We start from the raw sequence: 72089 nt of genomic DNA on the forward strand, positions 1-72089 counted from the left end.
AAAGACAGGACAGGAAACAACGAGAATCCGAAAGGACAGAATCCAACGAAGATTCGAAGAGCAAGAGAAGGCTAGGAATAGAACATTAAGAACATTAATATTAGAACTTAGCAATTGTAAAGATCCACTACCTCGCGAGAAATTAAAATAAAAATATTTTTTAAAATTTGTCCCAAGCTTTTGATGAGTATGAAACAAATAGTGTACAACAAATTCAAACGAACCTGTTGAATCAACTGAAGGCTTGTTACAACTTATTACAATCATGTATACACATTAACCACGCTTGCTCTTGTTAGCTACCTCTGCAGCTCAGTGGCAAGAGCATTGCATCGGCATCGCAACTCATTTTTCCATCAACTGTTCCTGGCTTGAATTTCAGTGTGTAAACGTTAAAGAAGCTCAAAGTAGCAAAGAAGCACCAAATTAAGACCTTTAAGCTCAAAGAAGCACCAAATTAAGACCTTTTAAACCTTTAGAATTTAGTCACAATTAAGGCTGTTCCAAGGCATAAAAATCATCTAACAATATTGTTACAATCTTGTGTTGCTAGATTTGTAGCAACGTTGTTATATATAGCCGCATGCATGTATGATGTATCAGACTTTTCAGAACAACCCCGACAACAAGTTGATAATGCTTTTGGACTTGTTTTAGCGTTTTTTTACTTTATTCTACCATTTGCGATAATTCGGAAATGAGAATATACAATACATACGAGGAGCGAAAGCCACAGGAGTTTACGGTGGAGTGACCCAAAGCCATGCACTCAAAGAGTGTTTAATAAATATTCGATTTCTATTACTAACATAGAATATATCGTTTTATAATAATTTTTGAATGCAAATACTCAATTATCTTGCTGCCATTCAGACGGAAGATTGTTCCAAAGCCAAAGGCTAGCGGCACTATACTTAAAACTTCTTCCGAAATATACATCCTAACAAAATGCTAGCCGCCGTAAACACTAAAGATATCCGATTTATGATATGGATGATCTATTCTATGCTTTTATAATTACGATACTAGCTACTTACTGATCTTCACAACTCTCAAAATTATAACCAACGTTGAGCTTTCTCTACCTACGTTAGCGGCAATTTTTTAAGCCAATACAAACGCTTTGCGATTCGTCTCCAAGGCCCTTCCTGTGGCTTTTGAAGACATTTAAAACCCGATGTTATCGTCTGATGATTTATATTGTCAACAAAGTTGAAGGTTGTCGCATTTAGACTTCCGATGAATTACATGGGCTTGTCAAACAATCGCATTTCTTGGAAACGTTGCTTGCTAGTTCTCCATTCTTTCTCACCGATAGTCCTCATAACTACGGTTGAAGGAAGCAACTTTGCTGCTTTTCAATTTTACAACGTTTTTCGGCCGCATTTTGACAGGTAAGATTGACCCGACTTCGGGTTAAAACTGAATTATCGTATCATATTGTATTGGTAATTATGAAGTTACTTATATCGATTCCTGTGTAGGTTAACGGAGTGTATTAATCGCTTTTTTATACATTTTCTTAATTATCAAATAATAAAACCATAAATCTGCCTGTTTAATCATTTCGTCATCGCCTGTAATGTGCAAACACATCATGCAAGTCTAAAGTGGCTATTTGCGAACGAACTTCCTGAATTTTAAACCAAGTAATCTCTCTATTCTAATCTAGTATTTGATGTAAACAATTATGAGAATAGACTTGTTGCTTTCACAAAACTTCATGAATTTACAAACTTGTTATACAAAGTATTCAGAAGCGACGTTGTAACACTCTCTACCTTTTAAACGTGTTGAAAGGAAAGATTGCGGGTTAATATTATTGGCTGCGCGTATGTCAAATGTTTACGAGCAAATCGCACCGTTATAATTATAACAGGTTTGTTGTGTCACTTGTATAAACACACCAAAGTCTTGTTGTGATGTTTGACCATGAACTTTGTATAAAAGCTTGTTTGAAAATAGCTACAGCCGTAGCAAGAGTGTTTATATCAACAATCGTGGTATATATCAGTATATATAACATATACAGAAATATATTATCCTTTTAAAGCAGGATGTGCTTCTGAATGTCGCGATCGAACAACATTTAGGTTCGCAAGGCATCTAAATGAGTATGAACTGTAGGGTTTATGTTGAGAAGCTTTATATTGAAGACTGGCACGTGCGCGGCACGCTGGAGTAAACGCCAGAACAGGCGTCTTGTTGTATGTTAAATTCTTGTATTTTCATCTTTTAATAACCATCCCTGTAAACAGATATCAAAAATCTCTGCCCGGGAATACTATTTTCATTTAATGAAATGAAATAAATGAAGGAAATATATCCTCTTCGGCGATGAGTTCTCTGATTGATAACCATGTCGACCGCATGCATGCGCTTGGTAATCAACCTAAAAGCTAATTGTCGTTACCGTCAATTTCAATTTTCAGATTACTTTTCCGCGCCGAGTTGCGAAGTACGTTAGCAAATTGGGAACTACGTTTCGAATTACAGAAGTACGTAGCTAACTTTCGTACCTACTTCCGATTGCAAATTTGAATTTAAATCATAACGAAGTACGTTGAGTGTAATAAAATATGGAACGAAACTACTTCGTTACACAAGGAAGAGCTGTAGATAAAAACGTTCGAGATATAATTGTTGTGAAGTGGTTAAGCGGGTCGCGGTTTTTTGAAATAGCCCAACAGTTGAATATAAATCGCAAGACGGTTTCAAATATTTTGGATCGATATTTAGAAACCGGGCGCGCTGAACCAGGAGTTGGCGGAAATCGATCACGATCAGCGAGGACTGACGATGTTATCTTCTATTCTGAGTACAGTAAAAGTAAAAAACCCAGTACGTCTGCTAGAGAAATATAAGAGCAGTTAATTGAAAATGACGTTGTATTGTATACAAACGTACCGTCACGGCTTCCCCTACAAAGTTCGCTAGAAATACCTACGAAAGTAGGTACGAAAGTTGGCTACGTATTTCCGTAATTCGAAACGTAGTTCCCAATTTCCTAGCGTACTTCGCAACTCGGCGCAAAAAAGTAATCTGATATTGACGGTAAATTTTGTGTAAAACGTCTGTCTGTTGCATTGACATATGATTCCGCAAATGTGATAATCTTCTTATTAAAGAGCAGACATTATAATATATACGATAAAGTACATCTACAATGTGTGTACATAGTATACTTATATTTCATTATCAGATCAGCTGTGCCAACCAATTACTTGAAGTTGAAACTAAATTATTTTAGGTTTCTTTTACTAAGCAACCGGAATTTTGACAAGTATAGAAGTTCAATTGTTTAAAAATGTAAATAAACCGCATGATACGTTCACTTTGTCTTACACTTTGGAATTCGCGCTTATATAGCTAGCTAGATTAAATCTTCAATCCTGTGCAAACTACGACGTGTCAACGCACCCGTAAACGACCACATTTTGTTAAACGGCAAAATAGCAGCGATATTATTAAAATAGGACCAGAATCTACAAGCATTAAATATATTCTTACCCCAATTAAATCTAAACTTAATCGAACAGCATCAAAAGAACGGTTTATTTGTTCCTCTTGGCTCTTGGAGCAATTGCCGTATCATGCGAGCGAAATTAAATCGTGCATTGGTAAATTAGTCAGATATTTCGAGCTATGCACCACAACTCTTGGGAGACAAAACTGTGACGTAGATAAATACGGTCACATACACTTTTTAAATACTACCATATTTCGCGCCAAAACACACTTGCGACGATGAAAAATAGTAAAAAAAAAACAACAACAAAAAAACAAAACCTTGGCGAATTTTCAACTCGAGTAATTATGGTCTATTTGACTACTATTATTATATTACTATATATTACTATTTCTACTACATTGTAATCCCCGAGCCGGTGCGAAGCACCTGGCGAGGGTACTAATTCCGCCCGGGAATGCAAATGCGAAATGAAAGTTGTCCGCCATTATGTCATGGACGTTGGGCGTTTTTGTAAGTTATGCGCATGCGTGGGTTTAAGACGAGTTAAAACTGGTAACTAGCAAACGTTTACAAACGTGCCATTGGTTAAATTAAAATTTGGGATCACGTCAGCATAACTGATATTTTGAATTATAAAACTTTTTTTAAATAATATTTTTCATTTGGATGGTCTTAAAAATATACGTAAAATTGAATAAAATATAATGTGAAAGATGCCTTCGGATAGAAAAACTTTCATTCAAATGGATGGTAAAAAAACTACGATTTTGAAGCATTTTTAAAGTATTTTTGAACAGGTAAATGGGTAGATTTTGTATTTTAAAGCATGCAAGTATTTTGTAAGTTTAATATGTGGTTTTATCAACAAATGTATGACACCTCTTTGAATTTATTCGTCAATTTTGTTGAAATGATTTTGATTTGGAAGGTATTTATTTTTAAAGGTGAATCTGTTTAAAAAGTAATTGAAATTTCGCTAGAAATTGCAGTATTTAAAACTATTCGTAGCACAATTATGATTATATAGTCGAATTTGATAGCTCAAGAGTCGACTTTATAATTGTACCCAGATATAGCATTTTACTTTACGACTTCGATCATTCAGCAGAAACGAGTATTATAGAATTTCAGTGATGGAAATATATGTTTATTGCTTCAGGCGAGGGGACTTTGCATGCAATGTATTTCTAGTATTATTTAAAATCGTGTAGTCGAAGATCGGAAATATAATTACATGGCTCACTTTAAAAACTGCTGAACATCGGCTGTTTTAGCTCAGTTTTCAGCTGTTTTTTTTCCAAGATAACCTTTTAAAATCTTCACCTAAGTCATTCAATGGCTTCACCGCTCTATAGTGAAGAGTTCTTTCCCCTGAAGTTGTTTTATGTTGTGGAACATATATGTATAGCGTTTTGCTGTTTCTTGTATATTCAGGTCGTGTATTTCATTTCTTTTTATAAAAAGCTTCGATATATAAGATGGTGCCAAACCGTTCATACATTTATATGTTATTAGTGCTTCCCTAAATAAACAAGAGGAATTTCGTTTTAAACTAATCGCCTTATCGAATCGGCAAAGCCAATCAGAATAGCAAAATTTTTAATACTTCATGTAAAATGGTATATATTGCACTTTTTATCAAAATTTATCCATTCTGTTTGGATTACGGAAAATGTAAACAAAGTTGCTGATTGGTCGAAATTCCCCCTTGTTCCCTATTATATACTTTATGATCGTAAAACGATGGTACGGATTACGATTAAGGCTTTTTGTTTTTGGCTAAACTGGACAAACTGGTGCTTAAACTGGACAAATTCGAACAAAATGAGCATATTTCTATAGTTTACTTTACACCAGCGACCTTGCATGACTTCGACATAAAAGCCGGTTTCCACTCGCGATATTTTTCGCGCGAAGCGACTTTATTCCTTTGTATTTGAGCAATTTGTTCCAGATGGTTGCAGTTGAGAGCTCAGAAACAATAATAAAATGTCGCTTCGGGCGAAAAATATCACTAGTAGAAAACCGGCTTAAAATAACCGAACTATTTTGTCGTTGGCAGCAGAATAGAAAACTTAGTAACGTTAAACCGATTTTCCACTGGCGATAATTTTCGCGCGAAGCGATATTTTAGTTTGTTCCAGAGCTCTCATCTGCAATCACCCGGAAAAAATTGCTCAAATACAAAGAAATAAAGTCGCTCGCGCGAAAAATAGGGATTTAATCATCTAGGCCAGACGGGAACACGACGACGGCAGCTATCAATACAATGCTTCATTGAAAGGAAATTAATTATTAAATACCTATGGGAGTTTTAGACGTGATTTACGTTCTGTTTACAACGGCAAAACGTTGTTTATTACGTTCTTTGTGGAACGCCTGCATTTCAGGACCCAGTGAGCGCTACCTCGAATTAGGCTCTATAGAATTGTTCCTAAACGTAAAAACAATGTTTTCAACGTCTTCTATCCCATTAAATTGATACAGTTGATAATATACAGCAACGTTTTACCATAACGTTTATTTAAAGGAGTATTCCAACCACGTCATCGTCATGTTCCCGTCCTACATGCTTAAGGTCCCTAATACCTCCAGGGGAAAACGGGCTTTATTAACGCAACTGACTACGCCGTTCACGTTAGTTGTGAAGAATTGTTTTGGTAGGAAACGATGAAATCGTAAAGGATTGAAACTTACAAAACACAAGGTGACCTGGTGTAATATCACCCGGAGTGATGCTGCTGCTGATAATTTGCTGTGTTTTCTTCCACGTTTTTAAGCTTTTACGTGCGTGTTCGTACGTGGAAAAACGCGACAGAGGAAAGCATACGTTTAGACCTCTTCTTTTCACAATTTCTCTCCTATAAGAAAACGTTGATTGTGTCTGATGTTTTAAAAAGTCGAGCACAATTGCTCTTTATTGCCGTTAATAGCCTGGAAGTACGCCGTTACGCGTTACACAATCAAAAACTTGACTTACTTGAGGCTTACACGGTTTATTTGAAATTTTAAGATTTGCGTTTACGAAACGTTTACGAATTATGCAAGCAAGCGACAAACCGCTGACGAACCGCTGTGTTTGTATTACACACTCTGATAAAGCCTGGTTTCTAAATTACCCCGACTTCGGCAAAGTATCAATGTCGGTGATTATTGAAGAGTAAAATCTTTTGTCTTTCTGAAATCATTTTTCGTTCGTGAGCCTTTATGAGATAGCTTTCAGACTGATCTGTGTGTGTTTGTTGTGGGACCTTTTGGGCAGCGTAGTAAACATATGTGTTGTGAGCCTAAAATCTGAGCCATAAGACTGGAACACGACAGAAAGTTTTAAAAATTCTCCGTTTTTACAATATCGTAAAGGCAGTTTCCCATTTGAGATAAATCTTTTAACATCAATCTGCTCTTTTGTTGCCAGAAACAATCAACAACGTTGGTTTGGAAAGAGCTCTTACTGTGAGGACAAAGAAAATTTTAACAATGTCGCAAAATTCTAAAATCAAACTCGGTGAATCGACAAGCCTTCTTGCAGGTTTTAAGACGGATATCTATTCCGTACCCTTCACCACCTCAAGCAAACCCGCCCTTTTCGAGAAGGAAGCGGTGATTAAGAATCCTGATAACGCAAAATGGTCGTATCCAGTCATCACCCTGCACGAGAACGCTGAAGATCTTCTTTCTGCCGTACTTCAAGTGAAACTACGACCAATGAGGAACGAAGATCAACCGAGCGAAGGAGGGTCACCATCTTCCTGGCCATCTGGGGCTTTAATGCTTGCAGGATTGGACAATACCACTCGTCAGAAAGCCCTTAAACGTCTGTCTATCCAACTCGGTGTCGACCTTTCCACAGAAGGTTGGTCCTACGCTTTGGCTCGATGTACTCGCAAGGTTGGCATGGCAACTCACCTGTGCTACGAGAGAGGAATCTTTGGGAATCCAGATCCTGACAACACGATCAGACCAGACACAATCGAAGCTCTCAAAAAACTGGAGAAATTGCAAAAGACGTCGACGGATGTCACTATGGACGGCGCCAAACGATACTTGAATTTCTACGAAACCTATGGTACACACTTTGTGTCAAGCATCACTGCTGGTGATCCATCTTTCAGGTGTTCGCTTATGGTGCCTCCGCTTTCCAGGAAGTTCAGATAGCATACAAAAAAGATCCAGCATCCTTCAGTGGCTCACTTTCCTACTCCTTCACAATCTTCACCGTTCCACGAAGTGATGATGGAAAGTTTGGTTACGTTGCTGCAGCTGGGAAAATTTGTATCGCAAGTGAAGATGAAGAAATGGCAAAATCTCTGCGGGATGGACTTTGGCGCGACGAAAGTTATTCTGGAACGAACTGTATCTTGGCTCCGTACTTTTATTCTCGTTCAAATGACTTGAACAAAACTTTCAAGAAAGTTGTTTCAATCTCAATGGAGATGTCTTCCCTCAGCATTTTCGCCGAGTATTATCGGATGTTGATTTGGCATCGAGTCTTCAAAGGAGTCATGTTTACAAAATATGCCAATGGCTCTTGCGTAGCGCCGTACTTCAGTAACAACTGCCCGTATGATCTAAAAACGATTTTCAAAGATTCAGACCCGATCGATGGTGATGGCCTTCTCTCAACGCTTTCAACACCTTCTGTTAACATCATGAAAGAGAAGATTGATCTCGACGCCTTCGTTGTCAGGTTTCCTGAAGTGGTCAGAGAATTCGCAGTTTTTGCAAATGCAATTCAGGTGAGGGCCTTCAGAATATCTTCGGTCATTATGGAATTGTGCATATTTATGTATTTTCCTTCGGTCTGAATAATAGTTCTGGTTTACGACTACCATTGTCGCTTTAAAATAACTACCACAAATCCCGATAACAAGAAAATATTGGAAAATTGACTACGCAGATATGTACCAACACAATTGTACAACCCATAAAGTTATAATCCTTAGTATAACACATCATTGGAACTAGACAGCCTGATTTCTTTAATAAATTTTGCATTCTATCATTTTGAAGACAAAGCAATCAAACTACAAAACAGTCCACATGAGTCCAAATGGTTTACCGACCAATCAAAAAAGCAGAATGACCACCCGATTCTGTGAGATTTTTTGCGTTTTACCGTTGCTCTGGATAAAAGAATATTATTTCTCTGAAACTGAACCCTTTAAACTGGATTGTGATTGTAATTCTTATTATAATCTTGAAGGAGGTTGATTATTCATAATTAAAGATAAATTTGAATATTTAATTGTCATTTCACTGCCAAAAAAACTTAAGTCGCGTGACTGACTGGACTTACCCTAGATCTGCCCCTGATCTCACTCTAGATCTGCCGGTCCAGTTCATAATGTAACAAAAGCCTTATTTACCCATACGAATTTGAGCACACACGTAAGTTTACCATCAAATTCTTTTTGAATGCAATATATATATAACAATTTAATCTCTATAGATACGAGGCTCACACGACAAGAGGCAAAAGACATCCATCAATGTTCCTGGTTCCTCTCACGTCACTTTCCTTGGTCACGTCATTTCCTGCGGTAGAAACAGCCCTTTACCAGGAAATATCCAAATCACAGCTTCAGCTTTTGAAGAAATCGAGAGTCGCCTCTTTTGTGGTGAGTTTTATGGTGGTCTTCGTATTAGTAATTCAGATAATAGCAAGTTTTGTGTTGTTATGAATGGTTTGATGATGAAATATAATGATGGAAAAGTGACCATAGTTCGTGATGTCAGAGAATCTCCATCGTCAACGGTTGTGATGGAAAGACTCACCGATATTCAGTTTTCCCTGGTTGTCGCTGAAGCTCGCCTCAACTTTCTCTTCGCCAACCCCACGAATCACGAGAAGAGTATCGAGTTAATGAAGCGTTTCCTCGTGTGGCTTGCTGACGTAACAGGAAGTGAAGACCAACTGCTGGATTTGAAAGCCAGAGCAATGTACCTTGCAAAGGTCGCTGGCAAGCCCTCAACAATCTGGAATCCCTGTTCCATTACTCCGCTACGAGGCTTACAAAGATGTCGTGAAGAATGTCCAGGATGTCATCAAGACAGCTTCAGATAAGTTGACGAACTTTCAGAGCCAAATCAGAGCAAGAATAGCAGAGGAACGAGAGATCAAACGAGAACAAGCCCTGAACGAAAATATCTTCAAGTCTGGTAAATTGTTACAGGAATACATTTCCTTCCAAGCAGATTACCAAGAAAGCTTGGAAAGTATGTTTCAGAGCGTCTTCAAAGATAAAGAAGACGAAATGAACAATGTTGTTAAAGAAACAAAGAAGTTGGAATCAGGTTTAAACAAACAAAGGACAGTCGTAGATCAAACGGTCAAGGATTACCAAGGCGCTGTCGCAGACTGGAAGCAGCACGAAACGTTAAAAGCAGCCATGGACATCGCCTCTAGTCTCTTCTCCCTCGGTTTCGCCTTCGTGACTCCATCATCGTCCTTCACAGAACTCCAGTCACTTTGTAAAGCGGTGCAGAAAATTCAAAAGATGGCTGAAGTCTTCGATGCTGTCATTAACGTTTATAAGAGCTTCAAAAATCTGCCCAAAGATCCCCAAAAAGTTGTCAAAGCCTTGAAAGACTTGGGACCGGAAGGTTTGGTGACGTTATCCAAACTTGAATGGGATGAGATGCACGTTAACTTCAAAGCTGTTCTTTCCACCGGACCAGATATTTCAGCAAAGACAAAGCTTTCTGCTGTTTGAGATCCTCGTCCTTCGTGGCAAAGCGTTGTTGGAATCACAGAGTTCAATTCAGAAAATCGCAGCATATTTGTCTGCAGTTCAGCAACGAATAAAGCTTCATCAAGATCAGAAGAAGCGCCTGGACGAGTTGAAAATTAATCTTGATAAAAAACCTCAGAATCTTGATCTTGAAAAGATTGATTTGATTGGTCTTTCCGGTCAGTTGTTGTTCTTTCAACGTCAGATGCTGATGATATTGGCCTCCACTGTCGTCATACAAGACAGAGCTTTGCAATACAAGTATCTTCGTCAACCCACTCCGATCGGGTCCTTCACGATGATGGGTTTACAGTTGGCCATCTTGAGACAGTCGCAAAGCATCAACCAGGGTCTGACAGTTCAACCACTCCCTCAGAAACAAAAATACCCGATCATCTACGAGATTAATGGTGTTCGACCAGAAACCATCACAAACAACCATCGCTTCGCTTTTAACATCGATATCAACAAACGCGAGTTTGCATCATTCAACTACGTTCGTGTGGAAAGCGTGGTGGTCGAGATTGATGGCATAGCCTTCACCGATAGTGGAAAGTATTACACAGAGCTCGTGTTTGATGGTGATCCATTTTATGATCGAGGCTTCGATGGCGAAATGTTGACATTTCGAACGACATCTCGAATATTTACCGGGCTCCAAAAAGTCAACTCCTCAAGTCAGGATCACGAGTCAAGTGTACTCAAGGATTTCCAAGCGTACGAGTCGACAACCGGTCAAGATCCTTTTGATGAAAAGATTTCCAAAATCACCCCGTTCTCCAAGTGGTACGTCTCTTTGCCTCAAGTTCAATCTAATCAGAGAATAAAGTTTGGAGATCGTGTCAACGTACGCCTGATCTTCCATATTTACGCTCAATTGAAGGAAACTGAGAAGTCGGAGACATGCGTCGACGGGCCAGCACCGTCAGGTCCAACAGAATTTGTATCCAAAGACACAGTTCTCGCTATGATGAAGGACAAATCCATTTGTGAAGGATGGGATGTTGTTTTTTTCTATGACAGCTGAACAAGTCAACGAGCAGTTGAAAGCCCAGTACAAAGACAGAAAAGGAAATCCTAAGTTTCTACGAGAAACTGGGAAACATGAAGAGGAGGGGACCACAGACACCGGGGTAAAATACAAACAAACCTTTGAATTTAATTTCAATGCTCCTGAGCTGCAGTTTCTCCTGAACAATAAAAACAGCGCTGAAATCACTTTGCCCATTATTTCTGGTTATTGGACGTATAGCCTTCTGATAAATGAAAAGTGGGTGCCAGTTAACGACTACAAAGTCAAAGAAAGTGACGGTGCATCTGTCCTTGGAAATGTAGACCTTGCAATATTGTCTGGTTGTGTGTCCAGTTATCATAACGTGGTCGTGAAGCTGAAAGGTGGTAGTTTTCAACCGCAACGTTTTAAGGTTAGTGGTGTGCAGACTGTTGTTGCCATGGCCTTGAGTGAATATTTTTCCAAATTGAAAGATGGTTATAATGTATACAAATTTGGAACTCTCGATTTCAATGGAATATCCGTCCTAAAATCTCTAAAACCATCCAACTTCCTCTTCAATGTTTACCAAACTCCAAGCAACCGAAATCTGCTTCAGTTATTCATCGCAACAACAGGAAAACTGCAAAGTTCCGCCCACTGCAGTTTGCAGGAGCCAATTCCGTCAGATTATCAGTGTTCGCTGATCGTCAACACGAAGATTTTCTTCCAGGATGTCTTGCCTGCAAGTCTTGGAAACACAAAAGGTCTAATCCTGAAAAGCGATCCTCCGGTTTCCGATCCTAACAAAGACAAAACGTGGTCTTCTAAAGTGACAGCTGGGTCAGTGTCCTGTTCATTCCAGCAAACACTGGTGGCCAGCAACACCCTGGTGACACCAGTCCACAATGTCATCAAAAAAGAAGAATACGTGACTGTCGAAGGTGACAAAGTTGTTGTAGACCTCAAAGGTATGACGTTCAAACCTGGCGACGAAACATCAAGTTGGGATGTCAAGATGGCTTACAACATCACTAGGAGCTATCCTTTTCAATATGGAACCCGTTCTTGCACGTTGTCAAAGTCTAACCAAGGCGATTGGACTGACAATCAGTCAGGTTTGGATGTCAAGATCGCTTATGACATCAACAAGAACTGCTGTTTTCAATATGGAACCCGTTCCTCAAGTTTTGGTGGCCAATGGACTCCATTACACTGCAAAAACTACTCATTGCCAGTGACGGTCAACTTGAATACAAGCTTGCCACTTGATGTTACTGGTTCTGGACAGAATCAGATGGTTAGGATTCACACGACTTCAACAAAGGTCCAACTCGACGGTCACATTTCACCACCTGCTGGACTATGCAAAACCAGTGATCGAGAACTCCAAGATAAATACTTTAGCCAAATGAAGCAAGACGTTCCTCCGCAGTTGGTTCAGATTTTCAACAAAGACTTCACGTCAGTGTCCCTCTTCGCCTTGAAGAACCTGTTGTTCCCGGCCAAAAACCTGTTCGATATGAAGGAAGCGTGTGTACCTGGTGATATGGTGGTGTTTGGCAACTTTACAAAACCTGATATTCCAGGTTAGGCTCCAGAACAAGAATTCCACAACGTATTTCAGGACTTTTTACAATTTTGAAAAGTTCATTTTAAGCTGAAATTGACAATTTTGGTAATTATTTTGATCTTAGACATGGACGCCGGAACTTACGCAGGGCAGCCACGCCTTTATAATTTACCAGAAGGGGCAAGAGGGGGGAGCCCTTTGGCAATTACGAAACTTTTATGCTTATTACACGCCATGTACGTTTCTTACACTAACATTTTTGAAGACTCAATTTTGCACTAAATTACATCTCCTAAAGGTAGGATTGCATTGCAAGTTGCAAGAAAAATTGCACCGTTATAACATGGCCTTAAGTTCGACTGCTAATGTTTTTTAAACCCACTTTAGTATCCGTCATTTCCAAAGCAACTTTTCACAAATGCTGTATTTGCGTTTTCATTGTTTCGGCGTTCTTCGAAATAAATAGCATAAGAATTCACTTGAGAATATCACAGAGATTGCTTAGAATATATTAAAACTTATTTTTAAATCAAGTCAACGTACCACGTTTAATAGATTTTTTAGAAGTTATTATAGATTAATGTACTTCGATATTTTCGAACTTTAGTGAATTGTTTGGAACATTTCGAACATTTTTGATAATTTTGAACATTAATTCTAGAAGGACATATCCTATAGCTAGATTTTGTAGAACATTATATAGACGTATCACTTTATACTTTTTCATTATGGATTCATGTAGGATATATTATTTAGGCTTATTATAGTAGATTCCCAACATCGTTTAAAATTATACGTTTAAAACGTTCAGTAGAAGTAGATTGTTTTTTGATATGGAACTATATAATGAGCATTATAAGAAAATATGTCGAACTAATAAAACTCATTGTTTCATTTCAGCATTGCAAAACATTAATTTTTTCATTACAAGCGAGAAATTTTAACTCTCTACGCCGATATATCAGTATTATGAAAAGCTTTTTAAAAGTAAATGCAAATATCTTGAAGGACTGTTTTTAAAAACAACGTTGCTGAATTCTGCGGTATTTTGCAGCAAACATCGTTTTAGATAAATTGTTGTACAGTTGTGAAGAAAATTGATTACGACTGTAAGAAATGTTTTGCTCATAACAGCTTCAAAGCATAATCTTAGACTTAGTAATTATACTAAAAGTCTAAAACAACTATACCCGTATGAGATCAGGGATTATTTATCATTTATAGACCCGAGTACGAGGGGGATTCGGCAAAATATTACCCGAAGTGATGATATTGTCAGTAATATAACATTCAGTACAAACATCTATTTTTTACAAATTAGCAGTGGGCGGAATCGTAGCCTTTCCTGCAATCTGATTGGCTGTAGTAGCGGGCGGAATTTTACGATATCTGACCACGGTCCAGAATCCTATATTTTATGCTCGAACGAATTAAAGGGTATTTGTTTTGTTTTTCTAATGATTTATTCGCAAATTTTGCCCATTTTATTTTAAAATATATGGTCCGAATGATCACCACGATAAATTGAAGTGAATTTTACTAAATTAAACAAATGAGGTTTTGATTGTTTATGTTTTGTCGCCATTGCTGAGTCTGACTACACATGCAATGGTAATACGACCAAACGCCAGTTTTTGTAAAAATATAAATACGTTATTTACCGTTTTGGCCGGTCCGGATAGAAAACATTTCCCTTCAATCTCAGAAACATTTTTGAAACCTCGGGAAAATATTTTTCTATTCGGACCTCGCACCCGTAAATAAGATATATTTATCATGGCAAACGTCACTTCGGGTGAAGTGGAGCTCGGTGATTAGCTGAGAAGAATTTTCAGCGGTCCATTACTTTTCCGTAATGGACTTTCCCCTAATGGACCGCGTTACCGGCGATCCATTAAAAAAAATGAAAAACAGAGGAATTCTCTATGAAAAAGGCACAAATAAATGCTCAAGAGAAAATATAATCGCTTTTGAAATTAATAAGACGTCTCTAGGCAGTATGGGTAAACTGAATAATTCAATTTTTTTTTATCAAATGCGTACCAGGCTACTAATACGAATTCATGCATCTCTTGTTTGTTTTAAGTGCAAATACATGCCTTATGCCATATAATAAACTTTTTATTAACCTTGCTTGCTCGGTCTTTACCGAGAAATAACCAACCTCGATCTTTTTCTACAAACCTCGCTCTTCGAGCTCGGTCTGTACAAAAAGACCTCGGTCCGATATTTCTCGGTAAAGACCTCGCGTTCGGTTAACAAGAAGTTAGTATCACATATATAAAGTAACTATATACGTTATAACCTTGGTAAAAATATAATTGCAAGTATGAGTCGGTAAATACTGGAACCAAGCGTGAATAAATCGTATTTAAACATTGTTTCAACTTTTTGTGTTTTCTTTGTGTCTTTGTGTCTTCAACTTTTTGTTGGGAATACGGATCATTTCCTCATCAAAACTGACCATTTCTTGATTTCAAACAAACAACAATGTTCCCGCCATTTTTTAGCCTCGCGTGTGGTCTCGCGCGATGTTTGCGAATCATCTTTTACACATTAACAAATTACCGTTGCATCAAATACGGACATCTTATTGGATAATTTAAAACTGAACTCTAATACCTCTGTATAGCGATATTGCCTTGCTATTTAGAAAATAAGTTTAAAAATATGACGGTTGCACATTTTAAACAACTTTTGCCTGCATGCATTCTGTGCCAAACATGTTTTTTAAACTTACTCGAAAAAATCTTACTTGCGTTTGGACCCTGTATTTGTTCGCCAGGCTTGAGTAGAATTTACTTGAAAATCGGCAACTAAATTCTCCTGAAGATGTTTCGGCGTTTCCTCCGCAGTTGGTTCAGATTTTCAACAAAAACTTCACGTCAGTTTCCCTCTTCGCCCTGAAGAACCTGCTGTTCCTGGCCAAAAACCTGTTTGACATGAAAGAAGCGTTTGTACCTGGTGATGTTTGGCAACTTTACAAAACCCGATACCCAACCGGCAGGAATCTGGAAAAGTTGGGGGAAATTTTATCCAAGTGGCTTTTACACGTGTCCAGTTAGCCGAGATTCAATTTCCCGGTTTTTTGCCGGTTGGTAATTGTTTTTGGAAATTGGAAATTTCTACACCAAATATAACTTTTCAATAGCTTTAATTTGACACACAACCCAATGTCTAGCGTCAAGTATTCCGTCTCAAAACTCAGAAAAACTACTTTTGGCTTCAAGCTGAATAGGAATGTTTGTCAGGAGTTATCGTTCCAGTTGTATAGAGTTCACTGGTACCGACGGACGTCACGTTTAAGCGACCAATATGCCAAAACTGGGGCGTGTAGCAACACCAAAAAGTACACCCCTGTTAACATTGGCAACACGCCTAATCGCCTATATGACAATGTTGCTTAACTTGTTAACTGTAAAAACCATGACCAGCCGACAATTTAAGAAAGTAAAGTAAAAAGCAAATTCCGAACCAACAAATATATATATTTGTTATATATTGATGATAGTCAAATCAAAATCATCAAATCTTTCATGTCTTGGAATGGTTATCCTAATAATGTTATATACTCCACCCTAAATAAACTCAAAACTAAGTATTTTTCAAATTCCACTCCTGTTGTCAATACGGTTATTCATGAAGCGGATGATAATCTATTGCCCAAAATCTGGATCCGTATACCTTATCTCGGAAATCGGGGCGATTTTCTGCTTAAATCATGTCTCAATAAAATACAAAGATTTCTTTCCAAACCGGTGAAATTCGTCACTATTTACGACACTAAAAGGTTGTCTTATTTTGTTTCTAACAAAGACAAACTTCCTTCTTTAACTCGTAGCAATTTAGCATACGAAGTCGCTTGCCCTGGCTGCGGGAAAACCTATATTGGCATGACGCAAAGGTGCCTTTCTCATACGTTTGAAAGAGCATTCTACTAGGCTCTCTTCTAGTGCAGTAGGCCAACATTTCTCTGAGTGTGAGCACGCTCAATTCTTAGCCACACTACAAAACCAGTTCTCACTGCTCAACGATATACCATTATCCTTGAATAACCCTTCTCCTATTGAGAACTTCGTTTTCAATAACTATAGAATTCTACACATAACTAAATCGAATAACTATCATATTATCGCCTTTCTTGAAGCACTCTTAATCAAACACAACAAACCTTTCCTTAAAACTGGACTTAAAGCCAGCAAAGAACTACAACTGTTCACTTAATCTCTCTATATTTTAATTGTCGGGTCTTTCTTTCCTTAAATTAATCTATCTAACATATTGTTGTAAATATAGCATACATATGATATTTAGTTTTATTCACAACCTTATCATGTTTCGCTCTCCTTGGTTTACCGGCCTTCCGCCTACATGCTGCATGGATTGACACGTGCGCTCTCTCTCTGTGTTGTATATATATGCGTTGTAAAGTATTGTATTTCATTCTGTCTGAAGATGACTTTGTAATAAAGTCGAAAATTTACAGTCTCAATCTGTGTCTTGTTTGAATTATATTTTGATTCTCAAGATGTCTTGTTTGTTAACTGTTATAAGCAGAAGATATGCGCAGCATGACTTTACATAATCTTAAGGTCTGATTTACTTCTGAGGCCGGGAATGTAGTCTGGTATTGACCTGGCCTGGCTTTTGGTAAATGTGGCCTGGCTTTTGGTAAACGCTGCACATATACGTAAGTCAACAGACTATAAAACATCCATCAAAAGTCGAATTGGGGAGAACAAAATTGGGTCGTACCACTCGTATGAATAGGCGCTCCTTAAATACTTCTATTGATTCGGCAGCAAATAAATAGAAAAAATAATAAATATTATTGAGTATCAACATTTCTGTGATCATTTCCACTTAGAATTTCTATTTTTAAATTTGAATGATAAAATGGCGACGAAATACTGGCGAAATGTTTATCAAACTTTGGCAAATTTAAGACACACTCGTACGAACTTCATTGCCAACAATATATTTAGAACTAGGGTACCCATAGGGTAGGGAGTGCTGCCTGTGAGTAAGCCATGCAATGAAAACATTAAACTTTTAGAAGAACAGAAATCATAACCACCGTAAATTTTTTTTACGTTCAAGAAGAGATTGGAAATATAAAATATAGTACAAAGTGCTTAGCCTCAGCTTATTATCATTATTTCAGGAAAATGACAAAAACAATATTGTTCGGGAACAGAAATGTTCTACGAAACCTATCAATAAAGTGTTTATTATGCAACGGAGCCCCCAACAGAACTTAAATTTGTCAATTATGTTTTTAAATCGCTCAATATAGTTATTAAAACGTTATGAAAATGTTGTTTCTGTTAAGTGCAGTTCTTCCGTGTCAATCATCTTTTGCTGTAACGGATACGACGAATCCAATGAGATACAAAAACACACATGAAATAAACTTTTGATGATCTAGTGAGTGTCTTAACAAGACACAAAAACGAGGCGCAAATACAGCAACAAAACAGAAGAGTCAGCAACTGATGACAGATGACTGACAAAAATTCAAAAATCAATGCATTTAATTACTGATGCAACTAAGAACAAAGACTCGATTATATAACAATAGTTGAAGCCTCGCCTTCGGACCAAATATCAACCTGGAAAATATAAATGAACAGTTAATAAACACCGCGCGCTAAACAAACAAAACAGACGCAATTTTTAATGATATATTCAATGATCGCTCAAATAAATGCACGATCCCAGTATTTAAGTCATAATTCGGCATAAAAGGCTAAAAGCCCATAGTGAAGTATATCGTTTAAAAATATGAATAAAATATCGAATAAATAGGAACTCGACAGTAAAAAACTCACCCAAATACCTTATACCTCTAATACTTCGCAGTACTATAATATGTAGCCAAAACGTAGAATTACGTAAATTTCACCTTCTGTCTAAAATAACAACTTATAAAATATAAAAGAACAGTTAAATATGAATAAAACATTGAATAAATATGAACTTGATTACAAAAAACTCACCGAAATAGTTTTCCTTCTTCGAAATAAATTCGCCAAAGTTTACGCAGCCAACACGTGGAATGGTATAACCTGACACCAACTCCAACATGCAATGCGTCAAAAATTTTCACCGCAGGTGACAAGAGTATTATGTTTCGTTTATATCGAAAATCTACTGGCACCCGAATACGCTAATACAATGTTCCAAAGCACGTTTTCACCTTTATTCACAATATAAATTAACATACCATACACGTAGTATCACGCACCGCACCGCGCAAGGCAAAAATCGTAGCCCTCCCCAAAATACATGAAAGAATTTCACAAACGTGTAACAATAAGGTCGTCAACAATAAGGTCGTCAAATTGCTGTTCGCCTGCTAAAATACAAAAGAAATATCCTACATTGTGTTCAGGTGAATGTTAATTATTTCTCTCTTACGCTACATAACATATGCTCTCAGCGTGTCAACTATGGCCGGAACTTAAATTCAGCCACCCCCAAAATAAAATATGTTCCTCCATCCCTGCCACTGGTACCGTCATGCAATGCGCCAAAGACAAATTTTGCGCCCCCATTTCTAAATTAGGATCTGCTGCCTTGCTCGCTCGCTTCAGGCTCGCTCGCTGCGGCAGCAACAAGACGCCCATTCTGGCGGTTACTGCGTCGCGCCAATCGTTGCATGCAACTGTGCCCCATTTCCTGTCAATATTTATTCCTTTAGAAAAATGTTTCTTTCTTAGGTTTTCTAGTAAATAGAGCACTTCGTACAGAATATAGGGGTAAAACTGCATTATTGGTGCTAGGCATATGTAGCTAACGATATACGTGAATAAGGCTGAGTTTGGAATCATGTACTCTGGGCCGGAATCAGTTTGTACTGAAATTCAATAGGATTGGTCTGGCCGTTTTTACCCTTGAAAGGAAAGTGCAGTTTGATTGAAAAATGGCATAGAATGGCATACAAGGCTTTCATAGCATACAAGGCTTTCATGACATACAAGGCTTTCTTGATTCATGTGATCGTTGTCTGTAAACCCGTTTTAGTGTAGGTTTACCATGATCAGTGTGTGCTGGTGTATGCAGAGTGAGCATATTAAACAAGACAAGTCAAGAATCCAGCATTATGATTACCTGTACGTATTTTCTCGAACGACAAACGTCTAGATTTCCTGCGCTATCGGCCATGCACAGCGACTCGTGTACGTGTTATTTTATATGACGTGTATCGTGCATGCAGTTTCCTGCTTTTGGTTCGCACGACCCGAGTTCGAATCCCGGCGACAACAAACTTTTTCAATTTTTTGTTTCAGTAAAATATTTCTTTTGTGGGGGTTACTGGCTTAGATTACTATTTGAAGTGTGTTTAGCACGAAAATATTTCGATACGAAATCAAACGAGTTCAAAATACGAGTATCTTAGTTGGCCTGCGCGGCCAGGTAGACCGGGTCGAAAACGTAAAAAACATAAAAAAAAAACAAAAAAAAAACACCGACGGCAATTTAAGACTGCGTTCGCGCAGTGCGCGACGCAGTAATAACATGATAGACGACCAGTTAATATTAAACTACAAACTAAATAATAAAGTGTTCCTAAGAAATCACCACAAAATAAAACGATTTCTTGGGCAGCAAGCGCTGGAATCTTGCGTGTTGCAACATTTTAGAACTGTTGTGATGCAAACATACTTTAATAGCAAGGTATTTCTCAATATTTCTGCCATAATCCCAGGTAAATGTCGCTAAGAAGAAATCAGCCTTTGACTGAAGGTTTTGTTAAAACAAGAAACATGATACTAGGTCAAAATATTAAACGATTTCTGTTGTATTATAAATATATGTCCGCTCAATGGCAATGGAATAACATGTGGGTGAACATTTGCAAATAATAATAAATTTGTATAAAATTTACCATGATATTTACCATTCGCCAAAAGGCTTTCCTTCGTCAAACATTAAGGCCCGTTTACACTTGCAATTTTTGCAGCGATTTATTTTATGTGCGATTTTCTTCTTTTGATAGATGTGAATGAGTAATTTAGTTACCGAGTTTAAATAAGAGCTTTTATACATCAGAGCATTCGTAGCTAATTACTCGTTTACATCCATGAAAAGAAGAAAATCGCATATAAAATCGCAGCAAAAATTGCAAATGCGAAGATATGTGTTGTTAGAAACAAGACACAATATTCAAGATGATACTTTGAATCTATTTCAAAGTTATAATAAAGCCTGAAGTTCCCAATGTTCACAGCATTTAACAGAATATTTCTTTTCTAAAATTGTCGCTTGGTTCAGCAATGTCATTTTATTTACTAAAAGTGCATGCTTTTAAATTGAATAAATAAAATACCATTTGACTGTCATGTGAATATAAATCACATGAAAACATTATTTATTCATTGCGTATTTCATAAAACAGAGTTAAGGCTGCCTACATGATGCAATTTAAATACAATATATTCACATATTGTATATAACCCAATTACATGCAAATATATATTATATACATTTTATATCTACAAATAATTAGATAAAGAATTGCCCTAATAAATATCATTGATTCTAACTATAAAATTCCCATTTGAAATTGCTCTGATTTTCCACTGCTCTAAGATGTCACTAAATTCGACATAAAAGCTCGCGTTGCTATGGAAACTTCCTCATAGTGGCGTCACCATGACGTAACCGAAGCCGCCCCAAAATGACGAACTGATTTTGCCATCGTGAAGACATCAAGTGTTGAGAAAGGATTATTTTAATAATTTATGATGATGACGTCATCGTGAAATTGACAACGATGACGTCATAACATGACGTCACAATCTTCTTCATTCGGTCGTGGTCGAAACGAACGACTATGACCATTACAGAACTATAAGCAATAGAGAAGGTATATGAATGGTGGAGCAAAACACTATATCCTAAAATTCCTGTTCTGGCAACGCCTTCACCATACACCACTTCACATACATAAAACGGTTTAATATATATCAATCACCTGTTCCAATTGATTATCTTTATCAAAAACTGGACTTGTTGTAGGCGATGGTGAACAAAGATCTGTAACAAAATTAACTCAATCTTCAGACAAACATGGAAGATTATCCCCCATTGATTTGGTGTTACTACAGGAGGAAACATAAACTAAAGTAACTTTATTGATAATGAAGAGCTCAATCAGTTCTAAACTGTTCTTCCTTGAGGTCCAGTAAGGATTATCTCTTATTGATCCAGTGTTACAACAAAAGGAAACCTAGGCTAAACTCACTTTATTTATACTGGATAGCTCTATCAGTTCTAAACTGTTCTTCCTAGAGGTCCAGTAAGGATCATTTCTTATTGATCCAGTGTTACTACAGGAGGAAACCTAAACGTAACTAGGATGATCACAAAGGATCATCACTTTTTGATCCAGTGTTAAAGCACACAATCAAAGAATTTTCAAACTCACTGTTGTGTAGCGGAGCCCTGATTGGCTCTAATTTCCTGCCATTGCCAGGGAAACCGTTTAATGGGGTCGATGAACCTCTCCAAGCAATCGGTTTCAAAACGATTCCAGCGTCGCTATTCTCTCCATCGTCACTCGGAACAGTTACGTTTCGCTTTCTTCTTCTTTTTTCGTTTCTTCTTAGTTACTGCTTGGTTTTCACTCTCGTTTAGTTGATGAATATTTTCTGACAGAGGTTCTTCGGTTATATCTTCGGTATTCCATTCATTAACCTAATTACAAGACATATTATTAGTTTAGAACTGATAGAGCTATCCAATATAACTAAAGTTAGTTTAGTTAAAGCACAACTCACCACGTTTTGTGACTCAGGTTGTTCCACGTTTTCGTCAACATTTTCCACATTCTCTTCCTCAAATTCTATTTTTTTTGTTCTGTTTCCCTTCGTTTTCGAGAGATCCTTTACCCTTGGTAACACCTTAACAACAAGTTGTTTTCAAAAGTGTTACTTTTTTGGTAATCGACGAGTGTTTGAAATCGTATTTCAAGAAAAAAGCTTCAATTTTCTGAATCATTGTAAAAATTGAACTTACATTTCCAAAAACAACGGCTTCGTCATCAGAATCGACAGTCTCTTTATTTTTAGCGGCTTCCTTTTCTCGTTCGGCGCGTTCTCTGAAATATGAAATGAAAGCGTGATATAGCCGAAAGTCAACAGAATACATAGGCAGGGTAGTTATGGACATAGATATAGAAGAAAGGTGGAAAGGTGATGTAAAATCGGTATGATGTAGGGACATATGTACAAAATTTGATCGTGCGGGGATGGATATTTGGATACAACTAAAGGTGTATATATATATATAATTATTATTCCAAATCGTCCAGCTTTTTCTAGTTCATAAACACAGTTTAATAATTGAGCGGTGTTGTTTTTTTTATCAAGAAGCCCGAGTTTCATGCATTATATAAATATATATTAAATTGAAATTTGTCTATTAAAAACACTTAGCATCATCGGAAATGACGCGTGATATATTCGACTCATATTGAATTTGACACTGTCAGAATAAAAACGAATGTAGCTTGAAATATATATGTATATAGGTCAATAATAATAATATAATTTAATCATTTAACACTTGTATAGCCCTATTTACGATGACAGATCAATAGCGCTTAACACGTTATGTTCAATACGAAATCTTACAACTAGTACATGCAACATAAATTACAAATCTAAGATAAGAACAGAGTAGGTCTATACATTACTTCTATGTTCACTTCACTTCACTTCACTTCACTTCACTTCACTTCACTTCACTTCACTTCACTTCACTTCACTTCACTTCACTTCACTTTAGTGTTAATGTGTATTTTAAGGCGGTAATGCCGAGTATAGGTGAGCTAGGGTAATCAATTACGATTTTTTGGCAGTTCACTCGATGTAGGTAAATTTTAAAGGTTTTAATTTCGAGTGGAATCATACACAACATTAAAACAACGCATTCTGTTATTCAATGAATAAACTTTCTCCTTCGCAAAACGCCACAAAGGAAACTCCTAATTTCCACAGCGAAACACAAGCAATATCGTTTTGCGATAGTTTTTCAGTCGTATGAAATAGATGAGAGGGTTTATGGCGAAATTCAGACACAACAGTTTGTTTACAATGCATATATCCGTCAGATGACAAACTTTTCACTAACCTTTCTTCCCGATTTTTTCTAACCCTTTCCAAGCGCTCAGCCCTCGTCTTCTTCTCAGCCTCTTTCTAAATAAAAAACAAGCAATGTTCTATGAAAAACACATTCTTTCTGCCCCATAACAATTTACAGAAAACATAGTCTTAATCAAAAGCAAAATTTTTATTTTGTGCGAATTGTTAGACACTGATCTCTACTAAACACAGCAAAGATCAACTGGACCTGTCACTCACTAATGTCAAGTAGTATTTTTGCCCAAATGAATATAACAAATCTTACATTCTGATTGGTCAAATTTGACGTATTATGCTGTTATATTCACCTTCAGGCATATATAACAAAACCGAAATTTTAAAATGGCGGCTAGCCGTTTTGTGGACGTTTTTCACAAAGAGATAAGCGAACAAATGCAGTTCTTCTGTCAATTCACTTGTCCAAAAATACTAAATACACTGAATAACAACTCGCTGATCTCAAACCAAACGATATGTGGACAGCTCACTGATCTCACTGGCACGGAATAGGGTGGACTGATCTCAAAATCAGAACTGGATGAATGATGAACAAACTGTTGCGAGAAAACGCTGACACAAAATCGATCACAAATACACCTGAATAGATAACTGACTGATCTCAAATGTATGTTTGTAGGGTCACACGCTGATTTTGAAAGGATAGCTCGCTCACTGATCTCAAATGCAAACACTGATTTGCAACTGGCAATGAACAGGGTGAAACTGAACTAAAAATCCAATCTGGATGGATCAAATCAAAGATGGCGGATACTGAAGCCTTTCTTGTAGGTATGATCCAGGCCTCCACGCGGAAATTTGGTAGGTAAAATGGCGGCAATTATAATTTTACCTCTGAAATTTCCGCGCCAGTGGCCTGGATCATACCTACAAGAAAGACTTCATGTTCCGCCATCTTGGCTTCACTCTGAGGGAAAGTCAGAGAGTGAGCGTTCACTCACAAAAAGGCTGACACACACAAAATCAATTGCGATGGCAACTTCAGACCAACATACCTGAATCTCAACATCTTTCTCAACTCGCTCCTTCAAAGATGCAAAATCCTCATTCATAGTTTGTAATAACCACCGTAAACCTTAAAATTAGATATTAAAGCTTTCAAACATAACAGTTGCATGTGTATCATGTGTATCAAAATCCAACAACCGTATGTAAAGAAACAAGCCTTGGCCAGCCTCGTACCCAGGCGCTTTAATAGTAAAATCATGGTGAAAAATATAACATTGCATTCAGTTATTATATAGAGGTCAGTTGAAAGAAGGCGAGCGCGCGGTGGTGCTTGGGTTTGGCTATAACCATTCAAATAAATAGGATATATGTTGAAGGCCTTTATACAGCAAATGTACTCTGTATCTGTTTTGGATCTTTTTCCAAGTATTTTGTCAATTGCTTTGGCTATCCGATATCACCAAGAAGGAAGACAGTGTGAACCTGGCACATATTACCTAGACTTGTCCTAAACCTGGTCCAGGTCAAGCCTAGGCCTGAAGTATAAACGCGGCTTTAGAGCGTAAATTGTTGTAAATCACAGAGTGTGCAATTTTGGACTAGTTAGCGTAGCGGAAAATCAGACTTGTTTCAAGATTTTCAACATCCCCCACCTAACGATTTCCACTGTGCGCTGTCGTTCAGCCTCTTGCAGACGAGCAAGTTTTCTATGACAAGGTTGGGTGTACAGAAGAACAATTAAAATTTGTCATATAAAAACTTGTCATAGAAAACTAAGTCTTGCTCGTTTCATACAAAACTTGCTCGTCTGTAAGAGGCTTAAGTCGCCTACGGTAGTCAGTGAAACAATTTTCAGTTTTGGAATTAATCACCAATTAACCACCCCCAGGCAGACAATTGTGGTGCAAAGGCCGGCGCACACTAGAGCCATATGCCAGTTTCTCTTGTGTGCAGGCGACTTTTCCGGCGACTTTGGCCATTCGTGACACTTACGGCAAACAATCTAGCATTTAAAGGGTCTTAATTTCGAGTGGAATTATACACACTTCAAATTCAAGCCAGGAACAGTTGACGGAAAAATGAGTCAACTATGAGTCCTCCGGCAGGAATCAAACCTACGACCCTTTAAACCTCTAGGGTCTACCTGCATCGAGTGAAGTGCCAAATATCATAACTGATTTTCCCTCACCTATATTTGCGGCATTACCATCATATACACATTAACCACGCTTGCTCTTGTCAGCTACCTCTGTAGCTCAGTGGCAAGAGCATTGCACAGGCATCGCAAAAGCGTACAGTAGGTTCGATTCCTGCAGGAGGACCTATGGTTGACTCATTTTTCCATCAACTGTTCCTGGCTTGAATTTGAAGTGTGTATAATTCCACTGGAAATTAAGACCATTTAAACCTCTAGAATTTACCTGAATCGAGTGAAGTGCCAAAAATCATAACTGATTTACCCTCAAATATCTAGCATATTTGATAATTTCTGCCTCGTGTGCCAAAATCTTTCCGTGCGCGGCTAAATGAAAGCTATCTGCTTACGGATTGTCTTAACAGCGCATGCGTAGTATATGGTCTCAGCCACCAATTCATTTTGCACCGCCATCTTGAATGTTTACTTTTCTATACTACGCATGCGCTGTTAAGAAAATCCTTAAGCAGATAGCTTTCATTTTAAAATAGCCGCACACAGAAGGATTTCGGCACGCAAGGCAGAAATTATCAAACATGCTAGATATTTGCCGTAAGTGTTCCGAATGACCAAAGCCGCCCGCACACGAGAGAAACTGGCTTGCACGACAATGGCCACGAATGACTTTTTGCTAAGCACATAGCCCTAGTGTGCGGCGACCTTAAGGTCTACCGTTTAACCATTTACAATGACGTAACCAGCCTGACAATTTCGTCACGATATCCAAATTTCAAGTTTTTATATTCATATATATTTCACATTTATGTATCATGGTCTGCAGTGTTTTGTTCTACAAATTCTAAAAACAAACCTTTCTTTAGCTGACTGTCAATTTTTCGACCCTCATTGAGTAAAGCTGTGCACTGGAACTGAAAAAATATTTCAGTTAATTCATTTTACAATTATGATTTGGATATTAAGGCAGGAGACAGTTTCATAGAGTTATATTTCAGCATAAATTAATATCAATAAGAGATGATCCTTAATGTACCTCTAGGAAGAACAGTTTAGAACTGATAGATCTATCCAGTATAAATAAAGTTAGTTTAGTTTAAGTTTCCTCTTGAAGTAACACTTGATCAATAAGAGATGACCCTTACTGGACCTCTAGGAAGAACAGTTTAGAACTGACAGAGCTATCCAGTATAAAAAAAGTTAGTTCAGTTTAGGTTTCCTCCTGTAGTAACACTGGATCAATAAGAGATGATCCTTACTGGACCTCTAGGAAAAACAGTTTAGAACTGATAGATCTATGCAGTATAAATAAAGTTAGTTTAGTTTAAGTTTCCTCTTGAAGTGACATGTACTGGATCAATAAGAGATGAGCATTACTGGACCTAGCTAGCTCTACTAAAGGCCGGCGCACACTAGAGCTATGTGCTTAGCAAAAAGTCATTCGTGGCCATTGGCGTAAGGCAATTGCTCTCGTGTGCGGGCGACTTTTTTGACGACTTTGGTCATTCGTGCCACTTACGGCAAATATCTAACATGTTTGATAATTTCTGGCTCGCGCGCCAAAATTTTTCCGTGTGCGGCAAACTAAAAGCTATCTGCTTATGGATTGTCTTAGCAGCGCATGCGTAATATAAGAAAATAAACATCCAAGATGGCGAACAGATTGCAAAAACAAAATTATGGGTGAAAGTGAAGACGAAGAGGTGTTGTTATTTTTGTTGCTGTTGCGTCGACGGACTAGCCTAGAATTCCGCTTTATTAAACACCGTTGTCCAAGGGTTATTAATTATATTACCTGTTTGAGAAAGCTTACTATAGCTATTTCTGCAATAGCGCATTCCCGTTTCTCTAAAATCTGTAGAAATCACATCGTATAAACACCTGTATTCTGGCCAAAGATCAACCAGTTTTGTCTTTCAATATGGTCTCAGCCACCAAATTCGTTTTGCTTTGTTTACACCGCTATCTTGGATGTTTACTTTCGTATATTACGCATGCGCTGTTAAGACAATCAATAAGCAGATAGCTTTCAGTTTGCCGCACACGGAAAGATTTTGGCGCGCGAGGCAGAAATTATGCTAGATATTTGCCGTAAGTGGCACGAATGACCAAAGTCGCCTGAAAAGTCGCCCGCACACGAGAGCAACTGGCTTACGCCAATGGCCACGAATGACTTTTTGCTAAGCACATAGCTCTAGTGTGCGCCGGCCTTAAGGAAGAACAGTTTAGAACTGATAGAGCTATCCAGTATAAATAAAGTTAGTTTAGTTTAGGTTTCCTCCTGTATAGTAACACTGCATGGGTCAATAAAAGATGTTCCTCACTGGACCTCTAGGAAGAACAGTTTAGAACTGACAGAGCTATCCAGTATAAATAAAGTTAATTTAGTTTAGGTTTCTGTAATCAATAAGACATGAACAGTAGAATTTAGTTACTTTACTTACAACTTTATAACGACTTTCACATTTCTTTGCCAACTGCTCTAACTCAAATTCCATATCAATATCTTGTTCAGACATTGCTCCATCAATGTCTTGTTTATTTGCAAACCTGTACATTAAAACATAAAGGTATGTTTACATAATATATTATACTAACTCAGTATCGGATCAGGAATAGATTTACTGAGGGCCATGGGGCAGGCCTCCTGCCAGGGGCATACCCCTATATCCTAGCCAGCTGGAGGGATGAACTTTGAGTGTAAATTTGAGTATGAAGTAATTATTAGGGAATTATGAAAGGCAATTAATCAGCATCAAATTATAATTATTTCAGTCGGTAACTTAAGAGTTGGGAATTTCTAATGCATGTCTCTGATAATCCAAGCAGCACCATCTCATTTTCAAAATATTTTCAAACAAACATACCAAAAACAAACTATTAATACAGTAGGTACTCATACCCAACTGGGGGCTAGCTCTGCACACCCCTTGGCCTCACAGGGGATGGTCCACACCCCTGACAAAACCACCCCAGGTTTCTGACCGTGCTGGACAAACCACAGTTAATAGAATATACATGGTTTGGAGACCACATAAAACTACAGTACAACTCATTAACTATGTTGAGGTAGATTTAGGCAAAAAATTGTTCCTTTCTCATCACATGTCTATTGTATTTTGCACAGATAAACCAATAGCAATCTTATAATAAACATATTTTTCAAGTCAAGGTTCACGAGCTTTACAGCAAGATGAATGCCATTGGTAATTTTGGCTAAAATACAATAAATATATGTGACAAGAAGGAACCATTTTTTGTATATAAACCAGGGCAATATAACATGTTAATGAGTTGTATATTGTGCTTTTATTTAATCTCCAAACATGTATTATCTATTAACTGTGGACAAACCGACTATCATAGCCAAAGATTGCAAACTTCAGGTAAGGAACTAAGTCATTCAAAATGGATAACTTCTATACTCACACAACAAAAGGTTTCCCAGAGAGTCTTGAGTCTGATAATGCTTCACTTAAAACTGTTCTGGAATCTGCTATTCTCTCACGGTCACTTGCGTCTACAACATAAACAACGCCAAATATCTGAAAAAGAACACAATGCCATTTATTCAACAATTGTTGACCAAATTGAAATGACCTAGAATTGGACCGGAAAGAATACTAAAGCACTAAGAACCTCTGTGCTTGTATATGTGTATATGTACCTCCGCATAATAATCTTTCCATATTCCTCGGATACGAGGTCCACCACCAACATCATAAGCTGTCACTTTAAAACTCAATAACTTGAACTCCGCACTGGAAAAACCGATTGTTGGAACTGTTGACTCTTTGGGTTCTAAAGGCCAAAATGAATATATTTTGTTAACAACTATCTTGCATTAGACAGAGTAGCAAGCTAATGGGTTAAATAAGGTCACTGACAGATAGTTTTGTAAACTTATATTAACTGACAGCTAGTATACTCTCCCACTGATGAGTAAAATCATCTGGTATTAGACAGTGGAATAAAATACTAAAGTAGGCCACATCTGGGTGCATTGCAAACTAATGGGTTAAGAAGAAACACTAAAAGATAGTTTTGTTAATGCATTAACTGACAGTACTCTTCCACTGATGAGTAAAATCATCTGGCATTAGACAGAGTAAAATACTAAAATTGGCCATATCTGGGTGCAATTTGCTAGCTAATGGATTAACAAGAGACACTGACAGATAGTTGCATTAACTGACAGTACTCTTCCACTGATGAGTAAAATAATTTGACATTAGACAGAGTAAAATACTAATATACTGGTATCAATATCTGCCTATATTTTAAAACATGTCAAACTTTTCATCATACTATGATTCAAACTCTCATCAGTAAGAAGATATTAAATTCGTAAAAAGGCTCTAAATAATAATTTAATACCTCCTTTCAAATCATTGATAATAGTTGATTTACCAGCGTTATCAATTCCTAACATAAGAAGTTTGACATCTCTACAAAACAAAAATTTTAAAAAATAACTGTCACAATTAAATACCACCTAAAACTAGATAGATCGTTGTTAAAGAAGGTAAATCGTATTCAATCGGCTTTGATCGCCGAAAGAAAAAAATTTAATTCTCTAAACAAATAAACAAAACAAAACGAAGCAGTTTTGTATCAAAATTTGTCGCAAATCTATACACAATTGAAATTCGATTCTTTCATAAAATGATTTTCTGTCCTTTTAAGTCGAGTGTAACCGATCTGAATTATTCAGCAATCTACTTTGCCATGAAGCTGTTTTCACGCACAGCAAAATGAGTGAACAAGACCGGAAAGATATCCGAGATTTTGGCTTAAATCAGGGGCGAAGCTTTGACAAATGTTGCTCAAATACAATGTACAATGTAAATATAACACAATATACAAACCTCGAATCCCGCTTGGATATGCTAGAAAAACATTTGGAAATGTAATTGAACATACTTCGGTGTCTAGCACGGTATACAGTAGCCTTTCTTTAGTAAAATCATCGTCGATTTAACGCACTCTTGCTCGATAAACCAGGGTGAAAACACAAGAGATTTGCTTCAGTTCTCGACGTTGTGCTTGGAGCGTTGAATGTTCCCCCACCGGCCACCGGGTTCTTTTTGAATTTTGATTAGCTGCCATGGCAACCAGTGTTTCCACATCCAAATTTAAGAAATCCTTCTTTTGATCCCTAAAATTCCTTTTTTTCTGCAGAAATTCCTTGCAGGCACAGATAAAAATTATTGCGCATTTTTCGCGTTTTTAATACACTTTTGTTGACTTTTATTAGTGGATATATGCATTACACATATAACATTTAAAAAAGTTGCATTTATATAGTGCTATATAACTCAAAATAGAATATATATCGCAAAACGTTGACCCAAAAAACAGGTTCCACCTTAGTACCTTACATGCTCAAATTTTACAAATTAACTAAATAGTTCGTCCAAGTATTTCCTTTTTAGGCCTTTTGCTTCTGCATCAGAAGCACTGGATTTCATTTTAGAAATCAGTTCTAGTGCATCCTTCGTGGGAGTAAGGTTGGCTGCATTATATCTGCCATTCTTCATTGCCAACTTACACTGTAACAGAGAAACCAACGATGAAGACTTTAGGCGTGTCCGATCATCGGTCTTGATTCTCTTTAACAAACTGAACAGCCTCTCAACAGCTGCGTTCGAGAATGGAAATGAAGCCACTACTTCAACAAACTTTGTTAGATTTGGATATTTTGGCTCCCCTGACGACACCTTAGCATCTCTAACAATACGCCAGTATTCCTCCCATGTGAGGTCAGCGTTAAGCTTTCCTTCAAACACATGCTCTCTCCATTCCCCGTCAAGCTTCTTTGTATCTAATATGGTATCCAGATACGGTAATTTCTTAACAACATTAGCAAGCGAAGGAGGGGCTCGGGCTGCAGCTCTTTCGGGCAAAGTGCACTGGGCTACATCATGAATTTCAGCGTCTAAATCAAATCTTTGTTGGATCTGTTCTATACTTTCAATGAGAAAGTTCTTGCAATTGACCAAAAAGTTATGCAGGTCAACATCATCTATGCTTGTGTCTTCCTTTATTTCGTTTATGGTTGCAGTGGCTGCCACACCAAGGTAGATTTCATTCAAGGGAACATGGAAACTGACATTTTTTGGATCAATGTCCTTCGGGTTGGTTTGCTTGACATGACGGACCTCCATAAAATCAGCAGAAAGAGTCCTTATAAGTCCTTCTACTTCAACTTTGAGGCTTTGCAAAAGGGGCCTTTCACCTTGAAAAAGGCGATTGAAATCATTAAATCGCGAGAGTTGGAAACTTAAAAATTCAAGGTAAGCCAGGGTGTACTTGTTGTGGAGTAACTTCACAATGCGGTCAGTGGCGTGTGTCGGATCTTCACTAGTAACAAGAATAAAATAGTGTTGTAAAGCCACGTATTGTTCCAAAATGCGATTAACGCATGCCTCCAAGGAAAGCCAACGTGTTTGACCTGGTGATAGCAATTGGAGGGGGTCAACACTAAAAAACTGTTGGAACTGGCGGTAGGTATCTTGTCTTTTCGATGAGCGACTAAAATGCGAGAACACATCTCGACACAAATCTTCTAAGCCTTTCGGCAATTTAAGGGCTGCTTGAGATGATGCCAAATGGATCAAATGACATGAACACTTAACTGTGACCACATTTGGGTAATCTGTTTTCAAAAGTTGGGCAACAGAAGAATTGTCCGAACATAACATTTGTCGTATCTGAAGAGTAGCCAATTATATTGCTCATTGGAATATGGAGATCAGCGAATGATTGCTTTACTGCTGAGTAGACGCCTTTAGCTGTCCCATCTTCGACTTCAATCATGTCAAGCAAGAACTGCTTTGAATGGAAACCTTCCATATCGAAATAGGTGGCGAGAATTGCAAGCTGTTTAGCTGTACTCTTATCGGTTGTTTCATCGATAATGAAGCTGAACTTTTTAGAGCGCAAGGTAGATACTGCTTCCTTTAAATAATCAAATCCGAGGACCTGTCGTATCACATTCGTTGCCTTCTGCTTTCCGAGAGTAATATTCTTGAGAGTGTTATCAAGTGGGAAAAGTGATCTAAGTAATTCCAGCATATCATCAGACAGAGATATTGGTAAATTATGTTCAGCCAGGAATGCACATAACTTTATTTCCATTGAACTTATTTCCTCTCGATTTGCAGCTTTGGTGAAAAGGCTAGTGATTGTGCCTGTATTTGCAATAGTATTGCTCCGAGTCTGGTGCAAAGAGGTGGCTACGTGTCGCTTCAAAGCCGTCTTTGAGCACGACAAAAATTTATCACAAAACTTGCAGAAAGGCTGGGGAGTGTTATCTCTTCCAATTCTTTTGCACAGCCATACGTTGAATTGTTTGTCAGTCAACCAGCTGTCAACAAAAGCTTGAACTTGTTTTGGTCGTTTACGTTTGGTCGTTGAATGCAGGGCATCGCTGCTATTTCCTACTTCTTCCAAAGATGAATCGGAATCATCCATATTCATGACATGATTAAATCGTTTGTACTTACAGTGTCAGAGTGTCAGTGAAGTGGGCAGCGAAAGTGAGTGGACTTTGACCGACCCCCCAACACACTGAACTATATTGAACTATATGCAGTTTGCACACGGGAAAACACGGGAATAATCAGTAAGACCAAGTTAGAGTTACGTGTATTGTGCGTATTAGGATTGTGATTCGTGCTTTTGTTCCGAAAGCCGCTCATATTTACAAAAGCCAGTTTATGTTACGTTACTTTTTTACTATTTTACAAGATATTATTAGTATCCTTGCAATATCCCTAAAAAAGATAATTTTTCCTTGCAAATTCCTTGTGTTTTTCAATTCCTTGCATTTTTCCTTACAAAGGGCTAAAATTCCTTTTGCATGGAAAAATCCATGCAAGTGGAAACACTGATGGCAACCACTGAGCTTGGGGAGAAACTGGAGTAAGGCACGGCAGGTCACGTGCACTCTGCTATATAGAAATCTTGGATGGCTCATTTGTATATCATTTTCTCTATTTCTCTATTGTTGAACTATAAATAAAGTTAGTTCAGTAACTTTAGTTTAAGTTTTCACCTGTAGTAACACTGCATCAATAAGAGATGTTCCTTACTGGACCTCTAGGAAGAACAGTTTAGAACTGATAGAGCTATCCAGTATAAAAAGAGTGAGTTTAGTTTAGGTTTCCTCCTGTAGTAACACTGGATCAATAAGAGATGATCCTTACTGGACCTCTAGGAAGAACAGTTTAGAACTGATAGAGCTATCCAGTATAAATAAAGTGAGTTTAGTTTAGGTTTCCTCCTGTAGTAACACTGGATCAATAAGAGATGATCCTTACTGGACCTCTAGGAAGAACAGTTTAGAACTGATAGAGCTATCCAGTATAAATAAAGTTAGTTTAGTTTAGGTTTCCTCCTGTAGTAACACTGGATCAATAAGAGATGATCCTTACTGGACCTCTAGGAAGAACAGTTTAGAACTGATAGATCTATCCAGTATAAATAAAGTGAGTTTAGTTTAGGTTTCCTCCCAGTGGCGTAGCCAGCCTGACGATTTTGTCCCGCTATGTAAATTTCGAGTTATTATAATTATTCGTGCCTTTAGAAATCTATTGTTTTCACGGTCAGTGAACACCAAAATATTAGCATAGCGGGACAAATCGACAGGCTGGCTACGCTACTGTTTCCTCCTGTAGCAACACTGGGTCCAATAAGAGATGATCCTTACTAGACCTCTAGGAAGAACAGTTTAGAACTGATAGAGCTATCCAGTATAAATAAAGTTAGTTTAGTTTAGGTTTCCTCCTGTAGTAACACTGGATCAATAAGAGATGATCCTTACTGGACCTCTAGGAAGAACAGTTTAGAACTGATAGAGCTATCCAGTATAAATAAAGTTAGTTTAGTTTAGGTTTCCTCCTGTAGTAACACTGGATCAACAAGAGATGATCCTTACTGGACCTCTAGGAAGAACACTTTAGAACTGATAGAGCTATCCAGTATTATATAAAGTTAATTTAGTAACTTTAATTTAAGTTTTCACCTGTAGTAACACTGGATCAATAAGAGATTAGGAGAGAAGGATCTAGGACTCTGGATCGCGAGTGATCTAACCTGGTCGAAACATGTTTCAGAACGATGTGCCCGAGCTAACAAAATTCTCGGACTTGTAGAGCGATGTTCTGGAAAAAAAGCAACGTGAGGATCGCCGGAATCTGTATCTGTCCTTGGTCCGCTCAGTTTTTGGCTACTCAAGCCAGTTTTGGTCGCCTCAAACCGTTGTCCTCATCCAACGTGTGGAGTGGGTCCAAAAGAGGGCGACGAAGTACATTTTAAATCTTCCGTACATGTGCAGGGAGAACTATCAGGGACGACCAGCCAGTTTGGACCTCTTACCACTATCTCACTGGCATGAATACTTGGAGTCATATGAAGTATTGAAGTCATATCTCAAACCAAACGACCAGATCTCGCAGACTTCCTGCGGCAACCAAATCTCCTTTCGGCCAGCCAAATGGAAAACCACTACCTCTAACGCTCCTTCTTTATTCGTGTAACTAGAACCTGGAATTCCTTACCAACCACAATAAAATCTCCTGGTAATAATATTAAGCAATTCAAATCCGCTTTACTAAATTATTACCTGAGATCCCTGATTGAATGCTTCAATGAAGAAGATCCGAGGACATGGCAGACTATTTGTCTGAAGTGCAACACTATAGCCGTCTCTTACATTCTAAATTAACTTGTTGTTTTTTGACTCCTGTCATATTGTATATGTTAATTGTGTGTATTTTTGTTCAAAGGGCCCACAGTAATTGGTTTTCACTGTTGTGGTGTCCCTGCAATTCTTGTCCTTGTTTTGTTCAGACGCCTGTTCGACGTCCTGTCATTTCTATTGGCAAAGTTAAATAAATAAAGGGATAAATAATAAAATACTGGACCTATAAGAAGAACAGTTTAGAACTGATAGTGCTATCCAGTATAAATAAGGATAGTTTAGCTTAGGCTCCATCCATACGTACCCGGTTGTTTTTAAAAACGGAGGGTTTTTTATCCGTTTTGTCCTTGCGTCCAAACGTAACCGGCGTTTTCGGCAACAAAAGACGGAGGTCAGTTTCAAAAACGCTCTCCAGAGTGGAGATTTTCAAAAACGCCGGTTAGTTGTTTACGTGTGGACGGACGAAAACGGAGGATTTCGAATTCGATGACGTTTATAATCGGATCCAGTCTATAACAGGCCATTAACCGCGCGTTTTTTGTACCTCTTCAAGATGGTGAACTAAAATTGCTTGGCTGTTTTACTTTGGCCAATTTCATAATTTCAAGTCTAATAACATGTATTCAGCTTCATGCTACTCTGCTAAACCTCCACGGACAGTGTTTAAAAAAGCGAAAGAATATGATGAAATTGCTTCCCGTCTCGATCAGCAGCAAGATCACGACGATTTTGGTCATTTATTCATTTTAGTTCAAGAAAGAGCGCGCATAAAGTGAACCTAAAGCAAATAAGCGGAATTGTTTTTAAATTCCGCTAAATTAACATAGTTGTTATCTAGGCGCGCATAAATTATTGGAATTCGAGCCCTGCGATCGTTTGGAAGCGCTTATATTACTTGGACATGCGCATGTTCTACGCCTGGCGCTATCAAATTTCCTTCGTAATTTACTTCAAATTTAGTCAACCATGGGCAAAAAAGATTCCAATACGCTTCGTATGGACACGAATTTCTTAAAAACGGAGAAAAAAATATCCGTTTTTAAAAATATCCGGATACGTGTGGACAGGTTCTCAGTGTGTGTTCTACGTGTCGGTCATCGTGAACTGTTATCGTTTGTCACAGGGGCGCTGGAACCACGGGGGCAGCGGAGGAAGCTCCTCCCCCTGCTCTATGCTTACGGGGGCGAGCAGCGCAGGCCTGTGCCCTTTGCTACCATATAAAAGTATCATAAATTCAACATTATTTTTAATCATGATGCCTACTTTTCGCATAAAAACTAACCGGTAATATTATTGAAAATGCGTTCTCTCGTGGATTTGCAAGTTTTAATGTACTTGTAAATTTGAGTTTTCTCTTCGTGTAGTTGCTGAGGTAAAATGAACGTGCCCTTTTCTAAAACTCTGCTCCCGCGCCCTAAACTGCTTCCGGCGCCCTGTTCGTCCCATGCATGCTTGATTTCTTGCAATTGTTTCTGTGAGATTTCAGCAGCGTGTACAATGACAATGCATTTTTGTTTAGTCAGATCTGGCTCTCGAAGTAGCCTACTTCGCACTAATTTGTCGTCTCGAATTCCTACTACTAATTTGTTGCGAATTAGGTCATCTTGAAGGCTACCATAAGCACATTTCTTAGCTTCTCATTTTTTTGAAAACTGATCGGCGTTCATATTAATCCCACCGCTGCCACAATGTAGTTTGACTTGTAGTTTATTAAGTAAAGGATAATGACCTCCAAATACATGAGAACTAATATAGTGTCCCGAAAAAATCCCCCCCCCCCCATAGCATAGTTATTAGGTTGAGGCATTCAAATAAAACGTCTTGCTTTCAATTGGGTTTATCATAATATTAAGGCAATCAGATTCTAGATTGCGAGGCATTTTTTTGGGACACCCTGTATATGCATATACCTATCGTAAGATCATTAATCATATCAAATGTCAAAAATATGTTCAATAAACTTGAATATTTCAACTAATACAAAAGATTTGTTCAGCTAAACGGCTTTTGAGCAACCGACCCCCGAAGTGAAAATATGCTATTCTTACTAACAATTTGTTTCAGCCTCGTATTTGCTAATTTTATGTCCGTTTCGTATTGAAGATGTTACGCAAGGCTTTATTGTGTTTAGATATATATAGGCATATAAAAAGACATATAAAGACATTGTCATTCAATAGAAACCTGATCTCTCATAATGTGTAAAAATTTCACCTACAATATCCTGTTGAAGTTGGATTACGTTTTTTTTTATACACCCTGTGTATAGGTAAAAATCTATTCAATTTATTCATAACAATTCTTATCTCATTTGACATAAAATTCAGAACATGGCGTGCGCCTGGTTCGCGTATTAATATTGCTATGACTAATTGTCGACACAGATCGGACGCGATTTGGCAACGCAACGCTAATTTTCAGTTTTCACAAGCACATAAATTATTTCTCGAGGCAAAAGTTGGAATCTATGGACGCCAGAGTAGTCAAAATGTATTCTCGTTAAGTAATCTACAAGTATATAATAATAGTTTAAATTTTATTAGCTTTTGGAAAATGAAAAACTTTTAAAAATCGCAGGGTTGCCAAATGAAAATCGCGTCCGGTATGTTTGGACCTTAAAACGAGATAAATGTGATATTTTACTTTGAAATTTGGTTATTACAGCGCAGATTAGGCTTTCTATAGCAAACTCCTAAAATATTCATTTCGGCCGTTAATCAGGTCCATTATTATCTGATATTCATAAGCATTATAGTTCAACTGGACATTACGTTATAAATCCCATATCTCTCACATGCAGGCTCAATCCAAATATATTTAGCACTGTTAAATCATCAGCTACAAATTTGTTGTAGCAGACGCTTTCAATTTTCCCGCAAATCATTTTAATCGAAACTTTGAAACAGTCAGAGCTCTTGTGTTGAATATTAAGGGGTGTTTGTAAAAAAATTTTTAGTAGCTTTTAATAAGATGGTTAGATGCCGTTTAGTGAAATAGTTATATAAACTGACATTTTAGACAGGGGAATTAGGCGTCACCTAAATTGCATGTATCTATCAGGCAACAAATCTAGAGTTAAAACCTTTTCAGAACTCGTGTCTAGCAGTGTTCCTTTGGCAACAGGGATTGATTACCAACTGTAATTGGCGGTAAAAAAGACCAAAAACAAGGAAAGACTTTGATGGATGCTTGATCGATGATTAGAATTTCATGCCATAAACAAAACAGTTTGACATGCATACGATCTTCGATCAAATTATCAATCTTTTGAAATTCCCGAACTAAGGCCAGTTTCAGACATCGAACGTTTCATGTGCTAAATCGAATGCAAATGAACTTCAACAAAGCCTTTAGTTCATTTGCATTAGGTTCGGTGCATGAAAAGTTCGACGTCTGCCGAAAACTGGCCTAATGCATTATAGTCAATTTATATTGATTATTGTAGTATAGCCTCAGTTTATATTACCAATTAAAACCCCGTTGTGGGTTTTTATTACAATTGTATTCGTTGACTACATATGGAATATAAGCTTATTGATTAAAGAAAATGAGGCGCCGCTTCCATGCAGAAGAGGAATAATTGTTGTTATTATACGACAGGTGAAAACTGCTCGTAAGTTTCTTTCTAAACTTGTTGTTAATATCTTTAATTTATCATTTTTGTTTTGCCCGTTTAGTTAGTAGCCCAAAAGTTCTCCATTAGTGAAACGTGAGGATAGCTAGGGTGCCATTCAGGGGGCCCACCGTTATACAATAGCCCACTCTGAGTAATATCAAGCATGCAACCAGATTAATGGACTTATATTAATTTTCTGTTTTGCAATTTAAATACTCCACTTGTACACAGGACACTTCGCAAGGCCAGAATGCGTATCATCTGCATAGGGCTAAAATAACAAATACTATAAACCTGTGTTACCTGAGTTTGATAATATTTATAAAATCTAAAAGCACGTCTTTTCCTCTCATCGCAAAATCCAGCAACGCGCAAGCTCGCTGCGAGTGTTTGCATCTAATTGAAATAAACTGTCAAGCATTGTGATTGGACGAAATTACACACAGCGAGCTTGCGAGTTGGTTTTTGCAATGAGTGGGTGAGATGATGTACGTGATCCCTTTTCGTTTTTGCAAAAAGCCCGTTTTTACTGCGTGAATTTGTAAATGATTTTTATATAATATATTAGAGTGAACATTCGTAAAAAGTAATAAGCGATCGCACTTTCTAGCGAGAAATTACTTTGCTTACCTATCACATCATTGCCTTCACCAAATTTAAGTTTCTCCCTTCTCTTCGCGCGAATAAATTTGCCTAGTGGAGAACGGCCTTCAACTCACATAAGATAAACTTTTATTCTCATTATTTAAATTAAAATTGCACTAAAAAATTGTCGTTGAAGGCAACAAGATTTCAGTTATTTCAAAGTAAATGGAATTAATGAGATGCATAATTCATGTAACAGTCAATTTCATCACAGTAACGATGGCTTTGTTGACAAATTTTCAATGTTTTAGTGCATTTTTATCCCAAATAAATTATTCGCCATTGGGCTGTCTATGGACAGATCATTCAAGATTAGTTGTGAAAACAGCTCAAAACGCGGATAAAGGAATGGATATCAAGGAGGTTCATGAAAAACGTTTAACCAGAAAATCGTTGCAGACTTTGGCGTATATAGTTAACACGGCTAAGGTGACGGTATATAGTTAACACACTAAAGTGATAAATAAAGTGATGATGATGATGACACAACAATTCATTAGCAGTTTGGCGTTTAAAGTAACTGCCAATCTCATACGGTCTCTATTAATGCCAAGCGCTGCATGTGCTCAACTCATGTAAAGCAAAATTGTTTTCACGTGATGTATATTGTAATATTTATTCGAGAAAAACCTAACAAAAATGACATTTATTAACGTTAGTATACCGATTTCAATTATACAAAGACAAAAGTAAAAATGTTGAAAACACAAAACATTAAGTCAACCGAGTTTCTTAAAATAACTCAGTTCACAAATTTACACTACAAATTGCATCAGGTAATTAAGCTTATTAAATTCAAATTTAATTCGGTTTCAATTTGTTCGGTCGAATTATCATGTTAACGAATGCCTGCACTGATGAGGCGGTTTGGCAGCGGTTTGTGACCATTCTGGTTGAAAGCAACACCTTTGTAAGCTTTGTTTGAGACAGCCGATGTGCGGAAGTAGGCAGAGGTTGTGTCACCACACCAGTGATTGCACTTTTTGTAACAGTTTTTGGTGAACCCGGAGACGTGCAGTCCCTTGTAGAACGTTGTGTCACATATCAACAATTGGAATTTGTACTGCGTTGTGGCTACACCTTGCGCCGTCCACAAGCCATAAGCATTTGCCTGCTTATCGTAATTTCCAGTGAATGTCACAGGTGGACCACTCTTTTTAAAGGCTGCTTTTTGCTTGGATTTCTCATCAACAAATATCGCTTCAGTGAACTGAAAATAGAAAGAAATTACTTTTACATTAACTATTTTATTAATTATTATTTAAATTCAAATATATTAATTACTTATGAAATTTTCATATCTGTTATACTTCCGCAGACCGCAGAACAGTATCACGTGCGCAAGTGTGCGCGAGGATGAATTTTGAAAACAAAGTTTTTGTGTAAAGAATATTACGTTTGGCAGTAAAATGCAGAGGAATTGACGAATTGTATGCAGAAGCGTAAACATTATCCGAAAAGAAGTTGGTAATCATGCGATGGCGAGTACAATTCGTGATTAATACGACCGGTGATTAATGGAACAACTTTACTCCTCTCGACCAATCAGCAACCAGAATTTTTAGTACGCTAATAATGAATTTTTACCGCAAAATGAGGAGGTATTTGAGCTTCGAAAAAGTGCCATTGGAGCAATAATTTACAAATACTTCTCATTTGACCACATTTTATTTCAAAGGTATGTCATAGGACAATTTCGACATGATACAATTCGACCGTTTTATTGGAGTAAAGTCAATTTACCGGTATGTTATTACAATCTGCACGATAGCCAAGGGCAGGTGTGGTGACAAGTTCAGTTTTGATATTAACATGACTGTCCGTCGTGTAACACATTGTCCATCCTCCACCAAACGAGGTCATATCACAGTATACTTGAAATGGTTTACCAGCGCCATCTCCGTCTGGATCAATCAAATATTCTCCATCTCCGACACTCAACCCTCTCTTTTTTATATCAAGACAACTCGTACCTTGAAAAATTGGTAAAAATTATTTTCTATAGTCTTAATTTTCTATGATCTATAGCCTTTATGGCATGACAGAATTATATATTAATTAGTGAATAGCGAGAAAAAATCGCCATGCTGCGATAGGTCTATATGCATGGCATACTTAATTTGGAAGTGATACCTGATTGAGGAGAGCAATTTCGTTTCTTAGAACGCCAGTACTTGCCATCGCAAAACTGCAGAGCAACTCGGTACGTTCCTTCTTGATTTTCTGAACATTTCTGGACTAAGGAAGATTGAAGAGTCTGCAAATACAAGAGAGACAGAGATATAGACACAGATATATATTAATGTAAGAATTGGAACTGCAAAATCTCTGTGAATACAAAATGGGGACACAAATAATTATATCAAACTTTCATATAATAATTATTCATTTTGAGCCTGATTTCTGTTCAGCAGCGCCTTCCTCTTGTAAGAAGCTTTCAATGAAAGATTATAGTTCTGATTTTAGTCCAATAAGTATCCAAATATTACTATATAGAAGTCACCGAAACAACAATATAGCAACATGTATCAGTTTTGCTAGTCATATAATTATAAACAATTTATACAATTGGTATATAGTTACTTCATAGTTATTTAGTTTATTTATACAACACAATTCCAAATTTTCTGCCATGTTTCATCTTTATCTCCAGTTTCTACGGATATTTCCAATTTTGACCATAATATAAGACTATAATATTCACTACATTCTTTTCGAGCAACACTGGTGATTTAACAATTATACTCCTTCCTGCCAATTGAAGCGCATTTAACATGACTTTCATTGTATCACGTTGTATTGACATTATATTCTGTCTCATTTAATTCATACTTTTCAAATGTCATATAATGTGGACTATAAAGGATAATCGTATCAGCAATGCATGGTATTCAGATGGTGGATCCAGCAATAGTGCACTAATTTGCATGAAACAAGAAAACTGCTAAAAATAACAACTTTGTTTTGTAATGCAAATTAGTGCACTAGCGCTGGATCCACCCCTGATGGTATTGGTATGGATTACCTCGTTTGGTGCTATAAATCTTACTAATAACATTCTAAAAATGTTACTAATAACATTCATGTTACTAATAACATTCACTTGTTATATATTGTTGGCACTAATTATATGTAAAAGGTCGTCACATGAATGTGTACGTTAATGTGTAAGTAAAGCCAGTTTTCCACTAGCGATATTTTTCACGCGAAGCGAATTTATTTGCGCTTTGTATTTGAACAATAGACCTAATCAGCTTCCATGCAAATTAGCCCATTTCAGATGTTGTGACCATGGAACAGCCAATAAAACTTAACCATTTCAGACCATGTGAGCTCTTTGCTTAAAGTCCCTAACCTGCTTGCCCCAAGCAATACAAGTACGCTTAGCGTACCTATTTTTATTCAGTGATATTCCACTCGTCTTGGTGAATAATTGTTAAATAATAATTATTTTGGCTAGTATAAAGAACGGTAAAAAGTTCATTGCCATGCATGAGAAACTTATATCCAGCTTTCGCGAATAGAAATATGAGAAACGAATTTCATCACGGGACAGATGGGTTCTCTTTATCGAAATTTGAATATAAAGGTCACACTTGAGCGGTGATTAACAGACCCGCGGTTTACTTACTTTAGATCTACCCTCAGCCCCATTTAAAGAAACCAGAGTTATACAAGCAAAGACACCAATCTTCAAGCAAATCATCTTTGTATAATATACAATATTGCCAACTCAAGGAGACTCTTCAGTTACCTAAAGCTGAAGTGGAAAAGTTTAAGTGTATGTTAATCTGCCCCATTATTTATAATCAGGGCCATAAATAGATGCTGCAATTGACCTTTCGCACAATAGACCAACTTTTGATTTAGGCAACGAAAAGAGAATTTCCCAAACCTGCATGCTAAACTTAGGGGCTGTTTACATGAGCCCTATATAGGGAGGGGTCCTACCAAGCGAGATGGTGCGTGCTACTATGAATCCATAGGGCTGAACTTTACAATACATTTCTGTTTCAACCAATAGCATAGCTTCGTTCTTTAGAAAGCATTATCCAATTGGGCGAAAGCTATCGAGCACTGCGACATGTCCCTCAGCAATTACACCATTTGACGGTTCCTTCGTTAATTTTCCAAAGCAATAACAGAGTACATTGTTGAAAAAACATTAGGAAAAGTTAAGATACTTTAAATGAAATTGTGAAAATAACAGTTTTGTGTTTTTTGCCAGCCATTTTTTTGGCGCCTATACGGGTTGCCCAGACTCGGCCCTAAACCTGGTGCTAGAATTTTACATGTAAACATGGAAGGGAAAACAGCGCTACAGGTTAATTGGGGTTATGTTATGATGTAAAGCCTTAAATAGTTGGGTACGTCTTCGCAAAACGACATACCAAGCCCGTTTCAGCCGTCGAACTTTTCATGTGGCGAATCAAGTGCAAAATGTAAACTGTTTCTGCTTCGGTGTATTCAGTATTGTTTAAATTACGAATAAATTTGAAAGTTGTTTTTATCCAGCGCTTGTGTATGTTAAAAAAGTTATTTTGCTCAATCTCATCGTATAGTGACTAATATAGCTAACTCGGCGCTGGACGCCTCGTCGATTATCAGCAAAATAACTGTTAAACATATAAATCTCAATTAATATACAAATATAAAATCCCTTGCAAATATCACTCTTACTGAAGGAGGTTTGAACCAAATGATGTTGCGTAGCCTGTTCCTGCCAGAGTCCAGCGGATTTGTAGCGGTAAACATGCACCACATGCAGCACCCCAGCGCGTTCACGTTTTCCTTTGTCGTCAATCTCTATATAGTAGCTGAATGCAACCAGTATATATAACATTTGTTTTCCAAACTTAAAGCGCCGTGGTACGATTCTGGCCTAGCGAGCTCGCGTGTTAATTTCGCGTTTAATTATTGCGGTGAGCTTTCTTAAAACGCCAAGACGAATGATACGCGCTGAATCTTCGTCGCTAGTGCATTAGCTTTGCTTTAATATTTATTGGTGATGTATTTTTTAGAATTTATACCTGCTTTTATCACGTTAGGAATAGAATAATTGTGATCCACCAAAGAGACGGTTTACATCAGCCCGGTTACCCGAGATTCAGCAAAGTGTGAGAAGACTCTGAGGTGTTGACTCAACAAACAAGCACATGCTATTGACAGCCAAATCATTAGTGCATGCTACCTATATATCAAGAAAACAAAGAAAACAAAAGTCCAAGGCAAAAAAAGGGAAGAAAACACAAGTTGAAAACAAACAAAACAAAGAGAACAAAAGTCCAATACAAGTAAAACAAAGAAAACAAAGAACTAGTGTGATGTTTCTTGGTCTCGCATATATGCAGCTATCTACCAGCCCTATGTCTGGTGATTACACGACTGCCAAGATCATGTTCTATGCTCATTTCAATACTTAAAGTCATATCCAGCTTCGTTCTCGGTTAAAACACCTAAATCACCAGTAACCTCCCTGCATTAAAATTCAGTAGATCGTGTTTGACCGTTCAGGTAATGTAAAAGATATTAAGTGTCTATATTTTAGTCATTTCATTTTTTAAAGTAGAATTATTTCTAATATAACATTTATAGTACGCGGCTACGCGCGTCAATGTACGCGTAATTTCCTAATTGATCAATCTGTTTATTTTTCATACAAAAATGGATCAAACTTTGAGCTTCTGAGTAAAATACTTTCGTGCTGTATGAAAAGAAAATAGAAAAAACTATTTCCTTCAAACTTATGGTGAAAATTGCGTATACTTAGTTCAGCTTATAAAACAATTAATCATGATTTCGAACTGTGTCTATCACATCTGACGTAAATGGGAGGAGCTAAACTGACACCTTGCGAAATTTCTTTATGATCCACGGGGTGTCCGAATATGAGATAAAGGTTTCATTTCGGTTTCCCGAAACCGAGTAACTCATAATATGCATGGGCATGCTAAAGTAAATATATATGTACAATTTTCTATTAATCCGCTCTGCAGTCTAATGTGTAGTAATTTAATTATTTGTCATTTACAAACCCCTTGAATACAGTTTGATGTATATATTGCTAAATATAAATATATTGAGAACTAAACTCTTTTACGCTTTACGGAACCTCGTAATATCGCTCTTCCTGTTTACTTCAATTTTAATTTCGAACAGCACGTAGTAGAGAAGGAAAGGCGCTAGAGCTAGTTATTCTGCATTCGACGGCTGAAAACTCTTTAAACTGACCCAGGCGTCGTACTTCTGCCTTGTAAATTCCGTCAATATAATAATTTGAATGGTTTTTCATTTTACAACAAGAAAACAAAGAAAACAAAAGTCCAAAACAAAGGAAACAAAGAGCCATTGTGACAGAGTTTGGAGTGGCCTCTAAAGTTCACAAATCTAGCAACCCTGCATTGAACAAAGATTTATTATATTTGGTCATGAAATTGGGAACAAATATCAACCTAGACCGGAAAAATATCGCCCACAAATACTCTTTCAATTGTTTGTTTTTTCGTTGTGCATAATTATACAGGGGTTGGACAAAAAAAAGTAGCCCCCGACGAAATGTTGCACACTTATACCATTTCACTATAAATGAAGGTAGAGCCATGCAATAAATGTTTTGTGTTTGCGCGTATTTCTTTTCTTTCACGAACCTGCAGTTCAAATAAATTGTGATTATAAACTCCACATGAAGAGAATAAAATTCATTTGTACCACTGATATGGATGGTATGAAATTGTTTGTCAAATAAGTGTCTGTTTAATTTTAGTAATATATAATATGGCTAATTTATGAAATTTGCTTCAGGTCCGGAATTGTGCCTTATATGACCCCAAAAGACACAATACAGCCCATCTGAATTGCCGATTTTTATGGTCATGGAAATGTACCAAAAAACACCCCTCTGTAAAAACGTATACGCTTTACTTATACCTTAAATCTACGACATACGTACAATTAATTACCCTTTAAACCATATACACCTATGGGCTATGCATGTTTGAACGCAAATGTTGTGTCCCAGACCGACAGTGTTTCTATATCAAGCATTGTTTTCGGCGACCGGCCATGTTATAAAAAATTACTACCACGAATCCCCGGATCAGACAAAATCTTAAATCCCAATTTTTAGGGAATTATATTGGTATGTTGTACAATTTAATGGTGCATGAAACAGCTTGGTAATGATTAGTACTTAATCAATGAACAGAAACGTCAAGAAAGACATATTGTAATGATGTAGAACGCAAGTGAAATTAAATTGAGAGACCACGATAGAAGAATAAAACTTCTGCGTGAGGAGGAGGAGCTCCCATACCAATTGGTGTCTGACAGACTGGCAGGCGCCAGAGATTTGTGTAATGGCATGCATGCCCACAATATTCTTGAACAGTCTATTACACATGCGGTCAATCGTGCGTTTGAATAGATGGGAGAATACACAATATAATTTCTTGTATTTTCATATCTAAGCACACTTGTCTATAATATATAACATTTGTTTCCCAAACCTAAAGCGCCGGGGTACGATGCAGGTCTAGCGGGCTCGCGTGTTAATTTTGCGTTTAATTATTGTGGTGAGCTTTGAAATTCTTAAAACGCCAAGACGAATGATTCGTGCTGAATCTTCGTCACTAGTGCATTGGCTTTGCTTTAAATTTTATTGGTGATGTATATTTTTTAGAACTGATACCTGCTTTTTCACGTAAGGAATAGTAATTGTGATCCACCGAGATTTAACGAAGTGTGAGTGGATTCTGAGGTGTTGACTCAACAAACAAGCACATGCTATTGACGGGAAAATCATTAGTGCTATAATTATATCAAGAAAACAAAGAAAAAAAGTCCAAGACAAAGAAAGCAGAAAAAAAACGTATATATATATATATATATATATATATATATAATATATATATATATATATATATATATATATACACCCGTTTGCAAAAACGTTGGCCGCAGATAGATATATAGATAGATACTCGAAATCTAATTAGAATTGCATATGTTGTGTAATATGATTGAAATCCCATGCAAATGTAATCATATGCAATTCTAATTAGACTTCGAGTATCTATCTATCTATCTATCTGCGGCCAACGTTTTTGCAAATGGGTGTATATATATATATATATATATATATATATATATATATATATATATATATATATATATATATATATATATATATATATGCACATGCATATATAAATGCATTGATACCACGAGATAAATGCATGTATATCACGAGGTATTTGCATGGATATCACGAGATAAATGCATAGATACCACGAGGTGAATGCATGGATATCACGAGGTTCATGAAAAACGTTTAACCTGAAAATCATTGCAGACTTTAGTGTATATAGTTAAAACACAATAGTTCGTTAGCAGTTTGGCGTTTAAAGTAACCGCCAATCTAATAAGGTCTCTAGTTAATCCCAAGCGCTATGCACAACTCTTGTGAAACAAAATTGTTTTCACGTGATGTTTTTCGAGAAAAACGGTCAGTTACTATACCGAATTTAATACAAAGACAAAAGTACAAAAAATGTTCAAAACACAAAACAAGTCAACTGTCGAGGTTCTTCAAATAACTCAGTTCACAAGTTTACACTACAAATTACATCACGTAATTAACTTATTAAATTCAAATTTAATTCGGTTTCAAATAGTCCGTCGATCGCAAATTATCATGTTAACGAATTCCTGCGCTGATGAGGCGGTTTGGCAACGGTTTGTGACCATTCTCGTTGAATGCAACACCGTTGCAACCTTGGCTTGAGAAACAACTGGTGCGGAAGTAGACAGGAGTTTTGTCACCACACCAGTAATAGCACCGTTTGTAGCAGTTTTTGGTGAACCCGGAGACGTGCAGTCCCTTGTAGAACGCTGAGTCACATATCAACATTTGGTATTTGTACTGCGTTGTGGCCACACCTTGCGCCGTCCACAAGCCATAAGCATTTGCCAGCTTATTGTAATTTCCATTGAATGTCACAGGTGAACCACTTTTTTTAAAAGCTGCTTTTTGTTTGGATTTTTCATCAACAAATATCACTTCAGTGAACTGAAAACAGAAAGAAATTGCTTTACATTAACTATATTTGAATTAATAAAATTAATTACCATTTAAATTTATATAATTTTATTACCTATAAATTTTATATGAAATTTTCATATCTGTTACACTCCCACAGACTGCAGAACAGTATCACGTGCGCAAGTGTGCGCGAGGATGAATTTTAAAAACAAAATTTCTGCGTAAAGAATATTACGTTTGGCAATAAAATGCAGAGGAATTGACGAATTGTATGCAGAAGCGTAAACATTATCGAAACAGAAGTTGTGCTACTAGTATAGCTATTGGTAACCATGCGATGGCGAGTACAATTCGTGATTGTACGAGTGATGTTCGAATAATGAAAAAACTCTAATCCTTTCGACCAATAAGCAACCAGAATTATTAGCCCGCTAATAATGATTTTTTTACCGCCAAATAGGAGGTATTTGAACTTCGAAAAATTGCTATTGGAGCAATAATGTATAAATACTCCTCATTTGTCGACATTTTACTTCAAAGGTATGTCCTAGGACAATTTCAACATGCATGATACAATTCGACCGATTTACTCGAGAAAAGTCAATTTACCGGTATGTTATTACAATCTGCACGATAGCCAAGAGCAGGTGTGGTGACAAGTTCAGTTTTGATATTAACATGACTGTCTGTCGTGTAACACATTGTCCATCCTCCACCAAACGAGGTCATATCACAGTATACTTGAAATGGTTTACCAGCGCCATCTCCGTCCGGGTCAATCAAATATTCTCCGTCTCCGCGACTCAAACCTCTCTTTTTTATATCAAGACAGCTCGTGCCTTGAAAAACAATTGGTGGAAATTATTTTTAGAGTCTTAATTTTTCATAATCTATAGCCTTAATTGCATGTCAGAAATTATTAAAATAGCGAGTAGCGGGAAAAATTGGGAGGCTGCGTTAGGCCTATATGACATATGCAAGAAATACCTGTTTCAGCTGTGTAATTTGGTTTCTTAAAAATCCAGTACTTGCCATCGCAAAACTGCAGAGCAACTCGGTATGTTCTTTCTTGATTTGCTGAACATTTCTCGACTAAGGATTGAAGTATCTGCAAATACAATAGAGACACGGACATAGACACAGATGTATATCAATGTAAGAATTGAATGATCTGCAAAAATCTCTGTGAATACAAAATCGAGAGACAAATATAGTTATATTAAACTTTCATATAATATTCATTTTGAGCCTGATTTCAACAGAGCTGCGCTTTCAATTTTGTATACGGAAATTTTTTTGGAAATCATCTCTCGTTTTCGGTGTCTACAAAATTTGTTACATCTCTTTTAGTTAAAAACGATGCCATGCATACTTGGAAAAGTTCTTTGCTTTTGTACGATCCATTGTTTTACATGCGGTTATATGTAGCTTATAAACGAGACCATATTATATGAATTTCTTTCACCCGAAGTAAGACTCTATTCTAACGTCTGCCCTGTTAACTTATCATTACTTCGAAAAATAATTTACTTTGCCGTCATTTCATTTGCATGAGCTGCAATAAAAATTTCATGCATGCACCTGCTGGCCTGTTGTGCAAAACTAGATTTTGAGTAGTTAAATCGTAGTTAATCCAAAATACATGACTTCTGACTGGCCAATTCTCCCAATAACTATTGTAAAAAGTCATAAATATACCTTTCTATATGCAACCGCTCTTGCACTTGATATTTTTGTTCTAAATACTGCAGTACAAGTTGCTGGCAACTACAGCTGTACACGCACATAGACTCAAATAATTACATATGAATCACTGATTATATTATAATAATTATTATTTAGCAAATATACAAAATGGTTCATTGAAAGTTCATATGGCCATGCATCAGATACATATAATTATGCAACCTTCGTTGATAGAAATATGAGAAACAAATTTCATCACGGGACCGATGGCTTTGCCATATTGCATGAAATTGAGTATTATGAAAGCCAACAGACTCGCGGCGGTTTACTTACTTCACATCCACCTTCAGCCTCATTTAACAAAACCTGAATCAGTATACAAGCAAAGACACCAATCTTCAAACAATTCATGTTTGTACTGAATAAACAATGTAGCCAATGCAAGTAAGATTCTTCAGTCACCAAAAGCTGAAGTGGAAAAGTTATTTAAGTGCATGTTAATCTGCCTCGCTCAGTATGGCTATGCGCTAGTGGTCCGTAGCTCACAAAGTGAATATATTTGAATGTTAAAATTAGTATTGCCTTTTCAAGACACCCTCAAGAATTGTTCGCTCTGATAAGTTGTGTATTCTTTTCTCTAAAATTCTTACGTTATCTTTCATCATATTATGCCCCGTGTGCTTTCTGCATGATCTTTACTTACAGATTGGATTTTCGGTATAACACCTGGTTTTGTGTTCTGTCCGACGGGATTTTCTTGATCCTTTGCTCTCGCCAACATATTTAAATGCACAGCCCGGGCATTTGAACTTATAAACAATACCTTTTATTTCTTCAGACTTTTGACACTGTTCTATATAGCACTGGCTGACCGGCGTAGAAGAGTCGTTCGATGTAGTATCTCCATATCTAAACCTGTTTGTGTTTACCACATTTGGTTTTTACACCACCTGCATGTCCCACTATGTTGGTGGAATAGGATATGTTTATGATTCAGGCTCTTGCATACGTAAGAGTGCCATAGAGCAATTTCATGCCCATTTGAACTCGATTCATATAAAATTTAATATGTTATGTTATATTATATAATGACTTAAGTACAATAGCTTTGCAAAGAAATCAGTCTGGCATAAGAGGAATATACTAGAAGTACATGCATACAAAAGCAATTTTAATTGTATGAAGCCGTTCATAAAACGATCAGTCCGATTTTGTAAGTTTATATGTTATTTAATCATGCAATAAAATAATAGCTATGTTCGTTCAATCTGAATTGGATTACACCGGCCAACAGAAGTAATGGTTATACTGGCATATTTGAGCTGAAACTAGCTTGATTTCTGGGGAAATTATATTAAAGTAAACATACATTGCAACAACAATTTTCAGACGGAACATCACAAAGAGTCTAGACATCACTGACGACAACCAGTGTGAACAATTTAGCTCAGTATATTCGTAAACACATTACACACTCTTGAACTTCTATAGTTTTAAAGTACGATGTGTTGTCTGAATCTCGAACAACATTTGGGTTCGCCACATTTCTAAATTGATATGAACTATAGTGTTTATGCACGCATGTTCAGAAGCTTTATAACTTGAAAAGACTGGCACACGCGCCGGAGTTAACGCCGAGGCAGCTAGGCGTCTTAACCCGCGGTCTATATGCAAAGGCAAAGATTTAACATCAGGATTCACGAAAGATTCTACAATTACGTTTCTGCACATTTTCATGTTTTGGTTCAAGATTAACGCGATAAATCTGCCCTATGCACGCATGTCTCTTGACGCTATTACACTGACATATCAAATTATGAAACCATGCAACCCAAAGTTTTAGTGAAACAGATCTAAACTTATTTTTTACCTCATCCTACCAGTAAACTTCTAAGGCTTATATAAGTGGGACAATTTGGGGCGGCACAAATATAGTTAAGCCAATATAAAAGTAGTTCCTAGAACTTTGACTTTGCAGAGATATTCTCCAGAAGACTCTAGAAGGAACTGTTTAAAGTTATTTGTACAATGTAAAAACTTACCCTTTTATAACTTCAGATTTTGTCAAATATTCTTTCTATCAATACACGCCAGTACAAAATGAGGAACTCTGTTGATCAGGCCTCTCTATATAATATCTATACTTATACACTTGTGCATGACGCAATTTCCTGTCGTGACCTCTATCAATTCAGTATATTTCCAGGTATTGTTTTCACCCATTTCCTTCAGTTGCTAGCTTAACAGGAATTTTTCTAAATATTATATATCTGTTGTGGTATTTTAACTCAAATAGCTAAGTCCTTTTAAAACAAATACATCAAGAGTAAAAAAAACGAACTTTGAGCAAGAGCATATAGCTTCGCTATTTTAATAATTATGAAGCAACCATTTGATTTTGCGATGAAAATTTTTATCGACTATCGGCTTCAGCTTTAAACCGGGTAATATGTTCAGTTGTAAGTTGTAACTGTAGTTATATGTTTCCCATAAGCAGATATTTTGAATTCCCAATCTTTTATAGCTATTTATGTCCGTTCTGTTAGACTCGTAAACTCTGAAACATGATTATCAATTATCCATACAACTGTATTTTTTTTGCTATATAACATCAATACGTTGTCTCACTTTCAAAGTTTCAGTAGCGAACAATGTATAGTTGGGGACCATGCAAAATTTATGTGTATACGGGGCCGGAGCAAAAGGGGACGGGGCACATACTTTTTTTTAGCTGCACAGAAGCGGGGCACAAAGAATTTTTATGTGTTTCAGGCTGGGCACAGCGGGGCACATACTTTTTTTTAGTTTACCTTACCCGGGTACTTTTATTCAAATAGTAACCCTTAACAGATGTTCACCAAAAATAAAATCTTCTCATATGAGTATGTAGACTACTACAAGTGAAAGGCCAGCACAAGGATTATTCTCTTTAGGAGAAGTTCAGACCCGCAGAGGTCGCAGTGTCAGACCTCCTGCATACTTTAGCGATTTCTTCTAATGTTGTATAAAAACGTAGCTATATTAAATTATGTGAAAAGTTCACTAGTCCACCTGTTTTCAACAAAAAGAATAAGCTTTCTTTGTGTACTGACGGTAGCGGGGCAGCAACTTTTTTAGTGAACTTCAGAGCGGGGCTTGAGATTTTTATACGACAACTCAAGCGGGGCTTGCATTTTTTTTAACATTTAGAATTGATTTGCTCCGGCCCCGTATACACATAAATTTTGCATGGTCCCTTGAAACAAACCTCCGAGAAGCTTTGCTGTTTATATTAACTGGTTTATATTACACATTTTTGCCGTACTTCAAAGACATAGCTAGTACAGTTCTACTATTGAAATTAGGGAGATTAAGATCTACTTCCACTACCAGTACCGATACGAAAATACATGACGTATTACAGTTTAGCAGCGCGGAAATTTTAAAGCGTTAAGATTGTGACTTCCGTAAGAAGTAAATAAACATGGCGGAGTATAGCGGCTATATTCACATCAAAAACTCTAATCACAATCCCTAAGTCTCGCCAAACAAAGCAAAAACATTATACAACTAAATCCTAAATAATATTATTAGAAAACTACTGCAGAAAATGACAATAATACAGTAAATATAATTCGGTACTTCGCCTACTTATCCACTTCCATTTTCAGCCCCAAAACCGTACTCGCGACTTCCAGTGTTGTCGCATTTTGGACGATTGTTACGTCTGCGCATGCGCGTGACTGATTATTGGTATCGGTACTCTTAGCGGAAGTCGATGTTAACCTCCCTATTAGGCATAGTCCTGCACAACCCCATTGTTCAACACAAATGATGTGCTATCAAATGATAGAACCACAAGAGCGGTTATCACACAAATTGCTAGTGAAAAAAAAAAGATTTTTAAAATTTTTGGCTGGCTCCAAAACCGAAGTTGGAAGTTGGAATTATGTTATTGACATTGTTTTAGGTATAAATGATATACATTTTAGGCGTATACATAAAAATTATTATAATTTATTTTCTTCAACCAAATATTTCCCTTCACAATTGTCTTAAGTCAAAGGTATAAGGTAAATTGTCAAAAGTATATCTATAAGGCTATATATATAAGGTTAAGGTAAATTGTCAAAAGTATATCTACGTACAGGACTTTTGTTGTGAAAGAAACCCGACACTTGGCCCGCCTCTTTCTATTATGACGCTCAATTGTGCGCTTTGGTATCAAAATAATTATATTTATAATACTGACATATTTGAGCTGAAACTAGCTTGATTTGTGCATATATTATATTAAAGTAAACATTCATTAGAACAATAATTATCAGACAGATCAAACATCACAAAGAGTCTAGATATCACTGATGCCAGCGAGAACCTTGCCAGTGATTTTTCCGTTAGTTGTTTAAAATTGAACATAATTCTATCTAATAATATAACCATATTATTTTAAATGAAATTGGATCAGTAATTGTTGACTGTTATGCCACAGGCAAACGGAACATGTCTCACAAATCAACGTCACGCGCATTGAAAACGTACGTATACTCTATATAATTATATACCAGGCCGAGCTTTTAAGAATTGGAAACAACAGTCTCCGCACTAAGAAATACCAACCCTTATAATTTAGGGAAATGCATGGTTGTCATGGATAGGAACACTTGAACAGCGGATGTTGCAGGCTGCTATTAATATTTTTCTGGATAGTCCTCAACCTTTTGTTCAACACAAAAAATACGAATAGAACCACAAGAGCGGTTATATCACAGAAATTGCTTGTGAAAGTGATTGAAAAAGTTGTTGTTTTGGGAGTTGTAATCGATTATTAGCATCGTTTTATGTGCATGCACATCAAAATCCAGCATGCATAAAACAAATAATCAGGCTTTCAACAACTCATTTGCATATATACGACTGTCTTCGTGGGGGATAATAATGACAAAAGAGAGAGAAAAAACACTATGAATCTATAATAAAAATTATACCCCTTATATATTGACCCTCCTCTCCTTTGTGGTTGTTGTTTTGAAGGAAATTTCCTTCAATTATGGAAAACTAAAAACAGTGCCATGCAATAATATCATGATTCCCACGATCCGTCGCCAGGCAACCAGAAACCACGTGATTGATTCTGACCAATCGCGCGAGTAGATTTAGGTTATTCAAAAGTGATAGCCTGCAACGAAGCTTGGATCTTCAATGCAGCAATCAATGAACTCAGATTGTATAGTAAAAGTGTTAGAGACTTTATGTTCGTGTTTTGTTTACAAATAAACGCACGCGCTGACCATACTCGACCTACGGCCTCGTGCAATAATGAAATTTCTCGTTCATTATATGGTCAGCGCGTGCGTTTATTTGTGAACAAAACACTCAAATAAAAATACTCAATCTTTTGAGTTCGACTATAGAAAGCGACTAAAGTAAATATTCCCGAATATTAAGTGGTTGCAGTTTTTTTATACATCCTGTATGTCTTCGAAGTAGAACAAACTAGTTCAAAAACTCTAGCGGTGTCCTTACAGAACTACAGTATCCAGTCAATATAGCGCCACTTTTAAGTGTTATCCATGGCAACAATGCATTTTCCAAAATAATTAAGGCAGGTATTTATTTCTACTAACAACAGTGCTGAGACGCAATAGTCTTACGAATTGGTGGCTGGTGCAAAAACAGTTTAAGAAAACTCCTCACGAAAACTCCTAACGAGTGATGTCTGCGTTTAGTAAGTATTTAAAGTACTAGTTTATCGTAACTTATAATATAAGAATAAAATACACCAGATGCACCAGACCATTGTTTATATTTTTTAAGGTATATTGATTTTGAACTGAAATTATTCTTATAACCAAATTTAGGCGAAATTGATTAGTGGCACAAAAATCTACATGTATTTCACGGTGCTCTGCAAAAAGAAGTCGACCAGTGATCACAACTTTTAATTTCTTTCATTATTTTAAAATTAACTTGGGTTAATAATTATTGACTCTTATGCACCAGGAAAGGGGAACACGCGCGTGTGTCTCAAATCAAACGTCGAAAATTAAAAAAATTTCAAAAATTGGAAACAAACACGATTTATAAAACAAAACCCTACATAGCTGCAGACATATTTTAGGCCATAGTTCAGAGCGAGATTGTGAATTCTCAAACACTGGAAGTGTTCAAGCTATATATAGTTATATTATGTAGAATAATAAGGCACAAATCAGTGCAATCATGTTTTCGCTGGCAGTAAGTGACAGTAATATCGAGCTCTTTCTAATGTTGTAACTTTTACCTGAAAATTATTGTCGTAATCCATAGTTCCTTTGATATAATGTATGCACAAATCAAGCTAGTTTCAGCCCAAATATGTCAGTATTTTGAAAAGTGAGGCGCACAATCACTCGCAACAATTTCTATCCCCCCCCCCCTGGTACGGAAGCGATTTTAGTTCTATTTTATAAAAAAACCTTACGTCGTTCAAGGGGAACTCTTAATACCAGGGTGGGGAAAAGATGCGAACTAGATATTTATTTCACATCGAATATTTCGATCGTAGAGTAAGAAGTTTTTATTTTAAAAATATGGTAAACTTTGGGATGCAATTAATCATTCGTCGACGTCGTCTGATCGTAGGAGACGTGTTCCAACATTCACCCTAAACTCGCATATATATAATAGGTACCTCAGGTACATATGTATGTGTTCATATATATTCATATATATTCTGCTATATATATCGACAGCCTAAACTTAAAAGATAATTTAACAAATTAACAAACCCCTATGGTGGGATATTCGCAGAATTTGTTGCATAATAATATATTAAGATTACTGATTACAGGCCTGTTTTATTTAGATGTCAGTGTGTTTATACTAAACTTAATATGGTTATTTTTATAATATTTTTCGTCAGATATTTATATCAACCCAGGACGCTTTCGTCCTGTCGTGCATGGGCCAGACATCGCTTTTGAGAAACCGGGATGACTTTGGGGAGGGGTTTTTTTCATATAAAACTCCATCCCACTTGAAATGGGACAATAATACGCTGACGTTGTATGATTTGATCAAAATTAGGCGTCATCGTTTGATCTGTTCTTGATCACATTTCTGCCCCTTATGATAAACATCCGAGGTATTTCCTAGTGTAAACATCCCGTAGCAAACAATAATAAGGACCTTAAGCTTGTACGACGGGAACACGACGACGTCGGTTACTAAATGCTATATAAATAATTAAAGACCAGGGGTCAGTTTTTTAAAAGTCTAGTTAACTTTTATCCTGCTCTTGTTAACTTTTAGCCCGGAAATTTTCCCCGTTTAATTTCCGGCAACGTATATTTCAGTCTAGGAGGAGGCTATAGTTAACTTTTAACTGTAAACTATAGTCAAGGAGAGAATTGGTAAATCAAAGTCCTGTATTCCAGAGTTGAACTACGATTTAAAATTTAGAACTTAGTTGAAAAGTTTTATTGCTACAACCGGCCTAAATCTCAGGATTTCAAGCCCTGTACACATCGTCTGCATTTTAGGACGCATGCAGCGAAAGCCACAATAAAAATAGGCTCCATTGAATTATCCACAAACATAAATCCAATGTTTTAAACGTCCTATACTTTATTACTACGATTGATAACATTATTGTACCATGCACAAGTCTTTATCCAAGCATTCATTTGAAGCAGGGATCCCTATTGTGAACGAGGATGAGAAAACGTCCCATCCTTTCCAAACGTTCCATCTCTCCTGCCACAGAAACCAGGCCTTACAACTTCCTAAAGTAACTCGTGTTATGATTTGTGCTCAACCAATTGCAACGGCAAAATAATTGGCCGTTTAGAATATTTTAATGTTGAGAACTGAGTCTACTAGTTAGACAAATGCTCTTAACTGCATGGCTGCCTGATGCTTTACTCCATAAACATATTGCATCATTGTCTAGAATATGCAACTGTCGTGTTCTTGCTATGCGGCTGGAGCTCTTGCGCACGCAGGTTTGATACGTGGACACGATTTTGGTGGTGGAAAGCTGGTACCAAGTGGCCTACGTCAGTTAACGACGTATTGGAAGATCAATTCGGCTCGTGCAATGCTTCGGACCACTGCTTTCAACGGTTACCAGCGTGGACCATAGAGAATGAAACTGAAATCCTCGCTGTGGATTCCAATGGGACGATCTATCAATGGAAATTTGAGCCTTCAAACCCAACAGCGCATGCGGTTTAGCGAGCACTTCATGACCACCAGGAAACCCCTGCCAACAAGGTAAAAAACTTTCAAGTTTTTAAAAAATCCTCTGATGTATTTCGGAAAAATTTGGGTGATGGGCATAATTTTACTGAATGTGAGAATGAACTATTTCATTCAGAAAAAGAGTACTATTTATGAATTCTAATAAACGTGGTTTGTACGCTGTAGAATATCGCTCCCTGCAGAGATTTGAATTGAACCATCACATCGGAATATCGTATTACATGCATCCATTTATTCTTACATAACATTGATTCATATAGATCGTTAACAACAAACCATGGAATCCTGAGACAAGCGAAGGTTTGCCTCCAAAAGCCGCACAGGATTCATTCATGTACAGGAAACAAAATGGAGTTAAATCTCTTCTGCTTGACGACGACAACTGCGATTGTTTGTCCACTCTTAGTTTTGGACATGGAATGTGTAATCAAGGTAATAAATGCATGTTTGGTTCAGGTAGCAATAAGTAAATATTGAAAAATGTATTAGATCAACATATGTTAGCAGCTATTATTAGGCAGTGTATATATCTAATCAGTGATTGTAATAAATGGAGACTCGCATAGGAGAAATAAATAAATTTTTTCATTCATTCACTTACATGCCGTATACAATATTTACCAGCATTAAAGCCCGCATCGCACATATGAACGTTGAATTTCACGACATAATATTAGTACGTACCTACTCCATATAGATATTATTGTCGTATGCCTGTCTATGCCACTCATCGTCCCACGTCTTTCAGGTCACAATTTTTTTTGCTCCATTCATTGCTTATTAGTTATTTTCTATTTTTTTATCCTTACAAAGTTTCTTGTATTACTTACCTCACAGCTCACAGTAAGAAATATAGCAATCATGGCGAGTTTGGAGCAGATGCCTTGTATGATTCAGGATGCCATGGACCTCGACAGTCCGTTGGTTTAGCCTTGTACTTCAGACAGCAAAAGCAACTTCAATTATCAACTTTAATTAATGGTGGAAATTGGAAAGCATTTTGGCGGTGGACTCCAGGTGCTGACTGGCCGACACGCGAAAAGGATGTACTACAACATAAATATGGGACATGCTCGAAGTACGACCATTACTGTTTTCAACGTTTGCCAAAATGGACGCATGAAGATGTCATTGAGCTTTTGGCCATTGATTCAAAAGGAACAGTCTATCTGTGGAAGTTTGATTCATCTAATCCTACAGCTCATGCAGCTTGGATGGCGTTACATGATCATATAACTACACCACAAAATCAGGTAATGTTTGTGTTCTGTGCTGACATAATCAAAGACCAATTGAAACAAGATATGATTCCAATCCACCCGAAGTTGTTTTTGCACTTTAAACTGTCACTCAAATGCTAATTTAGTACAGTGATTATCATGAGAAGATTTATTTCCTGACTATTAGAGGCCGGTAACCTAGCATGATCTTTATTCTAGGTTAAGAATTCGAAACCATGGAACCCAAAAGCGTTGGTCGGGAACTTACCAAACGAAGACCAAGACTCCCTTATGTATCGAGAAGTAAAGGAGCTGAGGTCATTTCTTTTAGACGACAACAATGATGATTACAATTCCAGCCTCAGCATGGGTCACGGCATGAATCAAGATAGTCGTATTGAAGGACTTGGTGTTGATTACCTTTACGATACTACAGGCGTACCAGACGTAAGAAAAGGGTTAACGCTGTACTTCAGAGCAAATCACAATGAAATTGATGAGAGATACGGTTCAGGATGGCGGCTATTTTGGTGGTTTTCCGCCGGTGCTACATGGCCAAAATGTAAATCATCAGAAGTCACTGACGTTTTAAGAGATCCTTATGGAACCTGCAAACCCAGGTGAATAATGCACCCTAAAATTTATTCTTCCTACATCCGTTTTGTTCAGCAGTTCATGAAAACAATTTTTATCTCCTTTTTAAAGTGATGCGTATTGTTTTGAACGACTACCTGCATGGGCTTATGAAGACAAGACTGAATTATTGGCTTCAGACAGCCTTGGAAATGTGTACAAATGGAATTTCAGTTCAGGTAGTCCGACCTCTCATGCCGCTTGGGAGGCGTTTCACAGTCACATTGATCAATCCAGTTGTTTTAAAAGGACACTCCGTGAATATAAACCAGGACTCGTTCATGTATCGTACTCAGGGACAAACGAAATCATTACTTCTTGATGATGATAATTGCGACTGTTTGTCGACGCTAAATATCGGCGGGTCTATGTGTGGTGGAACGAGTGGAAAAGGGCGGGAAAACGGTGTCGATAATCTATATGATCCCACGTGTGGTGTACCTAGATCTGAAAATGGACTTTACTTGTATTTTCGGACTGAAAACCAAATCTCTTTTACGGACTACGGCTTGGAATGGAAAGCGTTTTGGTGGTGGACTAGAGATGCACCATGGCCAAAGAAAGAAAAAGATGTCTTAGGATACGAATACGGACATTGCAAGGAAGATGACATTTATTGCTTTCAGCGGTTACCAAAATGGACGGTGGAAGATTCCACACATCTTTTAGCGCGGGATACCTCTGGTAATACCTACCTGTGGAAATTTAACTCCAACAATCCAACAGCCCACGCAGCATGGTTGGCACTTCATGATCATCGCGTTACTTTGGCAAATAAAATAAAAAATAATAAACCGTGGAATCCTCAAGTGAAGAAAGGGACAAAACCGAAGCAAGTCAGTACTCTTTTACCATTTCAGTAAAAAGGGCGGGTGAAAAACAAAAATCAAACTTTTAAGCTTGATTGTTCGACGAAAACTAAACTTACTCCTATGTATTCTTAAAGCAATTTTTTTATTCATTTCATTTTTTGTCATTCTATCCTTTTTCTTTCCTGCGAGGGGTAAGTTGTGTGTTTTAGGACAAATTAATACAGTATGCACGGAACAGAAAACAAATTTCCGTCGTGACGGTCGATATTAAAAACAGACGAATTACCACTTTTTACCGCAAGGCCAAATGAATGGTCCCTCCTAAATTACAAGCTCTCGGTCGATTTCTCGGATTACACATGACATCATAAACGACTATATTTTTAGCACGGAGCTTGCGTTCACATTCCCATTTCTATACAAAGCTAGATGTATTTCAATATAAAGAACTGGCCAAGGATTTCGTTCAATTTTTCAAGCATAGCAACCTCACCATCACCAGTCCTTTAATTGCAACTATACTGATGTGAACTTTGTGTAAAGATTGACTTCGAATCTCTTTACCACTGTCATTTGAATTCTATTTTAGAACCAGGACTCGTTTATGTACCGTGAGCAAGAAGGTGTAAAGTCAGTTATACTTGACGACGACAACTGCGATTGTCTGTCTACATTAAGCATGGGCCACGGAATGTGTGGTACGGGATTTAGTACGTCATACGGACCTGTGAAAAGGTTTGTTCATTTTCTAAATGTCTATATTATACGCTTAATGTATGCTATGAGGGAAATAGTGAGTTGTGTTTTCCAAAGAGTCTGAATGTTGAGACTCGAGGGAAAACAAAACTTAATATTTCCAGAGGGAGTGTACCGAGAAAGAGGAAGTGTTTTGTTTAAAATATATAACAACAAAAACATACATGTTACACAACAATTGCATTTCATAAAAACAATCTGTACAATCAACAAAGACTTCCGGAGAATGCTAGCTAGCGTTCAAGAGCGAGCATGGTAAAAGTGAACTTGAATATCAACGTCGAGACTCCACTCGAAATTAAGGCCAATTACACTCCAGAAATGGAACTTTCAAGTTCACCACACTAAAGGCAATGTCGCACTATGCAACTTTCCTGTCTTTCCTTGTAACTTGCAATGCAATTCTACGCCTGAGATCGCATCTAAAGTTGTCAAATACGAACATTTCTTACGATCTGCTGACTTTATCTGTTTTCTTAGCATTTCGAACACTCTTTACAAACTATACCATCCCTCAAAACTATAATTCCATTGCAAGTTGCAAGAAAAATTGCTGAGCGTAGCAACGCCTTACTTCAAATATTTCAGGTATGGTGTTGATGCCTTGTATGACCATTATTGCAACACTCCCCGGACTTCTGTTGGCTTGACACTCTATTTCGCAACATCTCGTTCCATGACCCTCTGCAAGCATGGTGGAAATTGGCTTGCATTCTGGTGGTGGTCAGCAAATGCCAAATGGCCGGCTGTTTCGATTGAGGATGACGTAATTGGACATCCGTACGGCAAATGTGGTCCACGTGATTTGTACTGCTTCGGCAGATTGCCGTCATGGGTACAAGAGGACACCACGGAGATGCTAGGAGTTGATTCGGCCGGAAATACGTACAAGTGGAGGTTTGACTCAACAAATCCAACCGCCCACGCCGCTTGGCAAGCCTTTCACAATCATGTTTTGACCCCTGCTGGAAAGGTAAAAAACAGAAAGCCATGGAAAGTCGACGTTTAATCCGGAACCGGTCCAAAAGCAAGTCATGCAGGATTCTTTTATGTACCGTGAACAGAACGGAGTGAAGTCTATCCTTCTTGATGATGATAATTGTGATTGTTTGACGAGCTTGAATATTGGTCATGGTATGTGTGGGGCGTCTCACTCCACCGGCAATGGCCCTGCAAATCAATACGGCGTCGATACTCTGTTCGATGGCGGATGTCAAGTGCCTCGACCGAATGTTGGCTTGACACTATATTTTCGCACTTATTAACTGTTTATGATCAATACAATCTCCGTATATCCTTCCGAAGACTTGACATATATGTAGCTTAGAGAACAACAGCTTAGAATAACCTGGTTTCATTTGGATTACGTTCTGTAAAAATTGGCACTTCGGTGCTGATATTCATAAAATTAAAGGGAATGTATGTTTGTAATTTGTGTAGACATTTGTCACAATAAGAAAATCATTGCCAGAAAATTAGTTTGCTTTTTGATCTATCGAACATCAAGTATTCGTTTCCTCTGAGATATTACGATCTCATTCCTCAATAGTAATACACAGTGGATGTTTTTAGTTTCTTCACCTTTCACCAAACCACAATTGTGTCGTCGAATTGGGAAATGAACTGCAGCGATGCTGAGTATTTGCACACTGATAGAAACCGAAATTATCCTCACCCTTTCCATCACAAGGATGACCTTGAAAAGACCTCCCGCAATTAGTATCTGAATGATATGAATTAACGTGAAATGAAACAACGTCGTTTTGTGTCACAAAAACATCACAGCGGGAACACGATACTCCATTTATATTAATACGTTTAACTTCGTGACATGAGCTATAAACACTTCCATTCGCGTATAGTATGGGTGTCCTAGTGTGAGTTGTTGAAAAATAATCGCCAAAGGAAAGACCTCTTTTATCAAAGTCACACGTGAAGCGCCATCTTAGATTTTTGTCTTGTCTTATTGTATGCATCATTGACCATGGAAGTCTGTAATCATCCCAGGAGGCATTAGCTTCGTTTCGCGGATGATCTTTGTAAAATGGCCATGATTTGTGGTGGCCGACGTTTTCTAGTTTATAGGACTGAACAAGTGTCCATGCCCGTATCCTAAAATAACATATAACAATATGTGGACGGTCATTGTAATCGAAGATCGTATATTTTCCATCTGGCCTATTTTTGTAACTTCGACATGACCTTGCTTTGGTTTGACAACGATCCCCAACGAAGCCATCGGTACATCGACAGACAGCGCGTTGATTGCTCGTTGGTGACGAAGAAAGCTCACACTTTCCGTCGTTCAAGCAATGGTTTGAGGTCTGGCAACAGTTAAATGGAATCGTCCCTTGACAATCTTCTGGTTGGACCTTGCATAAATTTAACACGGAAATATTCAATATAGAATTAATACATCAATGAACCAAGTAGTAAAAACTTGAGCAACCTTGGGCAACCTTGGGCAACCTTGGGCAACCTTGGGCAACCTTAGGCAACCTTGGGCAACCTTGGGCAACCTTGGGCAACCTTCGAAGGTTTTTGTTGAATTAAACATAAAACAGGTTTTTATAGGATGTGCAACGCTTTCAGCTCGAATGAACAATAATAGGAACTCTATAGTTATAACTAGTGGTTTGTTATGACGCAGTAACTATTTCCGATTTAGGACAGGTAAAGTGTTGCACAAACATGAATTATTTTCGCTTAGTTGGTTATGTGCATTCGTCGATGAAATATCGTAGTAAATTCGTAAAGTCTGGAATAAGCTTTTCGCAGCCTATCCAGCTGTTAGAACATTTTGGTTTGTGCATCTTTCGCCTCGACAAAGCGGGACTATTATGTAAGTTTATCCATTACAATTGTCTTTAGTTATTAGGAAATAGTAGTTTTGCGTAAGGTTATCTTCTTTGTAATTTTCATGTGCTACAAAACCTATATTTATTATATAAATAGCTGTAGAACCTCGTTGGAAATTAAAGAAGTCTTTCTTTTCATGAATTGTCAAAAATTATCTTTCCTGCTAGTGCAATTTAATGGGGTGTCAGCTAAATATAGCATTCTAGAAACTTCTGAAATTCTGAAATATACGGCCTCCCCAAAGTTGGAGTTTGGGCAAGAATAATTTACGAGATGATCACGTTAGTGAATGTTTCAATAATTTTTTAACTTCTTACAAAAATGTTGTAAATCAGTTGTAAACTGGTCTTCCTTCAGATGAGATACCCCCTTTCTCTAACAACAATTTTCCTCCGCGACTTCAACCTTTTTGGGAAAATGGTTTCTCGACCGCCACCTACCCCACCTTGATCCCTTGAAAGTAAAGCGTGCGGGTCAATAGCAAAGCCGATCGGAAATTTTTCTGGATCATTTAAATCCTAAGGCAGGTTGTAAGCTTCAACTTACGTGTATCCTTGTGTGAGCTTTGAAAACGAAATTTGTGCATTTCTCATTCTGTCGTATTCCTGAATGTGGAATCTGAGGTCTTGCAGTTCGAGAAAGTTGACAAAGCTCTCCGCACATTTGGAATCCCAAACATAAACAATCAGACAGACAGTGCTGCACGCATTCTCCCAGTGTTGACCGGTTAATATTTCGGTAGATAAATTCTGATGACATCTCTTCTTGGAAAGTGTGAAAATCAATTTGACCGCCAATTAGCAGAATTATAGAAAACAAAACATGAGCCAATAATATAACAACAGATTGTGGTACCCTAAAAAAGTGAAAGGTAAATTTTTATCACTCTCAACCAGAAATGCCAACGTTTCACCTCCATGGTACAGCGTTTAAAATTGAAATTGCTTTTTCTTGAAAATAGAAGTACCAGTAGCGTAGCCAGCCTGTCGATCTGTCCCGCTATGCTAATATTCTAGTGTTCACTGACTGTGAAAACAATAGATTTCTAAAGACATAAATAATTATAATAACTCGAAATTTACATCGCGGGAAAAAATCGTCAGGCTGGCTACGCCACTGAGAAGTACAAATAGGCATCGAAACGAAACAGGAAAGTGTGTAGGTATTAGAATTATAACTATCCATAATCTTAACAACACTTTAAGTTCCATCCATGCATTAACATGATCATATCACACTTCTCCCACAGTTAGTGAAGGTAAACTGAGCAACTTATGAAGGAACTTGAATGTTTTAATGCATATGTGTCCCTTATTTAAACATCTAAAGCATTTCCACATTTAAGCCTTTATTAAAGAAAGAAAATCACACAAAACGGTTATACTGAGCATTTTAAATTTATTTGTTCGAGGCTTCAAAATTTCCAATTTCTTACAAGTTGTGCAATTTAACCCGAAGTAAGCCAATAAAGTTAAATTTATATCTTGGTTAGAAATAGGATGCCAAGGTACTATAAAGTGCGGCAAAGTTTTCGATCAAGTATTGGATTTTAAGTATCCTTGTTATTAAAATTATTATCAGTCGCAATAGTACCAAAATTACGGAGCGTATGAGACTATGAGACTAAGAGACGACCCATTGTGTTTGAAATCAATTAAAAATATCCTCTTACCTTGTAAGTTTCGTCATAGTCGTGAAGATAGCTTTAAATCAAGAAGAATATACAATTCAATGAGATATTCCTCAATAAGATGATGCGATTCTAAGCTTTTCTTCCGATGTTTCATCTATCTACATTTATTGAGTCGGGAAAATTCTTACAAATATCACACCATCTTTAAAAAATCTACAGAAACTAGAAATTTATTTACAAATATTGAAAACGAGTAGTTACGAGGAATCTGGAACAAACCCAGTGTTGTGCTACGAAACAAACAAATTCGTTGTTTTCAATTATTAAAATTTTAAAAAATTATAGCAGGTGTAAATGATTAAGCTCTTTACAATTCAAATCATCCATAATTAATGATACAATGATTGTTCATAATTATTAGGATTAAGGAAATTTTATCAGTCCAATACAATAAGGAGCTAAGATGAATAGAATCTTCTCAAAAAATTTCTTTCAGATCCGATGCAAAAAGTTAACTATGCACGTAGACTACCGTAAGGAGCTATTCTCCCGTGTAGTCTTTGAGATATTCAGAGATTTTTAAGATGTTCGATTTAGTTTTTACATTGTTTCAAATGTCATCGTAACACGCAAAATTACGCGCGCATGCAAAAAAGTAAATGGGAAATCATGATGCTGCATGAAGTGGGAAAATAGACCGTCATAAAACATGAATAGATGCAAATACACTTCACAGCGTGGCCCAGTTTTAATTCCTCTTATAAAAATATATTGATGTATGCTCGTTTTCGGACACCAACAGTCCACACTTCCTGGCCTGGTAAAACCATTGAACTTTTATCGAGTCACGCAACTAGAACGTACGTCGACTCATACGAATTAGAGTTCACTGGGTATACCTCGATAACATGCAATTTTGAACTGTCTATATATTCAATTCATACGGTTATGTGCACAATGCAGTACTGCGCAGGACAAAGCTGGGAAAATAAAACCAAAATCAAGCAGAATGGAAACCGTTATGGTTGAAACTGGAACACAATGCTACACTGTATGAAGGCTAAACTTGAGAATGAGTTTTAATCATTGCTCCAGAAATAAAATTTGAAGTAAAAGATTCAGATAAAAACAGCGAGAGTAAATAAATGAATATGAAATTCAAGTATGTTATTTCACTGGCTGCTGTATTGAGATTAAAAGATTCAATTTTGTATAAATGGAGATATCAGACAAAAATTATAAATGACATTAACTGGCTACTATTTCCGAACAATTATTGTCCACAATGATGCAATTTCCTCTAAATTTAATTTTCACAACAGTCTCGGTGCTTTTATGAATTTTTAATTAAATTTATATGACAAGGCATTCATCTACATACTAATTATTGCTCAGTATTACGGCAAAAGTTATTATTTGAGAAAATTAATTCCCGTCGGAGAAAATTTTCGACTTGGGACAAAGTTTTACTAGACATGCAATTGCACGAAAATTTGAATAGAACAATTTCCGTAAGAAATCATGTTAGTAAGAAAATACTTGGCACAAAACCCATTCACCCCCAAATTTTCACCTTGATCCACGGATTTGATGAAGATCATTATCGCCTTGTAATAGGTAACGCAAACAATATATGTTTTATTAAATAATATACGAATATTGAATTATATCGGACCGCCGAAAAAGAAGGTGGACAGGCGTTCGGAAACTCTGTATGAAGTACGTGCTTACCATATCGCAGGCTCAAGAAAACAACGTGGTTGTAACGTTTTACTTCGAAAATTGAGTCGTGGTAAAAGAATTTGGACATTTTGAACGTTTTCTGATGGACATTCTTTGTTATTAGACTGTTTTCTGTATCGTTCTGTTGGCTTGAACTGAAGAAGATTTGACTGTGTTTGAACGGTAAAATAAGCATGATTTCACTGATTTATTTACGTCGTGAAAAGTGCCAAGTGACAGTCATAGTATTTTAATTTGTATTGTCTTATTTTCCTTGTTTATGTTCTTTGTAAGGTTAATATGTTTGTTTAGATATTTATGTCCTATTTTACTTTGTAATTTTATGAATATTTGTCCTTTTTAGCGTGAAAATAAAACCGTTCGTTATTCTGTGTGTACTTCATGTAACATTGCACATAATTGCAAAATATCGAAGGCGCTTGGGTTGGTCGTCAACTAAACATTGAAACGAGGCCTAACGCGTGAACATTTTGGTCCTTCGAGCCGGATGAGAGTATAACTAGACAGAACTGACAAAAGCTAAATAATTTTGGAACAATACAATGTCTGTAGCTGAAAATACAAGATCGCGAAAGGATAAAAGGTCTCAAAAGGATGAAACGGAGCATGAGGAGACAAGGCAAACCTCTCAAGCTGATCAGAACGTCGAGAAGGTAGATAATTCAAGAAATGTTAGGGAAGACCCATCAACCCCCCTCTCCGAAGTAATTAAAGGTATTCGCTTTGAGAGACGTGTTGCGATAGGTGTTATCAACAGATATATTGATGCGACCAACAAAATGATGGAAGAAAAACGTAGCCGAACTGCTATAAAGAGAAATCTACAAGACATCCAAAGTAGATTCAAAGAAGTAGTAGCCTACAATGACCAGCTCGAAAAGTATCTTGAAGGGGATGAAGAAATACTTGCAGACATGTATATCCTCACCGACTTAACAGTGGATGTAAACTGCATAACCGGAATGGTACAGGAACATTTAGAAGATCGAGCCGGTGAGACCTCGACACATACTGGTTCGGAGACTAGTTCGCAGCATGGTAGTCCACCCCCTGAACCCCAAGTGGAAGGCGATGATCAAGATAAAATTGACAAGCAGCAACTGAAAGACCTTGAAGCTGAACAGAAAAGAAAAGATGAAGCAGCCCATCTCTCGGAATTAGCCCACCAAAAAAGAACTGAAGCCGCTCAACTTGAAGCAGAAGCCGAGGAAGCTGAAAGGCAGTCAGAAGCGATTGGAGGTATGTGTGACCAGTCAAGGCCGAAACTGCCCGTAAACCTGCCTACACAACCGGCGATATGTGGTGAAGAAAAGGCTGCGCTTTATGTACAACACCTTGAAAAGGTCAAGACGCAGGGAGCCCAATCTGAGAATCCTAGTACAGAAGATTGGATTGTTGAATTCCGAAAGACACTGGAAGTTGATGTTCAATCAGTGAACCCTGGAAAGCTTCCTGTAAGAGCGGACGTGCCCATTTATTATGGTGATCCATTAAAATGGTTGTCATGGAGTGGTCTCTTCAAAGCGCTTGTACACAACACGAAGATGACCTCGGAGGCCAAGATGGGATTTCTTCACACGAAACTGTCTAAAGAATGTGACCAAGTGATCGCGGGTCTATTCCCAGATGACGAAGGATACGCCGAAGCCCTGATGCTGTTACGGGACAGATATGGGCATCCAACTACGCTACAAGCAGCTCATCTACAAGTACTAAAGTCACTACCCGTGGTTGATTCCAGAGGCTCAGACAATTCAGCACTTAGTTTCCAGTCCTTCGTTGATCAAGCGAGAAGTCACCTTTCTGTACTTAAACGATATAGTAAAGGAGAATCTCCATTCGTGTCATCTCTTATTTATGAACTGACTGATAAGTTACCACAGGAGGATGCCAAAGCCTGGCGGTCAAAAGTTGGTGAAGGTCAAGTGAAGATGACGCTAGAGTCATTTAGTACATGGTTGGGAGCAAGAGGAAGGTGCTATTGGAGTGCATTACCCCCACAAAATGCTCGAAGAAAAGAGAATCGGAACAACCGAAATCGCCCCAGGAGATCTCTATTTGGCCAGCAGGTTGCCAAGTGCTCGAAATGTGATGACAAACACAGGACGGAGAACTGTACTAAGTTTAAAGAGCTGTCAGCAGACAACCGTCTCAACCTTGTGAAAGAGAAGCGCCTTTGTTTTGGTTGCTTAGAAGAATCTCACATTTCTCGAAATTGCCCCAAAAAAAGGAATGCGGCATAGGGAACTGCAAAAAGAAACATCACCCGTTATTACATGAAGAAGAAAATGTACATGCAACCACCACGAAGACACCACAGTCCGGTGTAGCCTTTGGAGTTGTGGAAGTTTCCGTTGTTGGTGCTGGTGGAACTCAGGTGAAAGGAAACCTTTTGTTCGACGATGGTTCAGACACAACGCTGGTATCAGAATCTTTCATGAGGAAGCTGGGATTGCGGGGAAAGAAGACCACGCTCAACATTTCAGGTGTTGGAGGCAAAGAAAGCAAGAGAACATCTTCTCAAGTGACTCTCCGTGTTAAGACACCAGAGGGTGACGCTGAATATGTTAATCTCACGGCCTGGAGCCTTCCCAAGATCTGTCAGCCAGTTGGAACAGTTCCATGGCCTGATATAAAAGGAAAGTGGAAGCATCTGGAGAACATCAACCTAAAAGCCATTGGCGGTGAAATTGATATCCTGCTTGGCCTGGATCATGCTGATTTGTTGATACCGTTGGATGTAAAGATGGGGAAACCACGAGAACCCGTAGCAAAAAAGACAAGTTTCGGCTGGATGGCAGTTGGACTGGTCAGTAAGTCTCATGGTAACATCCACAACTATCATATTGCTCGGGCTGGGTCAGAATCACTAGATATTGCCTTTAAGCAGTTCTGGGACAGTGAGTCGTTCGGAACTGGGACAACAGATGCACCACACTACTCCAAGGATGAACAGCGGGCCTTGGATATATTGGACCGCGAGACTAAGAAGTTGGAGAACGGTCATGAGGTCCCATTGTTATGGAAAGAAAACGAGCCACAGCTTCAAAACAATCGAGAAGTTGTGCAAAAGAGACTGCAAGGCTTGCAACGGCGATTTGAGCGAGACCCACAGTATGAGAAGGACTATCGTAAAGCAGTAAGCAAGTATGTAGAAGACGGATATGCGCACAAAGTGGACAAAGAAGACAATCTTGGTGGACCGAACCAGTGGTATCTCCCCCACCACGGAGTGTATAAGAAATCATCCGCCGAGAGAAAGCTACGAGTAGTATTTGATGCCTCAGCTAAGTACAAAGGTAAATGTTTGAACGATGCTCTGCTACCAGGCCCAGTTTTACAGAACGAACTTCCGCAGGTTCTCACAAAGTTTCGAGAAGGTGATGTTGCGTTCGGAGCTGACATTGAGGCAATGTTTAGCCGAGTAAGATTGCAGAAACAAGACGCAAGATACCATCGCTTTCTGTGGAAGGAGGAAAACAGT

At 37.5% G+C, this 72089-nt stretch overlaps 3 protein-coding genes and 1 long non-coding RNA gene across 6 annotated transcripts; all 4 read right to left on the reverse strand.

Moving 5' to 3' along the window:
* Positions 1 to 20989: 20989 nt before the first annotated feature.
* Positions 20990 to 22337, reverse strand: LOC114538984. The gene is made up of 3 exons (XR_003688840.1): positions 22201 to 22337; positions 21748 to 21809; positions 20990 to 21621 (listed from the first exon to the last, which is right to left on the reverse strand). It is a non-coding gene; the product is annotated as an uncharacterized LOC114538984 (long non-coding RNA).
* On the reverse strand, positions 22338 to 31097 carry LOC114539120 (ADP-ribosylation factor-like protein 13B; the record flags this gene model as incomplete). The annotated part of the gene is made up of 11 exons (XM_028559870.1): positions 30902 to 31097; positions 30411 to 30481; positions 29701 to 29834; positions 29463 to 29578; positions 28478 to 28583; positions 26890 to 26947; positions 24931 to 25010; positions 23907 to 23971; positions 22791 to 22872; positions 22553 to 22675; positions 22338 to 22469 (listed from the first exon to the last, which is right to left on the reverse strand). Coding segments are annotated over exons 1-11 (1020 nt in total), but the record flags the coding sequence as incomplete, so codon positions are not given.
* Positions 31098 to 40602: 9505 nt separating this feature from the next.
* Positions 40603 to 45158, reverse strand: LOC114538971. Of its 2 annotated transcripts, XM_028559820.1 has the most exons (6): positions 45031 to 45158; positions 44681 to 44817; positions 43632 to 43760; positions 42134 to 42257; positions 41744 to 41973; positions 40603 to 41210 (listed from the first exon to the last, which is right to left on the reverse strand). In XM_028559820.1, exons 3-6 carry the CDS (start codon positions 43704 to 43706, stop codon positions 40839 to 40841), a joined length of 801 nt encoding a protein of 266 aa, XP_028415621.1. In that variant the 5' UTR covers positions 43707 to 43760; positions 44681 to 44817; positions 45031 to 45158; the 3' UTR covers positions 40603 to 40838. The 2 variants fall into 2 exon arrangements, with proteins under 2 accessions (XP_028415621.1, XP_028415616.1); XM_028559815.1 differs by lacking the exon at positions 44681 to 44817.
* Positions 45159 to 48556: 3398 nt separating this feature from the next.
* Positions 48557 to 52839, reverse strand: LOC114541805. Of its 2 annotated transcripts, XM_028561617.1 has the most exons (5): positions 52769 to 52839; positions 51060 to 51194; positions 50028 to 50148; positions 49650 to 49879; positions 48557 to 49067 (listed from the first exon to the last, which is right to left on the reverse strand). In XM_028561617.1, exons 2-5 carry the CDS (start codon positions 51135 to 51137, stop codon positions 48696 to 48698), a joined length of 801 nt encoding a protein of 266 aa, XP_028417418.1. In that variant the 5' UTR covers positions 51138 to 51194; positions 52769 to 52839; the 3' UTR covers positions 48557 to 48695. The 2 variants fall into 2 exon arrangements, with proteins under 2 accessions (XP_028417418.1, XP_028417426.1); XM_028561625.1 differs by lacking the exon at positions 52769 to 52839 and having other exon boundaries at positions 51060 to 52573.
* Positions 52840 to 72089: the final 19250 nt, after the last annotated feature.

This window comes from Dendronephthya gigantea, unplaced genomic scaffold (assembly GCF_004324835.1).
Source record: "Dendronephthya gigantea isolate DGI-Jeju-01 unplaced genomic scaffold, DenGig_1.0 000003F, whole genome shotgun sequence".
NCBI classification, from domain to species: domain Eukaryota; kingdom Metazoa; phylum Cnidaria; class Anthozoa; order Malacalcyonacea; family Nephtheidae; genus Dendronephthya; species Dendronephthya gigantea.

Bases quoted from the DNA above. Each gene is read 5' to 3' on its own strand.
- LOC114538971 (XM_028559815.1), bottom strand. From the start codon at position 43,706: ATGATTTGCTTGAAGATTGGTGTCTTTGCTTGTATAACTCTGGTTTCT. The intron at 42,258-43,631 runs GTAAGTAAACCG...TTGTATTTGCAG, and splicing joins GGGCTGAGGGTAGATCTAAA to ACTCTTCAATCTTCCTTAGT. The intron at 41,211-41,743 runs GTAAATTGACTT...TTCTATTTTCAG, and splicing joins CAGATTGTAATAACATACCG to TTCACTGAAGCGATATTTGT.
- LOC114541805 (XM_028561617.1), bottom strand. From the start codon at position 51,137: ATGAATTGTTTGAAGATTGGTGTCTTTGCTTGTATACTGATTCAGGTT. The intron at 50,149-51,059 runs GTAAGTAAACCG...TTGTATTTGCAG, and splicing joins AGGCTGAAGGTGGATGTGAA to ATACTTCAATCCTTAGTCGA. The intron at 49,068-49,649 runs GTAAATTGACTT...TTCTGTTTTCAG, and splicing joins CAGATTGTAATAACATACCG to TTCACTGAAGTGATATTTGT.